The 72,089-nt window shown below is 40.6% G+C and overlaps 1 protein-coding gene across 3 annotated transcripts; it reads left to right on the top strand.

Moving 5' to 3' along the window:
* Positions 1–37,445: 37,445 nt before the first annotated feature.
* oprm1 (opioid receptor, mu 1) lies at positions 37,446–68,202 on the top strand. Of its 3 annotated transcripts, none has more exons than XM_047604049.1 (6): positions 37,446–38,444; positions 61,700–62,049; positions 63,570–63,745; positions 64,325–64,503; positions 64,704–64,874; positions 65,923–68,202. In XM_047604049.1, the coding sequence occupies exons 1-6, from the start codon at positions 38,185–38,187 to the stop codon at positions 65,930–65,932; spliced, it is 1,146 nt and encodes a 381-aa protein (XP_047460005.1). In that variant the 5' UTR covers positions 37,446–38,184; the 3' UTR covers positions 65,933–68,202. The 3 variants fall into 3 exon arrangements, with proteins under 3 accessions (XP_047460005.1, XP_047460003.1, XP_047460004.1); XM_047604047.1 differs by having other exon boundaries at positions 64,704–64,890; XM_047604048.1 differs by having other exon boundaries at positions 37,451–38,444; positions 64,704–64,887.
* The last annotated feature ends 3,887 nt before the right edge of the window (positions 68,203–72,089 follow it).

The following is a 72,089-nucleotide window of genomic DNA, read 5'->3' as shown; positions in this document are numbered from 1 at the left end:
AAATGTGATGCAGGGCAATGATGTGATGCAATTCACCTATGCGCTTCCATTAGCGATCGTGTAACAACATATTTGATTTGATTTGTTTGAAATAATGGACAAAATCCCTTGAGCTTCTACAGTCTGACAGGCTGTCCAGAGACAAAATCAGAATGTAACATGTAGGTACATTAGCATCATCGTGTAACTCAGCAGGTCAACGCGGCATTCCTGTTCACATTGAAGCCGAGCCGTTAAAATAAAATGAAAGTTGCTTTTGGGGACGAATCCAGAATTACTCTCTCTAAAAATGCACCTGTAATACATAGTGTCAGTGGTATACATTTATATTCGACGTTTGACCAGGTGTCTCCAAATCCCAGTTTGCATCTGGTGTAATTTCCATCTTACTCTTTTTCTTGTCTTTTTTGCCTTTTCCATGCACTCTTTCATTTCCTCCACTTGTTTCTGTGCTTATCTTTTCTACCTTGCTAAATCCCTGTTGCCCTTTTCTTCAGGTCCTCCCTCCCCCACCATCCCATCCATCAGAGTAGCTTTAAAAGCCTCTTTTCTTGGGAAATAACAATCATTTCTCAGCAGCTAGATGTTCATGCTCCTCGTTCACTCCTCTATATGAGCTCCATCTTATCAACACCAATCTGACACTGCACTACACTCTCCTTATCCTCCTGTCCTACATCCCTTTGTGCTTTATTTCATCTGACAAAAGCATTACCAAAGCTAATAAAAATGATATTAAATGTATTTTATATAAATCTCAACCTGGCCGTCCCTTTTGTTCTCATCAACTCTACATGAAATCATTTTTTTTCAGGATTACATTTGACATTTAAAGCCAAAAACACGTCATTTCTGAACTCGTCCACATTTGATTAGATGTATTGCAATCACTGCATTGATTGCCATGGAAAAACCCAAAGGACTGTTCACCAAACTGCATAAATGTGCACATTGCTGAGCTAATACTGGGGAATTTTCTTGTGTTTTTGTGTGAAATCAGCTTCTGTTGGATTAATCCTGGTTCACAACCTGCTGCAGTTACTCAGGTACTCTTTCCAGATGCAGCAGTCCTCAATGGACCAAACCATACATAGAGAATTGATTCATGAGGGCCCTTGATGTTAGTCTGAAATAAGAGAGTCAATAACTTCAGGATCAGAGAGGACATACAGACCCCGAGGCAGGATTTTCATTCTACAACTAGAAGTGTAGAAACAAACAAAAATATCGTTGAGGAAGCCAACGTGAATTATGTCTTTATATTTTCAAAAGTTCCTTTAGGAAACCAAAAGTTAATTTGACTTGCTCCATATAGTATTTTAATCAAAACAAAACAAGCCATGTATACATTAATGGGAATGCGGCTCGTCTCGTCTCTGTGACACGATTGCCCTCCCTTTGCTATCATTTCTGTTCAAGTGTTAAGTCAGTGCAGGGCTCTCTGAACAGCATCTCCACTCTATAATTAAAAAGTCTAATTAAGACCAGAGGGATGATCTTCCTCTAAGTCCCATCCGCCCACTCAGATCAGAGAGGAGAGGGAGGGGACGCGGCCATGAGAATCCTCTTGTGGCGAGGTTGTCAGCGGCGTGACAGACTGACGTTCCACCGGGAGTCTGAGCCGAGGTAGGACTGAGTTGGTTAAGTGTCACTGCGCCTGCTTTTCCATTCGTTTTAACAGCCTCTTTTAATCCAAACAAACTAATCAGCTAGTTCATGTGAGGAGTCATCTTCTGCGAAACGAGTAAATCAGGCTCAGCAGCCAGCTGTGGCCCTTCGGCACTCACAGTGGCAGTCACTTAAAACCAGGTCTGACCTTTCACAACTTGCTGCTCTGAAGTGCTCCTAGTTTCAAAAAAAGAGGAAAAAAACCAACAACATACAAAATAAAAACCCCACAAAATAATACACTTGGTGCATTTATGTCAACACAAGAATCAATCGATCTGAAGAAAAGCCCAGTCAGAATAAAACTTTCTCATGTAACCACCTCAATCAGAACAAACTGGCCCAACTGGAAGGGGATTTTCTAATATCTCCTGATAAATTTGTGAAAACTTTATTTAATAATTTCTCTCAAAATAATTCATCTTATTTTTTAGTCTCTGTGAATGGTTAAGTTAAAATCTCTCTCTCTCTCTCTCTCTCTCTCCCTCCCTCTCAGCTGGGTTGAAGAAATTTATACATGGATACATAGTGACAGAATGTGGCAGCTGGGTTTATTTTTTATTTTGTGTGTAACAGAGACCTTCAGCAGGTATAAAAAGAAACACTCAAATACAACACTAGCTAGATAAAGAGATGCTAATCACATCTTTATTTTATGAACAACAACATGGATAAAGATGACAATAAACAACCTTTCTGTTGTATTGTTATAAGTAATGGGTGCTAAAGACCTTTTTGTAAGGATTTCTTGAGCTGTGCTGCCTTTTAAGTCAAACAGACAGATTGACAACTTCTGGAAAAGGGCCGCTGAGAATCTAAACTGCCGTCCATGACGAGCTACTAAGCAAGTCATTATTTTAGTATGCATGAGACATAATTTGCGTTACTTTAGACATCAGTGAGAAGCACTGTGCCTACTGTGTGTGTTTTTTGTTGGTTACTAAAGCATTTACCTAGGTAATCATGAAGACTGGAAGCAAGTTAAATAAATAAATCTGTACATGATGAACAGTTTCTGTCTCGTACCTCTCTGCTTGTTACCAAGAAACCTTGGGGTTGATGACTTCTTCTAATTGACTTCTGATCAATGCTGACATACCAACAGTGTTGGGCTATCAGGACCTGAAAAGCGTACTCTGCTTCTCGGCCATCATGTGTCAACATAGTCAAAGAGTCAGCTGAAGCTTGAAATACGTTATAATGAAACTGTTCCTTTAACCAGTGACATTTTGGTCACAGTTAGGCCTTCTCTGTGGCTTGCAGTAGCGTCAGCATTTTTGTGTCCTGGTCATCGATTCAGAGCTGCACAAGCAAATCGTCCTTGTAAACCTTTTGATTTGTTTAACGGAAGGGGGAGAGGCTATTGACTTGGTTGTAGGTCTTCTTCGAAAGCCATTTTCACAGCAAACTTTGAAGGAAAGGCTGGATATTGTGAGGAAAGTCCACTAATCTCAGAGCTAGCTAGCCTGACCCAGCTGGGGGAAGGGTGTGTCCACCAGTTTCAGGTCAGCAACTATGAGCGCTATTACTCTTGGCTGTCAGGCTCCGAGGAGAGCTCTAAATTGTGAAGTTGCGTAAAATGAATTCTATTTACATCCTCCATGTATATTTTTCTCAGGTTGACATTGATGCTCCGGCTGGATTTTACATATGTGGTGCTTTGGGCTGCAGTGAGTGAGAGAGGCTTTTTAAATTGTTCTAAGCGAGTTTCTTGCTTTAGCAATGGCATTCATCTTGTTATAGGATACCCAGGTGGTGAAATTTGGTGGATGGGCTAAGAAATGCATAATACCGATTAAATAGTAAACACAGCAGCAAAAAATACACACGGTTACACCAATTACAGGTACACTATTCTTTTTTAGTGCTCTACATTAGTGGTTCTCAACTGGTCTGGTTTCAGGACCCCTTAATCACCCCTTGATGACCAGATGTGATCCAAATCCCAATCCCAATCTTCACATACTGAAACTATGACCAACACTGCACTATAGAGAAAAAAAAAAAAAAAAAAAAAAAAAAAGCATTTTGAGTGTGTTTTGACCAGGATTTGAACCCTGCGTCATGAACCACTGTGCAGTGCTGAATCAGCCATTTTGTAACATGGACAGCTTAACACTGTTTCTGATATGACTTGCCCTGCATTCATGTTTTCTAATTTTGTCCAACAAATGTATTAAATCCACAAATCCTTGTTGGGTCCATTCCGTATGTCCTCCAAAAAACAAGTGCAGAAAACAGAAAAGGGAATTCTTGGATACATTTGGGTTAAATTTAGTACAGAACAGGTGAGTGACCGGTATGTGTGGAGGATCTGGGGGGAGTTGACTTTGGGGAGGGAGGAAGAGATGCTTTCAGCAAAGCAACGCTTTTCCGATTCATTATGAGTAGCAGGGTAAATTAGATGCTGGCGAGCCGCCATAGTATGTTTTGTATGGGAAACCCTGGTATATATTAATGCCCTGTTAAAGGATTTCAGGTACATCACACAGGTACATACAATAACCAGTTTGCACAGTTACGGGGACGTTGGTCTAATTTGGTGTATTGTTTTTACATGTGCAGATGCACACAGAATGATTGACCTTTGATGATGTCATAGAATGTTGTCCTATGATGATGTCATGAAATGTTTTCCTTTGATCATAATGCCATGGAATGTTTCCTTTGATCTCAGAGTTTATATAGCTGGTCCATCTCTGGATAATATTACTAGTGCATATCAGAGTTTCAAACTGACTGCAAGCAAGACAGCGATCACAATTGAAGAAAATTTCGTTCATCGGATTTTGTTCACATTTGGATCACAGTTAATTATTTATTACTGAGTTAGTTATTTCCCACAAAAGCTGCAATGGCAACCAACGAAATTGCAAGAGAGTTGACTATCTTCGAAGGGAGCACACTAGGCAATTGCCTCAAAGTGGAGTCATTCCTCGGAGAAGGCGCCTTTGGTTTTGTAACCAAATGCTTCGATACAAAAACCAACCAGACGGTTGCCGTCAAAGTCAACAAGAGTCATCCTGAAATTGTCAGACAGGCAAAACTGGAAATCGCCATCCTGAAGCAGCTGCGACGTCTGGATCCAGACACCTGCCACATTGTAAGGTGGAATGGCTTTTTCTTTGACAAGGAGCGTATCTGTTTAAACTTTGAACTCCTTGATCAAAGCCTGCTCACCTACCTAGAAGAACAAGGCAACGTAGGTCTTCCCGTTAGCGAACTAAGACCAATTTTATACCAGCTGGCCACAGCCCTGTCCCATCTGAGCTCCATGGGGATAATACACGCAGATCTCAAACCTGAAAACGTGATGCTTGTGAACCGCCATCAGAAGCCACTCAAAGTCAAACTTATTGACTTTGGTCTGGCGCGTCCTGTGTCTGCATCCACTCAGGGTGTCTGTGTGCAGAGCCTCTGGTACAGGGCGCCAGAAGTGATGCTAGCCATCCCATTTAATGAGGCCATTGACATGTGGTCTCTGGGACTGGTAGCTGTGGAACTGGCTACAGGGTATCCGCTCTACCCTGGAAATATGGACTACGATGTTCTCCAGTTCATCATACAAACTCAGGGCCAGCCAGCAGACTCCATCTTACACCGTGGGATGGGTACTGAGTATTTTTTCCAGTTTGATGAAGGCGACAACAAACAACGCTGGAGATTTAAGACACCAGAAGAGTTTGAGTATGAGACGGGGTTTCAAGCTGAAGATACCAGAAACATTAGGATCGAGTGTCTGGATGACCTTCACCAACTGATAAAGATGAAGACAGGACACCGTGATGATCGGCATCTATTGGTGGAACTGATTAAAAGCATGCTGAACCTGGATGCTAATCGACGCATCAAGCCCCTGCAGGTTCTGCAGCATCCTTTCTTTGAATCCAACCTCCCTGAGAGCTCCTGTGAAGAGGTTAGTCAACAATTGTTCTGCTGGCCAATTACAGAACCAGGAAACACTAAGCCTAGGGTCCAAAGTTTAACTTCCTCAGTGAGTGTTGCATCAGAGGACAGCACAAACCCTGAGAATAATGGCTACATAATGGAGGAATTGCTTGGGGAGGGCGGCTTTGGAATTGTAATGAAATGCCGTAATACAAAAACCAACCAACCAGTAGCCGTCAAAGTCAACAAAAACAATCCCGAAATAGTGAAACAGGCCAAACTGGAAATTGCCATTCTAAAACAACTGCGACGTCTGGATCCAGATACTTGCAACATTGTAAAATGGAATGGCTTTTTCTTTAACAAGGGGGACATCTGTCTAGACTTTGAACTCCTTGACCAAAGCCTGCATGACTACATGGGAGAACAAGGCAATCACATTCTTCCCATGACAGAAGTAAAGTCAATTATACAACAGCTGGCCACAGCCCTGTCCCATCTGAGCTCCATGGGAATAATACACGCAGATCTCAAACCTGACAACGTGATGGTTGTGAACCGCCATCAGAAGCCACTCAAAGTCAAACTTATTGACTTTGGTCTGGCGCATCCTGTGTTTGCAGCCACTCCTGGTGTCTGTCTGCAGACCACCTGGTACAGGGCGCCAGAAGTGATGCTAGCCATCCCATTTAATGAGGCCATTGACATGTGGTCTCTGGGACTGGTAGCTGTAGAGCTGGCTACAGGGTACCCGCTCTACCCTGGAAATATGGACTACGATGTTCTCCGGTTCATCATACAAACTCAGGGCCAGCCAGCAGACTCCATCTTACACTGTGGGATGGGTACTGAGTATTTTTTCCAGTTTGATGACAATGGCCATCAAAACTGGAGATTTAAGACCCCAGAAGAGTTTGAATATGAGACAGGGTTCCACGCTGAAGATACCAGATACATGAGGATCAAGTGTCTGGATGACCTCGAACAAGTGATAAAGATGAAGACAGGACACCGCGATAATCAGCATCTATTGGTGGAACTGATTAAAAGCATGCTGCACCTAGATGCTAATCAACGCATCAAGCCCCTGCAGGTTTTGCAGCATCCTTTCTTTGCATTCAACCTTCATGATAGCTCCTGTGAAGAAACCCACACTGATATAATGAACACTATAGACGAGAACCCTCAGGATAGTCAACAGCCTTTCCACTGCCATATAACAGAACCAGGAAACACTGAACTAAGGATCCAAAGTTCAACTTTCTCACGAAGTGCTACATTGGAGAAATACAAAGAAGACGTCAGCATTCAGTCTGACACAAACGCTGAGAATAATGGCTATATAGAAAAGGATTTCCTCTGGCAAGGCAACTGTGGATCTGTAACCCATTGCCGCAATCCACAAACCAACCAAGACATCAAACTCTTAGAGATACTGCAGCAGTCTGCAGTGGATGTCTTTGCATCCAGCTTCCTTCAGAGCTCCTGTATAGAGACCCACAATCACATACTGAACACTGAAGATGACAACCCTCAGGTTAGTCGGCAGCCTTTCTGCTGGCAGATTACAGAACCAGAAAACACTGAGCTGAGGTTCCAGAGTTCAACTTCCTCAGTGTGTGCTACATTGGAGAAGAACACAGAAGACGTCACCAACCAGTCTGACACAAACCCTGAGAATGTTAGCTACATGGAGGAGGATTTCATCAGGGAGGCCAACTCTGAATTCGTATGCCAAAATACACAAGGCAACCAACACATCCAGCCCCTGGAGGTTCTGAAGCACGACGTCTTTGCCTCCAGCCTCCTACAGAGATCTCAGGCAGACATCAGCACTGATACAATCAACACTGAAGATGACAATCTCCAGGGCAGGGAGCAACCTCCCTGTTCACAGATCACCGAACCAAGGAATATTCAGTGCAAGGTCCCGAGTTCACCTACCTCATTGGAGGAGAACAAGGACAAGGTCAACATCCAGTCCGGCACTAGCACTAAGAAAGGAGGATGCTGGAGACGTTTCATCAGAAGAGTTAGAAAAATCTTTGGTCTCACCTCACCCTCCACTTAAACGTTCATCAAGAGGTATACCAGCCCACAAAAGGACAACGATTTGATTTGCCCTCAAAATGCTTCTCATTTTACACTGTCTGTTATAGGTGTATGTGGCTCAGTTGGTGGGTTGTTCACTAATCGTAAGGTTGGTGGATCAATCCACAGCCCCTCTGCACCCTAAAGTGTGTGAATGAGTGTGTGTGTGTGTGTGTGTAAAGCAGAATTTGGTCAAAACATAAAAATAAAAATAATAAATTAAAAAAAAAGGTGTGAACAGTGTTTTTTGATGAGTCTCACAAGCTAAACCAAAATATTTATTTTCAATTAGATACAAAACAATTATCATTTCATTGTCAAATTTCATTTTGGATTTCAATTGACTGCTGCGCAGCACTAAATGTACATCTAAATTATGTGTGTGTTGAATGAGCGTCTGACTCTGCTCCTGTCACTTGTAGAGTTGGCAGGCAGATGGCTAAATAACTTGTTTATTCTCTGTTAATGGGGTGGTCTTGACTAACGAGGAATCTTGGACAAGCTCTAGTGTTGAGTGCAGTAAGAAAAGAGTTAAGTGCGTCTGCATCAGAAGAGATTGGACAATGGAAGGGTAACCGTTAAAGAATAGTCCTGCGTGTCCTGTACTTTAGTTACTCCTGTTATGGGCCCAGTAGAATACTGTAAGGGGTGCTGTTTCTAAAGCCCTGTTTGTACAGGATTTGTTTAATACGAGGATGTTAGGAGACTTGTGTCAATTCAGCGTAGAAGCATAAACTGCAGGCGGGACAGCAGACAGCGGTGAAGAGATTACGGGCACACGTAGTTATGAGTGACTTCCGGAGGCAGTTTTAAGGGGCTGAAATGCAAAGACATCGGGGATAGCAGAGCAGAGTGTCTTCACTTCACAACAATAGTTGAGACACCCATAAATGAAGCAGCATTTGGCTGAACTTTAAAGACATTGGGGATGACAGAGCACTCTACATGAATATTAAACACACAATTAAAGTTTTATTAAAATATTAAGAATGTTTTTGTAACAGAATAATTGCACAAAATCAGAAAATTATAACGCTTCTCATAAAAACATCGAATGCAAACAGGCTTATCAACACAAACCATATGTATTCACTGTGTTGGGCTAAAATATTAGCATAATTTATACTTTTTAATTTAGCCTAAGACCTTGATATAATACATTTATTCCACTGAAGCATGTTATTTAAATGTATACATTTACTGGAACTGAAACAAATATTTAGTATTATAATTGTATTTTATTTTTGTATTGTATTTTATAATTGTTATTTTATGTTCTCAAGTGATTATTTTGGGCCATTCCTGAACAAAAACTTCATTTGACAATAAAGTTTTTTTTATTTACTTATAAACTTTGCCCAAATTCTGTACTGAATTTTAACTGATTAAAAATCTAAAAGGAAAATCACAGATACACTTAAAAGGTCATGAAAATTCATTCAGATTCATTCAGACTGATGATGCAGGCACCTAATTATTAAAAGTATTGATATTGGTATCGATATCGGCGATACTGGTACTGATACTGTATTTACTTACTATCAGATCAACACCAAATCTAGCAGTTTCATGATTTGTTTGAAATATTGATTTAAATCCTGTTTCAAGCTGTACTTATCGATATGTCAGTAACAGGGTTCATGTAACACGCGTGTACACATGTATTACAGCTGTAAAAAAAAAAAAAGGAAAGGAAAAAAAAATAAGATAATAAATAAGAAATAATAATACAAAAATAACAAAATGGCATGGTGAAAGCAAAGAATCCCATGAACGTTTACCAAGTGCATCACTGAATGATAACAACACTGCACACTAAATTCTCATCTAGTCACTTTAAAAACCCAAACTCTATCCATTTGTTATTTTTCACTTGATATTCTATGAGATTCTGTTGAATTTTAGGTTCTACGGTGTGTTGTTCTGTCTACCAATAGATTTATTGTTCTTTCAAGCTGTGACCTGAGGCCTTTCGGTAAAACTACAAATCTGTTTTTCCTTTTGTAAAATCCACAGCAATAAACCTGACAGACCATGATGAACTGTAGCACAAATCTCTCTTCAGTGAACAACATCAATCAGTTTGAGATTTGCTGATTTGCTCTCGGCTTCAGACCATCAAGATCTGTCAAGTTTAGATAGCTCTGTTCTGTGCATACGGACTTAAAGTCCTCTGTAGAATAAGAAATAACCTACATGCTACGTGTTTTTCCACCAGCAGAAAATGATGACCTTTACCTGCATAAAGGATAATTATGTAGAAATGGGTGGCAGGTGCAGACAGATTAGTATGATTACGTACCAATCCACGAACATGCTGACTTCTCTGACGTTTCACTGCACAAGCGAAAATGGTAACCAGTCAGTGGCTGCAGATTTGTTGACTTACTTCAAGATCTGGCTTCTAGGGAGGAGGAACTACTCCACAATATCTTATATTGCAATCCTCATATGTTTTCTTAGAATTTAGACAGCCGTCTGACCAACCGAACCATCTGGTATTGATACAAGAGATTATGTAATACAGCTGAACTAGAAAACAGACATGTAACATGAAGTCCCACTGAAATTAAATTATTGGAGCAGCACATAATGGAAGAGCACAGAGAACAAGGAGGAAGGAAAGAAAATCGTGTGTTTACCATCTGGAGGAGAAGAAATCCTCCATTTACAAAGATAACACTTAACACAGGTGTGAACTGTGATATCCTCACACAATCTCCTTTATTTTTACCAACCCATTAAATCAAAACCCTTTGTTCTAGTAAACTCAATTCAGTAGTTTATCTCTTGCTACGGTCCATTACCCCAGAAATGCCCAAAACTTAAATATCACAGTAAAAATCTGGTAATGGAAAAGCCTGCATTTAGAACAACCTCTAAAATATCGCTAAAACACTTTTACACTCTCATGAGGCGTTTTTTTTTACGGAGCCCCTAAAGCAGACCTGGGCATTTTACAGACGACTGTGTTGCTTTTATTTTGAAATAACTGTTATGATCTGCGTTGGTTAATTCTTCAAAAAGGATGATTGAAACAGCTTCTTGCTATCTGTTAAACTTTAATTGAGATTTATTGAGATACAGAAAATGATTCATGTAGCTACATGGTCCTTCCTTGGTGCACTGAAGCTTTCCAAAGAGGACAACGTTTCTAACATTCCAATGCATTATATTCAAAACTACAGATCCGTTGTGTTTTATTTTCCTTTTCGACCTACACCAAAATTCATAAATTTAAATAAATATTTACAGAATATTGTTATACTTCTGATTACCAGTAGCAGCTTATCAACAGATATGATTTACTGCTTTTTTACAATGGGAGAAAATTAATATTAAGCAGAATTAAGTTCAAGTTACCGTTTGGTTTGGCCCTCCAACGCAGTTCAGATTTTTCATGTGGCCCCCTGTAGAAAATAATTGCCCAGCCCTGCCCTAAAGGGACATGAAAAAAAACAAACAAACAAAAAAAAAAAACGTTTCAGGTGTGCACAGTAGCTGAATTGGCGTGCGACAGCCTCCGGGCTAATCTCTAAGTATGGCAGAAGACGATGACTTGTCCTCTTTCCTTAAAGAGGTATATTTCCTTAAAGAAATATACCTGATAGTGTCATTAACCAACTGAAAGAGGATAAGGTGAATATAAATGTTAATTTTAGACATATGAATATAGAAATGCATGTATTGTACAGCATTGCTAGCTTTCTCTACCTTGTTTTCTGTTTGCAAACGTTTTTGACGCCTGTCTTTTTACAGATCGACATCAGCGTCACCAGAGTTATGACAGATGATGAATTGGGACAATATTTCACAAGGTATGGGGACCGACTTGCAATGAAAGCCTTTTGCAATCTTCTTTCATGACGCGTAATCCACTCTCCTTACATTTTGTGTACATCCACCTAAATCCACAGAGCTGGCCAGATGTTTGCAGCTGTTCTTCACCAAAACTCATAACACAATCCAAAGCGGCAAGCAAAGTAGCTATGTCTTTATAATGCAACCTCAGGTCAAAAGGACCTGAAACTTTCAGGTGCACACCAAGAAAGTTTTGTGTGCACACCCGAAAGGTTTTTCCTTTTTTTTTCTTTTTCCCATGCCCCTTTAGGGGCATGTATTGATATAAAAGAGAAAAAAAAAAGGAACCACTTTTTTCGCATTTCACCATCGCCAGCATGTGATCAGTTCATTTGAAGTGCAGGTGAAGCTTTTATTTTGCGAAAAACTGTAATGGAAATGCAGCTACAGAGGTCCATGGAGGATACCTGTAATGCAGAAGCATGCCTGTTCTGCATCTCCAGTGTTGTTGAAGCTAAGGAGCGCACCCGCCTCCTTTTACCCCGCTCTCTGAAATGGCCAATTTTAATGCAAGACTTCAGATAAAGGGAATGAGATCCGAAGAGGGCTTTGAATTTCATGAATTAATCAAGATCTTCGCTTCCATTGCACGAAATCATGGCACGTTTTCTCCAATAAGCCTTTGTCTTTATTTGAGTGTTTGTGTCTGATGCTGTGTAAGATACTTAGCACTTTCACTGTGGTCGTTAAAAGGAGATGAACTGTCTGTACTAAATCTAGAGTGTTAACTGCCAGCAGCTAATGTAGCTCAGCACAAAGATTGAAAACTTCCTGGAGTATTACCATTTCTGTGGGTTTTAATGGATACAGTTTAGTTTACAGACAAAGAAATCTGGCACATAAGCCCTGGAAAAGCCCACATAAACAAGGAGCTAGATTATGTTTATTATGAGCTTACGATGTGGAGCTAAGCGGATTTTGTCACTTTTGGATGGAGTCAGGCCTGTGACATCCTCTTTTTATTTCTGACTTTGTGTTAAGATAAGATAACCGACTGCTGGCTGTAGCTTCATATTATGTAATAAACTCAAGAAAGCAGAAACGGCTAAGACTGTTGCCTTGAATTGCCACCAGTTTTAATTACAGGCTCACAATCTAATTGCTGAACTGGTTAGAAACATGATTTAAATGTGAAGACTTAAGGGATCCAAGGGACCAGGTCTGTGCCAACTGATTAGCAAGCATAGACGGTCTAAAAGAAAATTGAAGCTGATACAAAAGCGGCTCAAACCGAGAGTGAATACTCCAGAGATTGGGGAAAAAATAAATGAATAAAAACTTCTTACTTCATGTATTACCTCAGTAAACGTTTAACTTGTGAGTTTATGATCTCAGTTGTGAGTTTCGCCCGTTTTGCAGCTGATGAATGCTAGCAATATAAAAATAAACCCTGATTAGGGGGGTTTGTATTTACCGCTGGTGGTTTGTTTTCACCCAGATGGGGGCGTGGCTTATTTGTTACTCGCTTGCATCTTCCCGCCCAGGACTAACACTGCCACCTACTGGTGAGGAGGACAGACCATTTGTGAACCACAGGCTATTAGTTTGTGGATCTGTGTGGAAGAACGTCTCAAAAATGTGCAGATGTGCAAATCAAAAATATTGGTAGATCACCCTCTGTCCGTTTACAGGTATTAATGAGACAAATTTAAGCCCATATTTACATCATGCCATCAGGGAGGCATCTTGTCACCCAACATTCATCATGCAGGGAAACAAGGAGTCCTACAGCAGATGGTACGACCCACCCAATTCTCATAGCAAAACACATTTTATTCCATATAATCTTCTCCTAGTTTACCACCATTTCCTCTAGTATAAATGATGTTACAGTCCAGGGGTCTTCGATGTTGTTCAGGCCAAGGACCCCAAACTGATGAGGAGATTAAGTAGGGCGACAAATTAATTTCCCTCGAGGATCATTAAAGTCTGTTTAATTCTGAGTCTATCTACTACATGTGTTCTATATTACACTGGCCTAGTGCTACTTATAAATACACATTATAAATACACATTATTATTATCATTCTACAGTCAATATTCAAATAATACACGGGTTCAAATGTTCTTTTTTTTTCTATTTTTTGTTCCAGTGACAAAGCCATCCATTTTGGCCTCAGTAGTTGGCTGATGGAAGCGAGCTGCACTCTGCTTCTCTTCTGCTAATAATGTAGAGCGTGTCTGGGATTTTACATGAGAACTGAATAGGCTGTCGGCCAATTGCGGGGAACCTGACAGAGACAGCGTGTAATATATGCGGCATCGTGATTGGCTCGGCAGCGATAGGGGCGGGTCCTACTGTGTGCAGGAGGGTTTGATTGGCAGGTCTAGTGTGGCGCTCTGTGAAGGTGCGCTGCTGAGACAGCTCCTGTATCGCTGAATGAGTGAAGTGCTGATGGAAAGATGACGTTTTCTGCCTCCATTTATCCCTTTACTAGGAGAAATTTACAAATTTCACAGTACCTCAGTCAATCATTGTGTATATCTTGCTCATCACCTGTATATATGTCCTCACCTGTACATAGGTTTCATCTGTAAATATTATCCATATACACCCTGTACCATACCACACCATTTATGCTCCATGCTGCGTATTGCACTTCTGGTTAGATGCCAACTGCGTGTTGATGCTCTGTATCTGTACATGTGTAATGATAATACAGCTGAATCTAGTCTATTTTTTGTGCACTCATGTGTGATTTTTTTTATTTTTTCTGCATCTACTGAAAATATTCCAACTGGTTTTGCAGACACAGCATGCGACTGATCATCAACAGTTTTCATCGCCCCTTCGTGAAAGCTTCGTGCTGAAATTCTTACCTAAATATCCTTAAACCCCACAGGTCACGAAACAGGTTATTGCCACAGCGTTATTGCAGCCATTTATCTCAAGCATGATGGTGTTTCATTTATACTGATGAGCAGACAAAAACACGTTGATTAAATATGAGCAATAGCACAAGCAAAGAGTCGGGGTTATTGTTTGCACATGTCTGTTGCGTGCGTGTGTACACTCATCAATAAAATGAGTCAGCATCCTTTGGGGTTTATAACCCTCATCACATCTGCTCTGCTGTGTTGGTGATTAGGAGAGACTCCCTGAAGCTGTTTTCCTGGAGCACAGCATGTCTGTGTGTCTGTGGACATGCGTCTACCATGGTTGTTGTTCAGGGATGATTAGGGAAACCACATTTGAGCTCTGCTCTTTTCTTGTACTCCAAGTGCCCTTGCTCTGCTCTTTTTTGTTTTTTTGGCCCTCTCTTGCCCCTGTGACACAATGTAATGGTTGCTTGGTACTAAACGACTGCTCACATGTCAACTGTAGCTGATAGCTGTAGCCTGTAATCCGAGCCAAAGTGCCGAAGGCTCTCAAAATCAGAACAATCTCTGCATCATGTCGAGTACACAGCCAACACACTGTAACAGAGCCAGAGGCGACGATAGCGGGACTTAAAAGAAAATGATTTTTCTGTATCTTAATATTCTACAACATGTTTGTCTTGCTGTATTTATTACCATGTGTTTAAAATAAAGAGGTGTGAACGAATCGATGCTTGAACATCTGCAGTGCTGAGCTTAAAACACGGGAATCTAAAAGCGTTCTTGTTCATACGTAGGTCACTAATGTAGGAGCACTTTGCTGAAAATGGGCCTAAAATGAACAAATATTTTTAAAGCCAAATCTTAACAGTTTTCAAAGGCACACATCAAGTATGCTGGGGTATTTCTAATTTGAATTATGACATTTTCAAAAGTCATTTCATGACTTACGTTTCTGCATTAAGCGGCTCCATTGGAAAAATTTTAAACTCGGAAAGTGCCATTTAGAAACGCGATGGCTTATTTGCAAGCAACGATATGAATTTTCAGCTGTCTTTTACTACACCCCGAGGGGAACGGTATGGTACAATATGTAGAATAACAGATGTGAAATGAGCTATTGCAAGCTGTCATTTGGAACCACAGTTAAGAAATACTAGCAATATATAGAGTATATTTTTACTCTAGGTCAAATAAATGACATTAACATAATGGGGGTTCCTTAATCAGGCGATCAAACGACATCTCTTTCTCTGCCATATTCTGCACAGTCCACTCAGTGTCCATGAAGTACTGGTGGTGTGTGCCTTTGGGTAATTTCAATATAGCTTCAAATGGCCCAGATCATTCTAATAGACACTTACATTAAACTGGCTTTTTATGAAACAGACACTGCAATCTAATTTAAATTACTAGTTTAGTTTAGTTAGATCTGGACATGATTTAGGAAACCTGTCAAGAACATGCCTGATTTCAGTCAGAAGGTAGTTGATCCTTTTGCTGACATGCAAGGTTTCATAATAATTGAGTAATGTCATTTAAAAATTACAAGGTGACAATATATAGCCTTTTGGTATATTGCCCATAGGAAGGTTCACCTTAGACCTGAGTATAAGAACTAATCAAGTGGTGCAGTTGTGTTTAGCCCCTGGGATCTGGTCTAATACAGCAGAAGTCTGCAGAAATATGAAACCCAACACATTTATGACTACTGAATTGAAACCAGGACCTTTCCTTTGATGTTTACCATCTGTGGTTTGTCAGTCCCATTACCTCCTTTCACTCCCCCTCGCATTTCACAAAAAATAATAAAATGTTGCCCCTCGTCGCAATTATCGGCATAATAGACTTTATCACGCCGACAAAGAAAGAAGGGGAAAAAAAGCCTGTTTAAATTTCCTGTTAAAAAATCTAACCAGGCACAGCGCCGGTTCCAATCAGCCACAAAACGCACTGACATGTTGACAAATCTGTCAGACTGAGATGAGGTGTTGGAAGTGAGTCCTTTCAGATCTGGGGAAAAATGCAATCTGGAAAACCGTGCGTGTGGAGTTTGTTTAGAACAGAAAATCTGTCACATCTGACACTGAAATCACACCGCCTGTGAAATACACACATACATACGCATACGCATAAATGTGGCTAAACAAACAACAAAAAGATGTATCACAGAGCTTGGAGAACTTGGGACAATGCGGTATATTGTTTCCATGGATACACAAACATAAAACTCAGAGGGATGCTGTTGAGGCAGATGACCCAGGTTTGTATATCTCATTATCCGGAATGTTTTCAGTTCACAGTGCAGCAAACAGTGTTATCGTTTGACATCACACAGTCAGGAAGGACTGGGAACACAGAATTAAATAAGAAAAACAGGAGAGGAGAGTGGGTCACTGCGTAAAACCGTGTATGGTGAATTAACTGGGGAATGTATGGAGACTATTCAGCTCTTCTTCAGGTGCACAAGGACACAGCTCCAAATAAATTGTCTGTAAGTGCTGAATAAGGAACAAATCTTTCTAAGGTGGTCGTGTGTTAAAGTAAAAGTATCAAAACCCACTGTTTACTCCTTTTCCTGGTGAAGTCCTGTGTTTACATTAGTTTTTCAACATTAATTTCATTTAATCTGCATTTTTATAAGATGTATCCTGCACATGTCACCGGTGTGTCGAGCCCATCATCTGTAGAGAAAACAGTTTATGTATTTTTAATGGTATTTTAGAGTTGATGACTCATCCTGCAATCAGAGGCATACACTAATTTAGTGTCTAATGAACTGCTTTTGAGTTTCCCTTCCACTGCCCTCCCTGCATCTCTCATTCAGCAGCAGCACTGCGGGCTTCAGGCTCGAACATTAATGAATGGAGCCTGCTCAGACAACAGCTTTAAATATGCCTAAAATAAGGAACACTCTGTCAGCCGTATTGGGGTTTTAAAATCACACGCTACAGGGGGGGAGGGAATATTTCACACTGCAAAAAAACTCCTCAAATTTTCACTTAAGTACAGCACTCAAGTGAATGTGCGACACTGCATAAACACAACGAAGTGGACAAAATGTCTTGTGCTATATATTGAGCGTTCCCCTATTGTTGGCCTGTGTTCCTGCACCCTGCTGCAATATTGATCAGTCTATACCTGTGGACACGATTATTCAGAAATGATGCCAGGGATAAAAGCAATAAGATTTCAATTACTTCCAAGACGTACTCGCTTTGGTGACTCTGTGTGAGTTTGCCTGTTAAAGCCACTTTGAACAAAAGACATTATTCTTTTCACGGGAGAAAACACTGTCCAGTCCACTTCCTTACTCGTCTTTCTTAAATTAATGAGGAAATACGGGTTAGATTTACAGTTTAACGGCATCATAAATTCAGAAGTAGGGTGAACTGTACTGCTGGTCTAAGAAAGCTGAGATTAATGAACCGTTCAACCTCTCTCAGGCCTTGTTCAGTGTTTCCAGTAGAATTGCATTTGTATTGTCAAATACCAATGTCACATAACAATACAACTTGTCCAATCTCTTATGTCAGTGTGTCTCTGTAGAGTTTAGAAATTAACTGTATATGTTAGCCAATGTGCTGGGCTGAGTATGTATTTTTCTTTATTTACAGGAAAACACAAGTAATTCTTTAATGATCTTTTCTTTGTTTAAACGCTCACTAAAACTGTGACATGTGACTGAAAATTCACACTGAGAAATCTATCCACATAAATTTTGCAATGACTGTAATCAATAGCATTTCAGTAGCTCCTGTAATTATCTCCAGGCATACTAATATTTTCATTTTACATTTTATTTATATACAACAGCTGGAATCAGCTCTCAAGTGGAATACAGGAGGCCTCATGACAGCAACACACTTGCTGTATTCCACATGGCACCGCAAATGATTTAGGACTGTGTGAATTTAAGTGCAAAGAAAAAATATCGTCTGTGAATTTGCTGACACACACCCACACATACTAGTTTACACTTAACCACACTGTTAACACGTTTTTCTTGCTCACACAACAGGTTATTCACTTCCACTTGTTCTCTGGAGATGTCACACTGAAGGTCCTCTACAGTCGTTCCACCTTTCCACCGACGCAGGTGCTTTCACTTGGTTGAGGACTGCGTGGGCATGCGCTTGATGACACGTCTTCTTCTGTCAGATACGTTGCAGCTGCAGCGGACGATGTTCAGTTTCTGATCTCATTACTGGACGCATGAGAATAAGCGTTACTACAGTCAAATGTATCAATCTAATCATGTAACAGATTTAAAAAGATAGTGGATATTTGAGAAAGAAGCACCTGTTTTACTAGAAACGGCTTTAAAGAGCAGTGCAAAGGATTGCTAGGCTCACTTATCAAGGGTTTGTTGATGGAGAGGGCCTCTGCGCTCTTGAAATGGGCTGCCCTTTGATTGTCTTGAGCACACAGTAAATGTCATCTCCATCTACTAATATTTGCACAGACTGTAGTATTCCACTAATATCTCAATAGCAGCCCAGGCAGAAAAAAAAAAACAAAAAAAAACACATGATGAGATTTAGTGTGCTGCAGAGAACACATGTGAAGTACTATTAATAAAGACTGCATATGTAAACAATGCTAAGAAGTAAAACAGAAGCAGCTAAATGGAATTAAATTACCTAGGTACACTTGTGATTTTCTGGTTTTCACAGATTTAGGAACTAGACCACGCCCCATATAATTCTATTTCCCACACTTACCTGTAACGGTAACCCTCTCTTTTTTTCGTTTCTTGCTCTTCTACCTTTCATTTGAGGAATTAGGGGACAAGGATCTGAAGCTGTCTGAGATGTGCCCCATCCCACGTCTCACTCCTTGGGTTCCTCTACCGTCATCCGTCTACAGATTCCACCTCCTTCACGTCTTTCTTTCAACCCTTTTCATCCCATCCCCTTTGACCCTTCTCACCCCTCCATCCATTTCTCTCAAAGCCTGTTTACTCGATACGACTTCTTTTTTGCATCAGTTAGGGCGTCTTCTTTGTTGGTGAAATGGTGGAATGTTGGGACACAGTTAAACTAGTTCAGTGGCATCATGTAATTTTTAGCCTCTACTGCCAAAGTCCAAAGTGGAAAGAGTATAAACAAAATCTACTCAGTTTGGGTTAGGACTATAGCACTTGTAGCATTCTTATGTTGTAGACACCTGTCTGCATTTTGTTCAGAAACATGCTGAATGCTGACAGTAAGTACTTTTTTGCCCTGACATTGGTCTTTGTCCACATAATCAGGATGTGTACAGAGCCCACAGCAGCAGCAGAGCACAAAGTCACAAGGGAGTCGTTTCTGTCTAATCCCGGGCATAATTGGTGACAATTCATGGTTATGAAGTGAAGGCAGAAACAGAAGCCTTATTAAAACCTCTCTAGACGACTGCAAATTAAGTTTGAAGCGCACAGGAAACCAGTTAGTCTCTAAAGAGCAAACTGTCCTGCTGGTGGAACTAAGCTTACGCATTTCCAAGGGTAAGAGAATTCATTTGGCTGTAACATAAAGCAAAGGCTTAAGGCTGTGGAAGAGAATGCAGCTCTCTTTTTCATTTGAATGGAGTTGGCGTGTCAAAGCAGCAGAGTGGTCAATAAATTCAAGAAAACACTCCTGGAAGATACATTTGAATGGTACCGCTACTGTTTTCTTTGTGACTGTGATGATAGGTGAAGGATTAAATAGTTGCTGTTGTGAGAAGTTGTAATCCTGCCAGTGAGTATTCAGACATCTGTCAAGTCTCAGTTTTTGGTCAACACAAGGTTTAAACACCCGTCGTTTCCAAATGTAGCCATGAATACACTGTTGTTTTCTAACGCTGTAATCATTGTTGGTTTGGAGTCTTGGAGTTTTTCTTCTTATATAATGTGGTGTACGGAGATATAACAACTCATGAACATAAAGTCAATTTGACCCTCCAACAGATTCATCGCAATGCTTTTCCATTTGCTCCAGTGCTGTGAGAGTCTGCTGGCCACCAATGCAATCTCAATTAATGTGAAACGATATACATTAGGGTCTGTAATTTGCTGATTGGGTTATGTGATTGAAGCAGCTGATTGCTCCACGGGGTATTGAGAAGTCCCATGGCAAAATGTTTGCAGTTTAAAAGTTAAGGCCTGTTCATTTTATTAAAAATGTGGGATCACATCGTGGTTTAAATTAACATATTTTCCCATTCTGTTTGGCGAGAGGAAAATTAAAGGGTGAGGCCTTCATAGACAGCATCTGAGGTGATTGTTTATAACACCAGATAACAGATTATTTTCTCATCTGCCCCACTCACTGCAATACACTGATAACACATGCAGCTCAACCGAGCTGTTGTTTAATCTCTGTCAGCAAAGAGGACATGATTTTAAGTCAACACAAATGAATCAGCATGGGCGCAGCCGAGTGGCTCCAGGGGAGACATTATAAACATCACCTTAAAGGACAGGAGAACTTATTATCATTCATTAACCTCGGTGAAAGAAAGAGCGACGCTGGTGTGACTCAGAGGGAAATTGAATCCACAGATGCAGAAGGGGCTTACAAGAGGATGATAGGTAAAAATTAACGTTGAAACAGTGGCAATGAAAATACATAAAACCAATGAGAAAATGTTTAATCGGGAAAACAAGTTTTTCATTTTCACATGTTCGAAATGAATCAACAGAATATTCAGTTTGCAGACAAACAATTCAAAGATAATAGCAGCCCAGTGTTGTGTAGCCATAATACTAATGTAATACAGATGCATACAGAATATAAATGCATGCATCAGTGTAATCTCTAGTAAACTCTGCAGTGGCTCAAGGAAAGAATGTAAGGACATAAAGAATAATCTTCACACCAACAGGTGATGTTATTCATTATTACCGTATAGCCTTTGAAAGCCTATGAAACAAAGGGAATTAGAAATAAAGGCCTGCTTCAGTAATGGCCCTAGAAATAAGTAATGCCCTTGGCCGCTATTGGAGGAAAAATGGTTTTCCCTGTTATTCAAAAAGGGAAATCTTCTGTTTTGACTTTTGTTGTCTGCTTACTTTTGTCACTTTCATCTTGATTCTTGGTTCTTGGTTTGCCAGTGGTCTTAGCAGTGTCCCACTAGAGCCATATAGGGTTCTTGTGTGTCTGGGTCCTAAATGGCCTTAAAGACTATACCACACCAAAGGTTTGCATCCCATCACAGGCCTCAAAACTGAAACTTTTTATAACTCTAACCAAGTGCCTTATTCCTTTTACTCTGTATTTAATTCACAGTTGTTGCCTAACCCTAACAGTCCTGCAGCTACAGTTAAATTGGGGCATTGTCAGTTTTCATTTTATTTCCACCTCAATTCTGTTGGGTGTATACTTTCATGGAATACTAAGCATGAAAGTAGCTGGAATAGAGCTGTTTTATGTCCGTATATGAATAACCTGCTGAGGGAAAATTTCTCACTGGAGATGCCATCTTTCTGAAACTCAACGATTTACCAGCGTGGTGAGGGCTGAGTCAGACAGGCTTATGGATGAGAAATGCTCTTAAGTCTCTCTCCGGGGCCTGCGTGATGTCCGCCTATGCCCGATGATAACCGCGACATTAAACGGAATTAATGAAAAGATGATAAGCTGATATTAATTAAATGCGTCCTTCCTGTTCTCGAGACGGCGAGCGTCACGTCTCGGAGGAAGACACAGACTCTCTTAAAGGTTATTAATTAAAACCCATTAGGTGGCATTAAACCGCAAAAACTGATGAGTTACGGGAAGCTCGGGTGTGGCTAGAGTCGAGAAAAACTGCAACGAAATTAACACGGATGTGTCAGGGACACTGATGCTAGCCAGAGATTTTCCACTACAAGGAATAGCAACATTTATTATAATAATAACAATGAAATTGCAATGATAGTATGTGTGTATGCAGAACAACACAATACCAAGGTGGGGTGGGTGTCTGGATGTGCGTGTGGGCAGGTTAGTGTGTGTATGTGCTGGACTGTCTGTTTGATGTCAGTCCGTGAATTGCTCAACAATGAACACAGTCATGGAACTTCAAAGACCTGGCAAAGCACTGGTGGGTAATGGGAGAAACTGAAAGAACGAGGGGGAGTATGAAGGGATGAAGGTCAGTCTGAACACTAGGTTGTCAACACAAATTTGTGTTTTGCAAAGAAGACCCATGTTTCTTTGGATTTCTGCAGATGCATTTCCATGTTCAGGTACTTTACCTGCCACTTGAAGTTGGAATTCACAGTGTCTTTTTCGTCACTTGTAATGAGCGGAATCCATACTGCAATTAGAAGCACAAAAGGATAGAACAAACAGAACAAAGCCTGCATGAAAAGTGGCTTAAATAAAGTGCCTGATGGCTCACTGGAGGAGGAAAAGCTCAAAGAGACATACCGCAAAAGATAAATTCAAAGCCGAGTGACCACGGGCATCACCACAGAAAAACATAGGGAGATGGTATTTGACATTGGAACAGTCTGCATTAAAGATCACATACACTGTTAGCGTGTTGTCTATTGAAGCATACTGGTTGAAATAAGGAAAAGTTCATTGTTTCAAAATAAATGCAAATAAACTCAAGTCACAGTGGCCCTTGTCATTTTCAATCTCTCCTAAACAAAACACTGGTTGAAGAGGGAATATAAGACTCCTTTCAGAGAAGCGATTGTGTTTCACCTGTTATACGCTGCAACAATACGTTTTATTTTGTTATTCTTATTTTTTTTCTATTTTTATCATCAAACTAGCAAATAAAATAGCTTGGATTGTTTTTTTGGGTTCCTTATATCAAGGAAAAATTGTCAATATGTTCAGTAAAGGTGGTTTGGTGGATGACACCTACCTAGATAGTGAAAGTGTTTCATTTTGGGGAGATAAAATCCTTATTATGGTTTGCGCGGAATTACAAGAACTCTTCTTCTATGGCTGCATGAGTCCCGAAATCACAATTACACAATTTTCACTGAAAAAGACAGTGAGCCATCGAGAAACACTGCGTGGTTTAATCTAGGGGTCTACTTAGGGAAGTGGACAAAGCTGTTTGTTGTTGTTGTTTAGAGTTTAAAAACAGATCAGTTTCTGCGGCCTCGATTTTACATTTTAGTAGAAATGAAATGGGGATTTTCTTGTTTACTTAGTTCAAGGAAGGTTTCAAGTTCGCTTGATTGAAAGAAAACAGAAGATATGTCATGGTGTCCCAAATGTACAGACTCAAACCGCGTGTCCTCTAATAGGGAACAGTCAGTGATGTCCGTTCACATTCATCTGAGTTTTCTTTACCTGCAAATTGAGATATTACTCATGCTCCTGTTTTGCCTGCCCGGCTTCACTTGATGGTCTGGGAGTCAAAAGAAGAGAAACTGATGTCTTAAGTCACAGAGAGAATACAGATGAGTGGTGATGACATGAATGAAAGATACGGTATAGAAGGAGAATGTTTGATGACATGAAGAGGAATGGATGGCGGGATAGATCGATGGTGTAACACTCTGTAAGACTTTTGAGACATCGGTTTTTCGTTTTCTCTCTAAAGCCTTCTTTCGATTTCTGTCTTCCTGTATCTATCAGTCTGTCACACTTGTTTTCAGACCTATTGTTTGATCAAGGCTGTCCACAGAAAAACAGACGTGACAGACGGTCCCTGGTGTAACTGATGCTGCCTCTTACAGAGACTGTAAAATAAATCGTATGGAAAATAACGTGGATATGAAATCATAGCACTTTTTTGATGTGGAACAATGGAACAGCGCATTAGGACTGAGAGAGGAGGCACAGCCAACACCAGTGGGGAGAGACTGTGCTGCCTCTAATTGTTCCCGCGCTAAACACTGATTACTCAGCATGTCACTTTTTGTGTTTTGTTGCATGTTTGAGTTAGAATTACCATTGCCTGTGCATTTTACTGTTTCAGTGTAAATAAACTGCAATAACACGTTTTTTCATTCAAGATTCTTTATTGTCAAATACTGTGGCAATGTAGCATCGTTACCAGTACTGAAATGCATGGGGTCCACTTGACTTCGCAGAAGCAAATAAAATAAAGCAGAATACACCAGAATAAAAAAAAAGATGAAAAAGATTAAAGAGATATGAGGCAAAATGAGATAAATATATAGAAACAGAAAGTGAAAATGTCCGTGTGTGTGCATGTGTTGCAGTTCAGCAGTAGCCTGATGGCTTATGGGTAAAAACTGTCCCTGAAACTGTTGGTTTGTGTGCTGGTGTTCTGGAAACCTGCCCAACATATGGACTGTAACTAGTCTGTAGCGGGGGTGGATGGGATGGGTTCAGAGAGGATCGGCTACGCTGTTCCCGCTGCAGAGCTGGCTGTAAATGTCTTGGATGTCTGGTAGCTCTGACCGTGTAATGCACTAGGCTGTTTATAAAAGATGTTAGGAGCGTGCCCTCTTCCCTGAAGCTCCCTAGTCCACGATCATCTCCTCTGTCTTGCTGACGCTGAACAGGAGGTTATGGGCTGTGGACCATGATGACAGATCTCCAACCTCCTGTCAGCATGATGACTCATCATCACACGTGATGCACCAATGATGGCCGCGTCTTCAGCAAGTTTGACTCAGAGCTTGGCTTGGGCGTACAGTCATGTGTGTAGAGGGAGAAGAGCAGAGGGCTGAGGACGGCATCCTTGGGGGTACCAGTGCACAGGTTCAGTGTGGTTTAGTTGCCGATCTGTATCATCCGTGGTGTGTTCTTCAGGAAGTCCAGGATCCATCTGCACAGGGAGGAACTGACGTTTACGTCCCTGAGGTTCAATCTGGATGGGACTTTGCTACTGAAGGCAGAGCTGAAGCTGATGAATAACACCGGCACGCATGTGTTCCTCTGATTGAGTTGGGAGAGGGCCGTGTGCAGTGCAAATGATGTTACATCATCCGTGGACCTGTTTGACCTGTAGGCAAACTGTAGAGGATCATGTGTAGTGGGCAGGGAAGGAAGTGATGTGAGCTTTGACTGTCCTCTCAAAGCACTTCGTTAAGGTAATACCATATAAACAAGATGGTGATAAACAAGCTCTGCAATGGACTCAGCTGTAAAATGCGAGAACACTGATAGACACAAAGACTGTGTCTTTTATGATGTTATGAAAGAACAAGACTGTCGTCAACATTTTCCACAGACGCATAAAATGTAAATATGCTTACCATCCACCTCCACCGTTTCTGAATATACAGCATCAGCCAGACCTCGGTGACACTTTCCAGTCACGCTGTTGTGTATGCCACAAAAAAGGGATTATTCACATGCTTTTAACGGAATAAAAGCACTGCAATGAGCCCTTGGATAGTTAACACTCCCTATGCATATTGAGCCAAGACTGCAGAGTTTACTGTGGGATGACTTTTCTTTTTCTTCTGGAGTACAGTTAGAAATGATTCGGGACCAAGAATTGATTGCTGGCTGGTGTATTGTTCTGTAGAGGGGAGTTAATTGGAAAGGCTGACAGATGTGGGCTTCCAGCCAACAGCAGTGCTCGAGATGCTCGCCCACTGCTTAAAACCTCGGTCAGTGACAGCGTTAAAGGCTAAACTGATATGTGAAATAATTAAAACCGAACAATCCCCTGTAGCCACTTCCAAAATGTCACTTCCTGCATCAAGAAACACTTATTCTGTCATATTTATAGCTCTAAAATCAGACTGGTGATATTCAAAGAATGAAAAGTTGCCGTGATAATGACAAGAGGTATTGCATTCACAAGGCCTTCTAATCCCATCATCACGTCCCTGCCTACTCTGCTCTTACAGCCATTTCTTACTTTAGACAGCTTTCACACTTGTGGCAAAAAAAAAAGGTGGGAAAAAAAGTTTCCTGATTTATAGATTCACACCACAGTCTCCACTGTGTGCCTTGACCAATATATCACGTAAAAAAAAAAAAAAAAAGATGTGAACAGCTACCAGCGTTTCTTTTTCCACTTGTTCGCCTTCTTGAGAGATTAAAAACAATGATGGTGAATGACGTTCTCCTCGTCTCTTCTCTGCTTCTAGTTTTTGCCACCATTAGTTCTAATTTGTCATCACTGTGACTGTCTCCCTTTTCCTGTGGAAATTACTGGTTACAGGAATGACAAAACGAATATACACGGTCTGCACAAAAAGCGATTACATGTGATTCAAGTTTAGTTAGATTTCATTCAGCTGTCTGTGTTTGATTACTTTTAGATTTCCGTGTAGAGTTTTGACTTTGAATCATCGCTCTTTCCATCCGTCCTCTCAAGAAACTGCTCATTCCTCTGGGGAAGCATGAACAGCAGCACCTGACTGCTTAACTGCATGAGGACGTGTTTTATTCACTCAAAGCATCTTCAGTGAGGTGTCATGAAGTAAAAGGGTAAAGACAGCTTTACAGAATGAAAAACATCTATCAGGGTACAAAGTTCTATGAGGACGGCAGTGACTCTTACAGTATGCACAAGTAACCGACAGAGTAAACCATAACTCAGAACAGGTAACTGTGAAGTGACTGTTTATCCCTGTATTGGTTTCTTTACAATGTAGTTCAGTGAATTTCAGGAGGAACTCTGAATCACGGCTGTGTGCCTGAACACATGTTTAGCATTTCACAACCTCTGTGTTGAAGTCGTGTGTCTTCATTTAATCATTCAAAGCAGAGTTGTAAAAACTAAGTTTGTACATTTATGCTTTCAAAGAGCCATCAAAAAACTCCTTTTCCTTTTTCTGAGTGCGTCCACACATCACACAACATACCGACAAAAATAAAAAATAATTGCCAGCTTTCATTGTCGTGACTGTAGAGATTCACTGCCTCTGTGTCATTAATGCTGCGTTCAGACTACAGGAGAGCTGCCCCATTTTCAGTACTAGGTGTCTTTTATGGGTTTTTATACTCAGTGCTGCATACGGTGGGTGCAACAAGTGCACACACACCTGTTAGAAGAACATGTTTGTAGACACATAAATCAACACATAATCAAAACATGGCATGTACATCTTTTGCAGTGACCCTGAAAATTGCCGTGACACCTTTCAGAGAAAACCGCATAAGAGTGCACATCTTTTTATAACTCCAAGAGCCGTGGAGTCACTACATGCCAACTTTGAGGCTTTAGACTGAAAACTTCAATACTTGTTCAATAGTAACTCAACAGAAACAGTGATCCGATGCCTCTCATTGGGGAAACAGGTTTTTTTTCTTTTTTTTCCTTATAAAAGCTTCCTTGCTTCAGTTGAGACGTGGTCTTTGTTAGTGAAATGATCTTGGACACCTCACGACACCCTGAAGAGACGAGTAATGTGAATTTTTATCAATCTTCTTATGCAGTTGTGTAGCAACTTCCATGAAGCGCTGACATTGTCGACCAACCACATAGTGATGGGAATAAATAAAGGAAAGACAACCCTGTCCAGGAGCTGGAGAGAAGTGAAATGTGGATATGATTGAGAACTTTTAGTCTACATTGAAAAATAATAATAATAAAACACTGCTCTTTGGAATAAGACTTAAGACCATAACCTCTGGGTGAAAATCCAGTGAATTCAAGAAACAACAGGGTCTTTCTCTGTCAAAAAAAACTTTTTTTTTTTTTTTTGTAACCAGTGAACAAGTAAAAGTACATTTTCCCCTTTTGGACCTGGCAGGTCAGTCCACTTCTTTTATATAGTCTGTGAACACAGCACACTATTGTGATCTAAGTCAGGCCAAGTCAGCTTTGTTCCCCAAGAGGCTTTACAGTCTGTTCAGGATACAGCTCCTCTCCTCAGAACCGACCTCTGATTTAAATTAAAAATAAAACTCTCAAATTAAACTTTTTAATGGCAATTAAATGGAGGTGGAACAGAAGAATGAAATGCAACAAGGGGAACCGCAGTTAACTGAAAAGAAAAGCAAATGAATGGAGCTGTAACCGAATGAATAGAATCTAACTGAATAGGGTTTGCAGTGTGGTGAACAAAGCTCGATAGAAGTGAAGACTAAAAAACAGAAGAAGACTGTCTGTGTTTAATTTTCCTGGAAGCACGACGCAGATGGGAAGAAGAGGAACACTTACATGTAACCCCACAGTTGCCCCTCCGGCAATCCTGGCTTTGTTTGACAATATTTACACCACAGGGAGACAAAGACTATATACGGGCCAATGTAAGTGGCTTCCTCCCAGGAACAAATAAGTACCTGCATGTCACTTGCTTACACTCGATTAAAGGTTTTCAGAGATGTTCCTACGTATGAAGTAAACACATTCAAAGCAAATTCCAGGACATAGCTAAAGGAGGGTTATGACTACTCATTTTGACCTGCTGAAAACCTTCTATGGAAGCTGCTATGGAATCAGAGGAATCCGTCTTCCTTTGCTGGTCTTCAGCGTTGTTTTGTGCTACCAGCACGTCATGGAATATATCTATGCATCATTTATCATTTATTTGTTGCCATCATAAAGTTAATATTTGAATCGTTTCACCACTAGTTGTGAGGACACGAGCTGATCAGGCATAACATTATGACCACTATCCCTAAACTACTATGACTCAACAGAGAATGGACATTTTCTGAGGGTGTCCTGTGGTGTCTGGTAACAGGATGTTGTTAGTGGGGGCCTTTGGGTCCTATGGGTTGAGGGGAGGGTCCTGTGTGGATCAGGCCTGTTCCAGTGAATCCCACATATACTTGACCAGCTTGGAATCTAGTGAATTTGGAGGCCAGGTCAACACCTTGTGCTGTTCTTCATGGTTTCCTTTGTGTGTGTCTGTGTCAGACTGCATCCTGCTGGGGATGTCTGCTGCCATCAAGGAGTGTCATTGTTATGGGGATGGGGTGCCTGGTCTGGTCTAGGTGGTGTAACATCCACATATATACCAGATCCAAAAGTTTCCCAGTTGAACACTGAATTGTCAGAAGATGGTCAATGTTATTTACTTCTCCTGTCAGTGGTTTTGATGTCGTGGCAGATCGGTGTAAATGCAGCCAACTATAGCCTTTCCAGTCAGCCTCGTGTAATTTAGCAATTGCAATTTAGCATAATGTCAGCATCCCATTCAAACTCACATTATAAATATAATAAATGTGACACATTAAACATAGTAGCAAATATTTGCAAAGACCATCAATAGGATGGTATAGTAAATAATTAGGTTTATTTGAGTACAATTACCTGTAGCTTCAAATCTTTGTGTCTTTCATTGAGCCTTTATTATCTGTATTCAAATCATGTCCTCATCAATATGTTCCCTCATGTTTCTACAGCTCAGAAGAGACAAACCACTGACTCTACACCGTTGGTATTCAGTTTATTTCCCCAAGGGTAGATGGCATTAAATCACACACTTACCTATGTCCTTTAAGGGTTTTATCTGCCATTTGGATCAGTTGTAACATCTGTTAATTTATCTTAATATAGCACTGAGCATTCCTTCCTTTTACTTGCACAGTCTTTTATGAAAGGTTTACGCGTAATACTTGCCAGACATGCTATCGTTTTCAAATCATTTAGCCTCCCCTCTTATGAAAAGTGTAATACAGTATGTTCCATCACTGTGATAATACATAAATCTATAAAATGAGAACAACTGGCAAAGAAAGAAACACAAAGACCTTCAACATGGACTCGTGCAGAATTACAGAAGGAGTAAGGGAAGTTAACCTGGAATGTAAAGAATGATAGAAACTGAATGGAAGACAAATGGCATCATTTATTTTCCACCTCAGTAGCAACTAAAACTATCATGCAACCGAGAAAAACAAAAAAGGCTTAGAAATAATGCATAAGAAATACAACACCCTCTGTCAGCATAAAGAAAAACTGTCTTTCTGCCTTTATGCACACTTTCCTTGGGGTGCGTGAAGTGCATTCAGCCGGCTGCAGTATGTGGAAGGACAGCAGGAGACAAAATGCAGACAAAGAACCCACAGCAATGCTCGGCACATGATATTCTCCTTTTACAATTAAATGGATAGAAAATAACTTAATTTTAAAAGAATTACCAGTTTGGGACCCTTATAAAAAGTCTTTACTTTCAGAAATATTCAGTGTGTTGATACAGGTTGTTAATGATAGTTAGAGATGTGATTGTTCATGCTTCACATCTCTCCACCTCCTGTTTATTAGTTAACTTGTCGTCAATGCTTTTCTTTGTCATTTCTCTTTTTCTGTGTTTCTCAGATGCAATCAGGATTCTCAACTGTGTCCATCTTGACCCGCTCAATAAATGTTCTTGACCTGCAGTTTGGGCACGGATGAGAGCTCCTCTCATCTTCTCTCCCTCTACTCTAACCCTGCTAAAAGAGAATAGAGCAATTAATTTTGGTCAAGTGTTTATTTCTTTATCTTTTGAATCTGAAACCCATCTCTCTGCTCGTCTGCGCCATCCACCTCGTTCCTGACATCAAAGGAACATTATCCACTTTCTTTGCTCCATTGTGATGCTGGTAACAAACAACCCGCTTTAATGTGAGCCTTCATTCTGAGCGTGGCTCGGCCGAGATGAAATCCCAACAACCATGCAGTGTGCAGACTCACATGCCTGCCTCCTTATGATAGTTACATAAACGTCCCCAGGACGAACCTGTTTCATCAAATTCAACATGACAAAGAGGTATCCAACCAGGCTGGATAAATATTTCTCTTGTATAAACAGATGTGAGACTTCTGAGAGCACGCGTGACAAACTACTGGAAGCTGCTAAGAGAATCCTTCTGGCAAACTGGTGATGGATATGTCTGCTTTTGTGCCCTGCTGAAGGTTTCAATGAGGCCAGTGAGGTAGTTGAGGCTCGTTTACCCTGAACGTTGAAAACGCATATAATAGTTGCTGTTGTTATATAAATGAAAAGTACAATTTCTCCAGAGCAATATGTAACTTTAAAAAGAAGAGTTTTTTGAGGCAGTTGTTTCACACTGACAGAGGGTAACATTAAAGTGGATAGAATCTGCTGTACTGTATTGACTCCATGCTTGACTATCTCCTGAAGATAGAGAAATCCAGCCAGTGATGATGGGAGATGTGCTGGGGTTCATTGAGTGGATTTATAGTCGCAATTGGTTTAAACCTCAAACTAGAGTGCAGAAAAGGATCATTACTTTTCAGTTTATAGCAACAACAATAGCCCAGTCAGAATAAAACCACATCTTTATTCTACCCTAATTGGAACTGGCTGAAGAAATATTGTCCATGTAAACGTAGTCAATCAGAAAGCAAGCATTATGTTGTTAGTCATGTGTTTCTGTGCATTCATGTGATGTGCACACTATGCATGTTATGTTTGTATGCGTCTACATGACGGTAAACTCCAGTCGTTTCTTTTTATATTCCATGTGCTGTACATTCGTCTTTCTGGTTACATCATTAATGACAGGAACCAGAGAGCTTTAAGCCACCAGTCGCCCCTCTCTGTGCCTCGCTGAAGTGTTGAGATATGCGAGCATGAATGTGAGAATTATTTCGACCTCCATTCGCCTGACAAGGTGCTCCTGTATGCGTCTTTCTAGCGACTTGCAGCACATTTCTGCTTTGCACTGAGTCTAAAAAACTCCTCAGGTCAAGAGGCACAAATGATAAATCAATAAAATAAAGTGTGATCTGAGACATTCGGAGCACTTGGTTGTGTTTTGGAAAAATAAAAAATCTGAGACCGTTGTTCAGTTCAGACAGTGACTCGTGCTGGGAATTTGATGTGTACGCTCGCTAAAGGGAGCGCAGGATTAACTACCACCTGTTGAGCCTGTGAGGGTGTTTTCTCTGTAAGAATGTAATGTTCATCCTCACCATGGCAACACAAAGCCCCTGCCTCCAACTGCTTCACCTTAGATACTCAAATAGGGTCCTGTCGCTTCGGAAGAATTACGGTTCGATACAGAGTGAGAATTCCACGTCTCTACAGCAAGATGTGACTGTTTTCAGCTCAACAGGGACTGAGCGAGAACCGTTTATTCATGATACTGAAGCAAAAGAGGAAATATTGTTGTTCTTGTAACACTGACATCAAAAAAGCCTGGAAAGTGTTGTTGTAATGTTATGATAATCTTAAAACTATTAAGTATTTCATTTCGTTTTAGTTTCACACCCATACTTCTGCCAATTCCACAACAAAGGGGTAACGACTGTAACGATTTCTCCACAATGTATCAGCTCATTCTTTATTGTTTTTCTTCACTTCTTTTCTCCAAGTTCATTTAAATGAAGCAGGCCTTCTTGAAACCTCTGTAACTAGCAACTGCTTGAAAAATCAATACAATTCTGAATGAAATACACTGAAAATGTTTACTTCTCTGCACATGACACACTCCAGGACAAGCCGTGAATGAATAAATAATATATGCATGAATATGTGTAGGAGGAACCAAAAAAAAACCTATAGAACAAACATTCAACATAAACAATCAATGAAATAACACAAACAAATTTGCAGAACAGCAAGGGAAGAAAATGAAGACACAGGACTAAGTACAATACAAGGGGCTGAGCATAAAGTGAGCGTGTGTAAGCTTATGCAGACAATACAAAACAGTGCGCATGGTGCAAACAGTGGAGACAACAAAGCCAACAGTAGAAGAATGAGAGCCAGTGCACCTATGAAAACACATTACACAGAGAGCATTATGCAGACTAACAATAGAGTATGAGTGGGGATTGTTATCAACATTTCATAAGCAGCATAATATGTGCAAAAAATGCAAAGATGTGTGCAAAGGGCTGACAGGTTATGGGCAAAGGTTGTGATATTATTGTGGTTGTGGGTGAGTGTGTCTGTTTGTGTATATTCAGACCACTTTCAGCGAGTTCTGGTGGCCTGAGAGAAGAAACTGTTACACAGTCGGGCTGTGCGGGCCCGAATGCTCCGATACCTTTTCCCAGATGGACGGAGTGAGAAGAGTGTGAGTGAGAGATGTGTGTGGTCATCCACATCCACGATGCTGTTGGCTTTGCGGATGCAGCGTGTGGTGTAAATGTTTATGGAGCGTAGGGAGACTCTGATGACCTTCTCAGCTGTCCTCACCATCTGCTTCAGGGTCTTGAAATGTGATGTGGTGCAGCTTCCAAACCAGATAGTGATGCAGCTGCTCAGGACCCTCTCTATGGTCCCTCTATAAAATGTGGTCAGGATAGGGAATGGAAAATTTGCTCTGTGCTCTCCAGAAACCAACAACCATCGCCTTGGTTTTGTCAGCGTTCAGAGACAGGTTGTTCGCTCTACACCTGTCCGTAAATTGTTGCACCTCCTCCTTGTATGCTGACTCATTGTTCCTGCTAATGAGATCAGTCACAGTCATGTAATTGACAAACTTGATGATGTGATTCAAACTGTGCATTGCTGCACTGTCTTGAGTTAGCAGTGTGAATAGCAAATGACCGAGCACACAGCCTTGGGGGACTCCAGGTTGTGATGTTGGAGGTGCTGTTCCCGATCTGGACTAAAGAAGGTCGCCCAGTCAAGAAATCTAGGATCTAGTGCAAGGGAAGAAGTTCACATCCATTAAGCTCAGCTTTTCAGTGAGGTCTAGAGATCTATCCATGTTAATCCGCTTATCAGAGGGTTGCACAAGAACAAATTTGACATCCCTCTCACAGCAATGACTTCTGGTTCCTTGTGGCAAATAGCTAGTAAACCTCCAAGGAGGCTAAGGGTGAGCCCTGCCTCATTTCAGCCATTTGTATTGCCAGTGCCATTCTTCCAGGTTATTACATTAAATCTGAGCACGACAAAGGTGTAAACTGAATACACAGGTGATAATAAAGATAGATGGAGTTAAAACAGAAAGAGTTGATGAAATTAAAGTTTTGGGGGGTAAACATAGATGATAAAATTCATCGGAAATCACATATTAAACATGTACACACTTAAGTCTCAGGAAGCATTGCAATAAGAAATAAAGCAAAGAAGGTTTTGGATCAGAAATCACTCCACACTCTTTACTGTTCCCTAGTCTCACCCAATCATTGCTGCTAGTCAGAGAGCAGTGCAGGAGGGCGTCACTTAAATGTGGGGACACTTCCTGTTCCTGCCTGTTTGTGCGTTTAACTTTTCCTCTGCTGGAATCTGCTAGACGGACCAGTGGAGCACGAGGACGTGTACAAACAGGTGAGGATTTGAGCTTTGATGGACACCAGTACCACCTGACAAATAGAGGGCGAGGGATTGATTCCCTGCATCACCTGTGCTGCTGCTGCTGCTGCTGTGGACGTCTCTTCATCTGCTACGCATTAACAAAATAATAAAAAAATGAAAAATTGCTTTGCATTTCCCTTTATGTCAACAACTTACACACACACACACACACACACACACACACACACACACACACACACACACACATATATATATATTTAAATATTTAAATGCATGGGTCAAACCACAGGGACATAATTTCCCCTTGGGGATCAATACAATATCAATTATATTTTTAATTATATCTACTGAAGCTCCATGCTGTTAGCTGTATATGCATTGATGCAGTATTTGCAGTCTAATAATGCTGTGATGGCTGTCAAGCTGGGGGTTGGACCCAGAATGAAAGAGACGTATTAACCCACATAACCCACATATCGCCACCTAGTGTGGAGGAGGAGGGCATGCTCCTGTCAGTTATTCAATTTTCACTTCTGCATGTAAACTGGGATTCAGAAAGTTGAAACCTGAGCATAACTGCATTATTAGGCACCATGAAGAAGTGGTCTAACCTTGTGTAATGTGAAAATGTGTATGTTTACAAGCACCCCCTACCTACTACTATGTGTTCTATATTAAACTCAGACTAGTGCTATTGATAAATATACATTATTATCATCATTCTGCATTCAATATTAAGTTTATTTAAATAATTCACAGGTTCAAAATGTTCATTTTTTTATTTCTATTTTTTGTTTTAGTGACAAAGCGATCAATTTTGGCCTCAGTAGTTGGCTGATGGAAGCGAGCTGCACTATTTGCTTCTCTTCTGCTAATACCATAGGGTGTGTCTGGGATTTTACCAGGGACCTGAATAGGATCTGACAGAGTCGGCGTGTAATATATGCGGCCTTGTGATTGGATCAGCAGTGATAGGGGCAAGTCCTACTGTGTACAGAAGGCTTTGATTCACGGATCTAGTGTGGCTTTGTGTGAAGGTGCGCTGTTGAGACAGCTCCTGGATCACTGAATGAGTGAAGTGATGACTTAAAGTTCTGCCTCCATTTGTCCCTTTACTAAAATATGTTAGATGCATTTTAATGTGTACTTAAAGAAATTTAAATATATGGGGGGAAATTAAAAGAAATATATATAAATATACCTCCACGGACCTACTAGGGGTCACACACCCCCTGATGAAGACCTGTCTAAATAAATGTTTACGTTTTTTTTTTTTTTTTTTTTTTTAAAGTTTGCACGGACTGCAGCTCAAGAACAGAAATAAGTCTGTGTCCAGCCACTGTAGGTGAAAAAGTGGGCAAGTACCAGATTGAAGAAATGTCAGCTTTGAGGAAACACAATTGGGGGGGATGACCAATGGGAGCAATATATGCTGACAGGACTTGGAGTGTCAGTTGAACCCAGATGGAACAATGTTATTGCCAGCAGTTTTTTTGGACAAAATAAAAAGTACTGAAACTGACAAGAGTGAGCTCTGATCATGCAATAGTTTTGTGTTCCACTTGTTTCAGTCTGAAATATTTTGGGTGGGAAATATAGAAGATGGTTACCAAAACAACCAGAGCCTGGACGTAGTATGTTCAGACGGATGTAATCACACTGAAAGCGGGCACGGAGCATCGGGCAAACACAGATGGAGAGCGGCAATGCCAAGAGGAGCTAGTTTTATCTAGTAATATTTAATGTTCTGCTAGTTTCACTCAGGAATAAAAGTGTTACCAAGGGAACCAGAGCCTGGATTGTGCACTAGCAATCAACTCTTAGATACAAAGTGGCGACGAGCAATTCACTTTGCTTGTGGAGATTGTGCAACATTGCAAGGCAGCTGGATTTTCTCAAGATTCAAGTAATGACAGGATTGTCAGTTTTCGATATTTATGCTGAAAGAGTTCCTCTTTTGCAGAAATATTCCTCTCAAAGACGTCATCTTCGTACAGTGGAACTAACAGGACAACTTCTTGGGCGGTTCTGTACAACAAACCATCTGGTGCTAAGGTCAATAAAATATCTCTTGTTGTGACTATGCATTATTGGGCCTATTGGAGGTTATGTTTGGACTCTCAAGGGAAATGTCATGACCTGGTTTAAATCAGAAAAAACAGTCAGAATGACTTGAGGCCAAACATGATCTTTTCTCAACCTTAACCACAGTGCTTTTCTTGTCTAAACTTCTGTGTTGTGTACTTTCATCACTCGGTCTGACAGCAACATATACTTCATCGAGAGGTCAAAACTGCAGCAAAATATATGTTATTATGAACGTATTTCCACGCGCCCTTGAGGTCAGTGACGTTTCTTTACCCAGGACTTTTTTCCCCTGGTTATGTTGTGATGAAAAAGTCCAACACATAAAATGTTTGTAGATTTGCAGATTGAGTTTGGTTTGGATTAAGTAATAAAATCCTTCCTAGAGTTAGTTTATTGGTTTTGTTATTATTATGTGGATTTTGTTGACTGTCACAAACAAAATTACGGCAGTGACTTTATTCAGTGCTAGTGGTGCTCATGTTGAAAAGTTTCACTCCAAACAAGCCTCCGGCATGTTTAGTAAATGATCTTTGTCCATTTCATGCCTCTCTGAAACTCTAATGAGGCTAGCAGGGACATTATATTGATTAAAATCAATCCCAATTGGATTACGCTGCACTGTATTCTCTCGCTTGGCTCTAATCATTAGAATACAGCATAAAAATTATAAATCAGAAGTGAGAAGACTCATTACACTGCGCTACATGCGCATGCATGACGACTTGACGGATGATCCCCAAACTCCTCCATGACTGTCCTCAGTTAATATAAAAGAGCGCTAAAGCAACACACAACTTGAGTGGGGACTAAGGTTTTAACTTTTCAGCCTATTAATTCGGAGAGAAGCTGATGATGCAACAGATCTGATGTTAAGTTTTAAAATCATTTCTGGGAGTGTGTGTACAGGTGTACGCACATCCACAAAACTGCAATTCAGTACGATTCAATTCAATTTTATTTATATAGTGCCAGTAACAATACAAATTGTCTGAAGACACTGTTGAAAAGAAAACTATAAAATGATGGAGGGACGAAGAACATAAGAGAGGGAACAAAGGAAGGGAACAGAAAGCAGTGATAGATGAAATGTTATGCAAAAAGAGGAAAACAGAACAAAAATTAGTGTGAAGGGAAGAAGAAATAACAATAGTTTGAGCCAAAACAGAAAATAAAGAACAGGAACAATGGTAAGCAAAGGAGAGGAATGTGAGATATGAAAAACAGTAAAGAAGAATGGCAAAAAGATAAGAAAAGAGTGAATACCTTGCGACAGATAGGAGAGAGGGGATGTGAAATTATAGAAAAGTAAGTAGACAAAGAAAGGGAAAAAAACGACAAAGGATGGGAAGAGATAAGCAAAGAAGAAAAAAAGGGACTGAGCATAGAGGGGACGGATAGGAGGGCACAGAAAGGACCCTAGGAAGGAAGGAGGCAAGGGAGGAAGGAAGGGAGCGAGCGAATTCATTTTCACGCCGTCGCTTCTGTCCCGTCCAGGTTCGCTTTGCGGTGCGAGGGTCGTCAGTAAACTCGCGCAGGCTGCCGTCAAACCTCACTACAGCACAACATTCTTCAACGCGGAGAGGTTTAACCTTACCCGCGGTCCGCCCTGCGCCCGAGACGAGGCACTCCTCCAAGCACACGACAGACAAACACCCAGCGGGGCAACGCTGGCACAGAGTCCAACGGCAGGCACCCGAAGGGAGGCGAAAAACGCGAGCGGCACCCACAGCACATAACAAGCGAGGACCATGGAGAGCGCCGGCAATGGCTCAGACGCGAACCACCGGGGCCAGGTCCCCTTGTTTTACAACAACGGCAGCTTCTGCCGAAACTTCACCGACAACACGAGCTCCGCGGAGGCGCGATGCGGCGCTGACCACGGGCTGACCGACAGCCTGGAGGACGATGCCAACCCGGTCATCATAGCGATTGTCATCACCGCTCTCTACTCCATGGTGTGCGTGGTGGGGCTGGTTGGAAACGTGTTAGTCATGTACATCATCGTCAGGTAAGACAGAAAAAAGACTAAAAAAAAAAAAAAGAAAAGAAAGAAAGAAAAGAAAAGAAAACACAGGCACAAGAAAATGTGAACACTCAGCTCACTCTCTTGCACGTTATCATGTCTGTCACACTTATTTTTTAACACTTTTAAACACTCGGTATCCCTCTCCACCCTGACTCTGAGGGAGTACGGACTTGTTGCTGTATCGAGCAAATTGGTATAATAAAGGTGTGTCCGTCACCGCGTGTGTGTTTTGAGGCTGAGTGAAACCATGTGAACGCGCTGTTTACAGGGCTGCCAGCACAGCTGCCGTTCATGCGTAAAATGCCTCCAACCTCGCAGCAAATTGCTCCAGTGCGCAGGAGGCGAGAGACAAAGAGAAAACAATGGCAGCAACGCGAAATACACTTCATTTTTACACATACGATACATTTCCATCGGTCGCATCATGCCTCCACCATGCCTTACCTAACCTGGACAGTCAGGCTGATCTGACAGCATGTGCTAACATGGCCAACCATGAAGCCCGTCAGATTCTGCCGTCTTCATATCACATTAGGAGTTATGCAAAACAAAACAGTTAGTGGTTAGTCCTATTCATATCCAGTTTGTCTGATTGTTTGTTGATCAGTAGATTCTGTCTTTGGTTTCTAAGAGACAGCCCTGGTATATTCCATCTAGTTTTTTCATGTCAAATCTGTTAACATGAGCAGAACGGTTTATTTCACGCTCCGAACTTTATTATTTCTCTTTATCACCTGTCACAAGGGGGAACAAGAAGGAGCAACAAGAATTTATATATATATTTAATTCCACTGTTCCCTTGCATATTATTTTAGAACCATAAAGCCAGAGATAACTGAAACATCTATTAGTTCCACACACGCTGTTCACTGTTAGAAACAGATTCCAATGGTCTTACATAAAGAAAAGCCTGACACTGATGTTAAATAAACACACCCTGGATGATGTTGGTGTCAGTCCAGGTGAGACTCTTTCAGGTAATAAAAGGCACTAGAAGATGGAGAAGGTAGATTAAGTGAGAGAACAGCACTTGGAAAAGAGACTGGTGAAGATTGATGATGACCAGTAAAAAAGAGATAAATTTTGCCACATTTTATTGTCTGGTAGAGTCAGTGAAGCATGGTCGAGCAGATGATTTGCTGAACATCTTCTTTACCTTCTGTTTTCCAGGGAGGGTCAATTGAGAGCAAGTTCTCTTTTCCAATGACACCCTGATTACGAACAATCCATCACTACACTATACAATACGATATAAACACAGACATGAACAAGGCATTTATAAAAAGTACATGTACACTGCATGCATGGATGCATGGAATGCATGGAATCCATGATAATATACATAAAGCGATTCAAAGGAATCAAGGCATCCAGCTGGAGTCGTGACAAAAGATTATTCCCTTTGAATGGTGCAGAATGCTCAAAGGCAACTCTTCCTATCTCAGTCCTAACATGTGGGTCATTAAGAGCCAATAGACTGGAGTGGAGTAAGCTTGTCAGACAGGTGCTTTAATAGCTTGTTTCAAATTGGGATGCCACCCCTTTATTGGAGAAAGTAGATTGTAAAATGTGGAAGAGGCCTCTCTGTGTTGATTTAGGACCACAAGATAGTATGTGATTACTTCGTCACACCAACCATTCCCAGCACTTGTGTGCAGTCGGGTGAATGAGCATTCGTCCGTCCTGGAAACATCGGCTCACGCTGTGTGATGTCTGAAATACAACTGTTTTGCTAAAGAATCCTCATATCCGTGCCAGATGTTTTCAGATCTATGTCTGCCGCTGCCTGTGTTGATGATGGATGAGTTTGTACACAGACTCTCATAATGTATTATAAAGTGTTTTGTCTACAAAGCAGATGATAGATGAGGAAGGGCATTACCCGATTATTAGCTCTCTCATCCTTATTTGTTATGTGGGAACCACCCTCCCTCCCTCCAGCGGATCATGACAAATAACCAGGAGTGTTTTTGTGTTCTTGGAAAGTTATTTTGTTGGCTTCCTAAAACTTTTTGACTTAATGAGACTTGAAATGAATTGAGAGGATGGTAAAGGATGCGTCTCTCTCTCTCTCCTCTAAAACACACAATTCTTCAGTGCCATTCAGTCTCTGTCTTTCTTTCATCTGCGCCTGTCTCCCGTTCTTTTCTCTCCACCGGCAGATTGAGAATGAACCACCATTAAGCTAATGACACACCATGGATATTTACCCGTAAATGGAAGTGTAGTCTTGAACTCACCGTCCCCATTTTACAGTCATGGCCTTGAACGCAGTTTGGCTAGATTAAATAGAAACCGCAGCGGATGAAAGATGTTTTTTTCCTTTACAGTCCGAGCAGTGACAACCTTAAGGCCATAAAACAATTTCGCTCTTACTCTTTATCTCTCTGTCCATTTGCTGTCTCTCTCTGCCCCTCCGCAAAACTCTGCAAACATCCGCAAACTTTCTCGCAGGCAAACAAACATGAGCAGAGATCTGCACGCTCAGTTGGAAAAATCAATTGCGGTTGAGTAGAAACCGTTTGGGTTTCACAAGGGATACACCACCAGTGCAGAGTGCTTCCTGTTACCATGGAAACACTGGGAGATGTTTAGAGCCTGATGAGTGCAGAACGACTCCACCACATCCCCGGACCCCTGCCTCCGCGCCCCATCCAGCTACAAGCAGCTGTGTGCGTTTGTTGGCCTTTCGTCAGCTGGGGTGTCTCTAAAAGTTTGGATGCTTTTGTTTGAGAGGCTTCTGAACACCTGCACCTGCTGGACACATGAAGCTGTTGCGGCTACTGTGCTGTACAACATGTAACCGTGTGAGGTCACATGAATAATGTGACCTTGTGCGATTCTGTTGCTTCTGTATATAAAGAACATTTTGTATGACCCTGCCCTCTGATACCAAATAACTTCCAATAATCCTAATGAGAGATAAACCCATTCACAACTCTAATTGCCCTTATCCCTGACATGATAAATAATGGGGTCTCACGCTGAGATAACTAACCTGCAATCATCTGGCAGCCACTTTAACGATTAACAATCCCAAAAGCTTGAAGGAATAGAACAGAATAATTTCTAGTGCTTGTGTTGATTGTCAACCACCCCTCACGCAAACCAATCTTCATGATTTCTAAGGATAAATTTGTGTTTTTGACTAATCTTTCCCAAAACAGTAGTAACAATGTTGTTTGTGACAAGGCTAAAGTTTTTATATCTTTGCGTTAATGTTGTTGTTTCAGCAGTGTGACAACCAAGCGAGTTTCCTTTTGGTTCCAAATTTCATTTGTGTTATCACCCATGAGCGAGGAAACACTTGCAGGAGGTGCCAAGGGACAGGCTGTAATTTGGGAGATAAACTTCTGATTTGTCCAACTCAGACAGGCTGCCTCGGTAGAACTTTACTATAAATGTTCGCACCAAACAAGTGCAGAAGAATTGGAGATTTGCATTAAATATGGAAGGGTTGAGTAGTTACGGCAAACAGTAAGCTTTTAAATGTGAATATGTTGCACTGTGTTTGAAAAGTGAAAGAAGCTGCTGCACGTTTTAGTCTGTAAAACGAATGTGGTTCTATAGACTACAGTTTGATTGTAGCCTGACGCTGGCACACTCAGTTCTTATCAAGATATTAGTATGGTAACACAACATTGGAACATTACTGTAGTTTTCCAACTGATACAGAGAAAATATTGCTCTGCGCACAACTGGATAATCCTCCAGTGAATCTAATTTCTTGTACAAATTGGGTAAAGGCTGCTCAGAACTGGTTGATTTGCCCTGCAGATCTTTGCCAACGGAGCAACCCAGACAAACTTCAAAATATTCAGTTGGGAGTCGCCTGGCTTCCAGGCTAGTTGCAAAATAAAGACTAGTAGTGCTTTTGATAATGTACGATGTCTTGATCACTAGTTAATTGGCTAGGTATCAAACAACAGCCCAGTGGTGCTCCATGGAAGCTGGCTGGACTATGTTCAAACCCCATTGAAGAAACTGCCACTGGTAACCTGCTGCAATTAGCAGGAGGAGGGTAGTGTAGGATGAAAGGGAATGATTTCTCCATCATTAACACAAATTACTCACTGTGTGCATAGTAAAATACAAAAGTTCAGGATCAATTTAAATATTTGATGAGTGTGATGAGGTTGTTCACCAGGCATGTCTCTTTCACATGAATTCATGAATATCCTCATGCATGATGGATGTGGTTGATAGAAGGAGCAGCCAGCTTCACTATAGGTAAACCCATCACGTATGTACCTCCAGCAGCCTTGAACCTGTTACTGGTGCAGAATAACATCTGTGATTCACAGTTAAGCGCTCCTCTTCCTCTTCCCAGCGGTCCCCTGCATCCTAGCGCTCTGACCTCAGCTCTGTAACAGCTGTACAGCGGCGAACGCGAGGGCACTGTGTACCGCGGCCTCGGTCGCTGTTAACCAATGACAAGCGCACAACTCAATAATTGCCGCTCGCATGATGTTTTTATGCTGCAATTACAGTGTTTGCTTTAGAGCGCAAGCAAACTTCTCTGGAACAAAATTAGTCAAGACAAATGTGTTCAGGGAGTAACCTTCACCCCTGGCAACAATAAAACTATCAGCAGCTAATGAAGAGTAATTGTTTGAGCCTAGCATTTACCAAAAGCTGCCCGAAAATGTACCGATCATTAATGTTAACGGTGTGGTAAGAGTGTGACGGCGCAGCGTGAGACTGAGAGATGGGAATGCTGCATGCTGCTCTCACTAAATTTATGTATCTGCTCACAACTGGGTGGTACCGAGCCTAATTTCTTGCTAAGGAGACAATTATGTGTGGAGTGCAGAGCGCTAATTAGGCTGCCCTTCCTGTGAGCCTATGAGTAATGACCTCCTTAACGCCAACGGACAGAGAATCAGAGTGCTGTTAGTCTGATTTCAAAATGAGGTGTTTGTTTGAAGCCAAAGAAAGCAGGACAGGAAGTGAACAGCCTGAAAAGTAGAGTGGAAGTTAAACAAAGCATTTCAGAGTGACGAGAGCTCGGGGAAATGGAAAAACAGATAATTTTTTGGATAAATCTATCTATGTCTATATCGACAGTCAGAGGGAGAACGGAGGAACGATGAAAGATTCAACAGAAAGGGAACAAAGGCAGATTTTGTCTTTTCTGAGTGCGATGATTGATCGGAGCTCTTGGCTCTTTTGTCCATCTGTCACTTATGAAGTGACTCACTTACTTACCCCAAATCTGCTCTTTATACTCCATGGCAGGTGCTGTTAAACACGTCTTTCTTTGTCAGGGCTGGCATTTCGAATTGCCAAGAGGGGTGGAGATTTGCTCCTCTGAACATCTTGTTATCTTTTTCTCGGAGGCGAGGCTTTCCACATGAGTGGTTTATTGTTGCAAAGTGACAAACACGAGCAAACAAAATAAAGAGGTCAAATGATGACCTCATCAAAAATGGAATTCAGTTTGACAGCCACTAAACCATTTCCCTCTTCCTCTACCCCTAATGGGGTTTAACGGCACAAAGAGGTTCTTTTCAAGATGGTCTTATCTCCATTAACAACAGCGTTCCTAAGCAACAAACTGAATATCTGGATTTGACCTCCATTGGTTCCCTGTTTCTTTTTGTTGTATTTCCAGAGATGGAAACCAATTACAGAAGTGAATCAGAAAGGAGTGGACAGAGATTGTCAAATCCATAAGAAGAACACAATGCGCTGGTTGTGGAATACATGCAGTGTTAGTGCTTTGTGTCACTGTGATCTGAAGTGTTCTGAAAACTGAATTCGACGAGGCCATGCTTGGACCGTTTGCCGACAACTGTGTTCTATAACATGTAATACAACTATTTATTTTTTGGTTTAAAAGAAAAAAACAAACAAAAACAAGTCAATGGAAACACAGCAAACTGTCTTGTTGCGTTGTTCCTGCATCTGAAATCATCCTTGGTTTAAGTCAATGTTAGTAACGAGATAATCAATTCTCAGGGACATGAAACGTCACTGCCTCTGCCCTCAAGGCTGAGAGAAAATTCTAAACAAGTTATGAAACACACAACAATACACGAATGACAAAAGGGACACAAGTGCTACGTCACGCAAATACAAATTTCCTAGTGAGACTTTCCAGTGTATGTCACACCACCTTTTTCATTAGTCCCTGTTTTAGAAGAGAGCTGGCCTCAAACACAAACTGTGCGTCAGTTGTACATCTGTTGAGTTTCTACTGCCCCTAGTGTTGGACTTTGTGTGTTGATATTGATTTCCTCCCATCACTTTCAGGCAGGCTAGTCAGGAGCGTTCCGACATGTGACCTTACACCGCTGACGGATGCTCAAATTAAATGTTTCCATCACCAACCACAGGACACAGTGAGAGGTGACACTTCGATTCGTCACCTCAATGGGTTTCCAATGTAAGACACAATTTGTGTGTTGGCATGTGGAAAAAAAGAAGGATTGTACATTTTGGAGGATAAAAGCCAGCTTATGGCACATTTGTACATCCATCCTTCACTTCTTACTGCCCAACATATACTGGCAAGAGGGTGCTCCCGAACCACAAACACCACACTGTCTAGGACTGAAGTGTGGTACCTTAACTGAGTCGTAACGACATGAGACAAGAGGAAACAACACAATCTCAAAAGAATTAATTTGACGGACAGCAATATCTGACAAGAAAAATCCACTCAAATACCATGGATCAGATACCACAAGAAAAAAGACACAGCTGCAAACATTTTTCAAGATATGTCTGTGAAGGTTCTCAGTCATCCATGTCGTGGTAATCCAAAAGCTGTTGAATAAGGCAGCTGGACTTGTAGTAAGGACAGCAACACAAACACAAATTTATTCCACCACCTGAAGTACAACTGCAAGCTGGAGTATGAAGAGAGCCAGCAAATGCATCACAAGAAAGCAGCCACATCCTTCGGTAAATAATAATAATAAAAAAAAACTCAGCTGACAACTGCAGTCGCATTCATTCAGGTTCTCAAATTGAAAGTGACAAAATGGGAGGGAGGTGATGTTTAGCAAGGCAAATGATAAAACACAGGAGAAAACATTTGGACAATGGAAGTGCTGGTAGCTATGGAAATAGTGCATTAACTTATAATTATTTTTGTTATTTGAAAGATCCAGAAAGTTTTGTGCGTCTTTCTGAACCCCCTGAGCATCTTCACTCAGCTTTACCAGCGGCACATCTGTCACAACAGTCCATCCATCTCTGTCCGACAACCAGAATCTTTGCTCACCGAGCTGTTTGACCCGCTGACTTATGGATGGATAATTATTCATCTTTTGCCATTTATCCTCCAGTTTTTTTTTAAGTGTGTGTGTGTGTTCACACATCTGCTTCTGTGTGTGCGTGTATGACTCACAGCAGATGCTCTGTGACAGCTCATGAATTGTACCTTGTCAAGCTGAATCAAGGCCCCTTCAGTCACTTTTAGTGCAGATGCTACACAGAGGCAATTCTACTTGTATGCTGATCCACAATTGCAGACAAATGTCACGCACATAACTGAATAAAGGTCCAACACAAACACACAGTCCTCTGGCCCTTTATCTGCTGTAAATTGAAGCAGTGCAAACATGAAAGTTGTCAACTGGTGATAAGAACAATTAGGAAAGAGAAATACAGGCTTTAATAGAGACAAGGAGCTTGTTTGCCGTCCGATAAATACAACCAGCTCAACATTTAGCCACTTTCTGGATGCTAAAATACACTTTATTGCTCGCTTTAGTATTTTTAGCTGAAGGGACTAACAATTAATCCACACTCCCTGCTATTTTTGTTCCACTTCACCCAAACCTTTTGCACATATCGCCGGTGCTTAGCTACGCACTCGGCGAACTCGCACACACGACTTGCTTTCGCTTGCCTTTGTGATTGCTAAAATAGAGCCCAGTGTGATAAAGTTATCAATCATTAAATGCTCTCTTCATGACACACACACACACAAAACCCCAGCAAAATCATTTCCAACATGGGATTCAGTTTAAACATTTTAAACTGTTGTTTATCATGTCTAGGGTTTCTATGACAACACATTTTGTTTTGGCATGATGAAAAGTTGATGTGTTTAATGAAGGGCTCAGTCCAGACATGGGAGAGCTGTTTGATGACTGAAAACCCCATAAATCTCTCGCTGCATGTTTGTGTTGTGTTAATAAGAGCCCATTATCTACTCGGCGCAGTGCTTACTATTTCCACGTACTGCTTTTATTACACGTTTTGTTTATTTCCCTTGTCATTCAGGACTATTACTAATGATGTTTATTAGCAAAGGATTGAATAAAACAATAACCTTGACCTGCAGGTAACATTTGAAGTTAAACCTCAGTTAAACCTTTTTTTTTCTGTGACAGAGACTAACATTGCCTGGACCAAAATTTTTTTAATGACCGTTTTGGGTGCCGCTGCCTATTGATCACCAACCGACTGATCAATCTTCTGATTGATCACCTGTCCCTGAACGCTCCTTGAGTCACATTAAGTATTTCTTTAACCGAGTCTTGCTTTTGTGTCCTTTTTCAGAATTGCGACAGCCTGCTGTTAGTATCAGTATTGGGATGCGGGGAGGGCTGTCTTGATGTTTATGAAAAATGCCAATTCATCAGTATTGAAAAATAGATTTGGCGCAGCCAGGTCCGCTGCAAAAAGCAACTGAAATAACTACCAGCTAAGTACATCTATAAAGAGGCTAGTAAAAACATGAGCAGCATTGTTACGTTGAGGTCTGCCATGTTTGTCACTGTGCTTCAACTGAGCATTATGTTTTATGCTAACGTAATGGCATGGCTCTGGCTGGACTTTGCTTGGCTCTTGGCCTATGGAAAAGCAAACCGTATTTTTTTTGGAGGCACCAGGTTGGAACCTGCCGACTATTGGCAGGTTCAAAAGTGGTTGAGACCACCCTATTGCTTTCTGCCAGAGAGAATATTGAACAACAGATTGAGTGAAAGCACGAAATGAAATTCGAAGCCATGGACTTGGAGGTGTTAGTGCAAGAGGCAAATAAACATATTTTGGCATGAAAGAAATACTAACATAACCAGGAGAAACACAATATGGGAGGCTATCCGTGACAAGGTCAATGCTGTGGCGAATACAAGAAGAAGATAATAAAACCTCAGCCGCCGCTGAATAGGCGATATGTTTTAATTGTATTTGCTTCTGTAATGCCAAAAAAAAAGAAGAAAAGATTTGTTCTCTCCGCTGCCTTTTGTTGTGCCTACGCCTCCTCCTCAGAACAATAACCACGGCCATTTATGCGCACTGCTGTGCCAATTAAGATTTGGCTAAATATAGACACAGAAAAACTGTCACAGCAGTCAGGTTCAGCTTTGGTAAATCAACATTTCTATTTTGCCTGTTTCACAGATGTGACCCTCATTGTGCTCCCTTAGCAGATCAGCTTCGTCATCAGTTTGCGTGTGTAATGAGGCTTGCGTACATTTTTGCACACGAAAACCTTTAGTAAATCAAGCAGTGTTCAAACTGTACTACATGGAAGAGTAGTAGGAGAGCTTTCTAAAATGAAACAAGTTATTAGTCTTTTCATATACATTCATCAGGGTCTGAAGAAGGGCTGTGTCTCTGTCACAGCCATTTACAACCTGTGAACATACAGTATGTCCAGCAGTGCGTATCTAACAACTTCCATTTACAGAAATGATTTCAAAGAAACTAAAAAAAAAAAAAATTACTTTAGTTCAGCTCATACGACAGGGGAAATAGCTTGGAAAGAAAAAGTAATTTGTACATCATCTCTAGTGGTTCGATTTAGGCCAACAGGCATGATTTGTGAAATACGCAAAACAACAATAATTACTCTGGGCTACACAGGCTAAAGCCTCCATTGTTGGACAGACTGGAGCACAAGGCACATATGTGCTATTACTGGATCGGTACATGTTCATGCTGTTACTTCAGGCTTACCATAGCTACATACATCACTCTCAGAGGCTTCCACCCACATGCTTAATAAGTAAAAAATAATCTTTTCTTAACACCTTTTTTTTTTTTTTTTTGGTTTGAAAGATGAATCATCCCATGTCAGAGGTTTGCAATCAAGAGTTATAATGGGTCCTGTTGACCCTTTTATTACATCAAGTGTCTAAGAGACCATAAAATACTTTGTCTTTAATGATGTAGCTTGCAAATCATTTTTACATACACTTCAAATAAAACTCCAATGATATCAATTCTTGACAAGAGACACGAGCTATAGTCAGCTTTGATTCACATCAGTGACCCTGTTCAATTCATTAAAAAAAATCAAACCCTTAAAAAAAGATTTTAAAACACCCCTGCACCTCTATCAATTTCACCAGTGTCCATGTAGAATTTACATTTTAATATGGTATGTAAATGTACATCATAATAGATGTACATTGAGCCATCCATCATCAGTCTATTTCTATCCTCTTACCCGAGGTTGGGTCACGGTGGCAACAGGCGAGAGGTGGTATCCAGATGAACTTCTCCCTAGCAATGCATACACAAGATTTTTATATATATATATATATATAATATATTTGCTACCTTTAAATATCAACCTGCTAGTGGAGATTGCTGCTAAACAAAATTTCATTGTAACTTATGTGCGATGACATTAAAGTTCTTCTTCTTTGTAAATTCTGGGTTTCCCGTGGGACTCCTCTTTGCTGGACGTGCTCGGGAAACATCCAAGGGGCCCAGAGGGCATCCTCACCAGAATGCTCAGAAGCACTAGTTCTTGTTCAAGGTCCCTCTAGATTTCCAAGAGCTCCACCCTATTTCTGAGTCCTGCCACTCCTCATCTCTGTTGCATGTATCAGTTAGCCTTTCTGTCACTACCTAAGTTCATGAATATATGTGAAGGCTGTAGGGTAGATCAAATGTTTCAACTAAAAACTTAGCTCCCTCTTCACTGCAATGATTTGATTCGATTCAACTCCATTAGTACTGCTAACTGAGCCAATAGGCGCTAGTTAAATATTTTTAACAACAATATACTTTTCACCACACAAAATTGTGCCAAAGACTGCAAAAAAGGGGCTTTTAGTGCTTGCTGACTGCATAAATCATTTGGCATGATGATTTACTTTACTATAACCATGCAATAGTTAAGTGATTACAAGTGATCTCAGATATTTTTACACGCTGCATCTAAGCCATACATTCGCACACAGAGATTAGAAAGCACTTGGAGTAATGCGCTGCCCTTTAGCCGTAGATCTCAAGGGGAAAGTACTTTGAGCCTTATCTGTTTAATCTAATCTCCCATTAAACTGTCCATTGTCACTTTATGTGTGACGTTAAATATGAGGGAATATGAGGTAGACAAAGCAGCGCACATCGAGGTTAGTAGCGCAAGATCCCTGCTGCTCTCCAAAATACTTTTGCACATGAATCATCTCGTTTCTGCACCACACTAAAAGTAAAGAACTTTCAGGAGAAAAAAAGTCTGGTGGGAATATCTGGTCAGCTATAGCTCCAATTAAAGTTAAAATGCTGAGTCTGTTACACACAAATGATAAAACATTCCATTTATTCCATCCACTCATCAAAAACAAGGCAGGCCTTTAAATAACACAGCAAAGTGAAATAAACTTCATAAACTTCAATATAAATTTCGATATAGAATGACTGTTGTTCTCCTAACTTATTATATATTCGATAAACATTCAGTAAAACACAGACAAATCTCAGCATCTCATCACTGCTCACCACAGGAACACATGCCCAGCAGTCAGACACGTACACAGTCACACCCTGTGCACCCTCATCCATCATGTTCCTCACCGCGCACATGAACAGTGTTACCAGTCGAGCCAGAGGCAGACAGATGTCTGTTCACACGCGCAGCCTCTGTTTCTGCAACCAGGACTTAATGGTTTATCTTCACCCCGCAGCTGCCCATGAATCATACGCAAGCCTGCAAACACACTAGTCAGCTAATGATGAACTGTGTTTAGGTTGCTAGGTTGTAACAAAAGCCATAAAAGTATCCAGTGTGTGTTTCAAACATTTGACCAAGAGTGTGTGTTCCTTTTGACATTTGCTGAAATATGGTCACTAGACTGTTGATTCATTCTAAGCTTGTTCCCAATCCAGGCTCACTGATAATTATGGCGCAGCTTTAAATTTCTGGCATATTATTAGTCTGTATATTAAGTCAGTTTGACATATCAAACACCAGTGTGAAATGTTAAGACAATGAGCAGTGCATTATCACTGAACTACAAGAAATCCATTTATTTCAACATAGATATTGGAAAAAATATGAATCAGTTATATTCCTTCATGTTTTTCTAGAGCTGAAAAATAATTGCCGCCTCTATTTTCCCAGTCACTGCATTTATATGCAATGGTTTTGTTGCAATCAAGGTCGTTTGAATCAAAGAGGAGGAGAATCATTATTAGGTAAGAGATTACAAGCTCTAAAATGACTTGAACATCAAGGTAATGAAGAGTAGAATCTTTATTGAACCAGTTTTTACATCTCAGATATTTTTACATTCAGCATCTAACCCATATATTTGTACACAGAGATTAGAAAGCACACTTGGAGTAGGTAGTGCGCTGCCCTTTAGTTGTAGATGTCGAAGCCAATGCTTTGAGCCTCATGTTCCCAGGATTATGAAGACATCTTTAATCTGTTTATCGCTTTAATCTGATCTGTATTTTTCATGAATAGTCCCTTGAGATGAACCACCTCATTGTCGAGGGGGTTCAACATAGAAACATAATACAATGCAACAAAACAATCACAGTACAACAGAGACAATCACATACAGCATGCATAAGGCTCTTGACCAATCCACCTATAATAATGACATACAATGAGTAATACAATGAATAATATTAATACTAATAATATTAATAATATAGATAATAATGATAGATAATAATAGATAGACACATATATTATAGAATAGTGATAGTAGACATTACCATTACCATTATAAAAGAAGCTGTTGCAAGATTTTCTAATAAAGTTATATTGTTACAGTTCATTGGAGCCTTAAACTTGAATCCAGCCTGCCAATATTTGTATCGTTTTGGGAACAGAAAGAAATTGTCGCTGGGTGTGTTTTATTAAGAATCAGTTTATGTGATGAGAAACATTTCTGGACTGAGGCAAATTCACACTCTAAAGAAGTTTCTATGGCAGATTAACACTATATTACTGTGTCATCAGCATATAGACGTACTTAACAGTCAAAAAAAAAGTATAGGAAGACCATTAACGAAAATAGAGAAGTGGTCCTAAAGGTGACCCTTGAGGTACTCCATTCAAAGCAATTAAATAAGCTGAATGATTTCCATTAAAGCTGACACACTGATGTCTGTTATGATATACATAGATATATATATTATATGAGATGAACGAAAGTAAACTGATTAGAGACAAGACACTGTTTTAAAGTTTATCTAGAAGAAGGTAATGCTCAACAATGTCCAAAGCCACCAGTGAGACTGTCATTTTCAGAAGCAGTAAACACATGATCTCCCATTAAACTGTCCATTGTCCAGCAAAATTATGGCATATTATTAGTCTGTATATTAAGTCAGTTTGACATCAAACACCAATGTGAAATGTTAAGACAATGCATCAGCATTGAACTACAAGAAAATAAATGATTTCAACATAGATATTGGAAAATATATGAATGAATTCAGTTTTTTTATGTTCTTCTACCGCTAAATAAATTGCCACCTCTATCTTCCCAGCCACTGCTTTTATATGTGACTATTGTTTACTAAATTAAACTGAACTTAAGTCATGTTTACTAGTGAAGATTTAACAGTATGTGAAGAGACAAAGGTAACATTCACTTGCTGATAATGAACCCATCAGAGAGCATCAGCTAATGGGGATGAATAGAAACACAGTAATACTCAGTGAAACCTTCAAAACAAGCACACTGACTATGCTTTCTACCAATTTTCAGCCTGAAAGAAATAAAAGCTTTCTCTCATCGCTGCCTCATTACGTTTTTCTTTATCCAAAGAAATGCATTAAGTCGAGGAATGTGTTCTCATTGTGTCATATTAATTTGTTGACGTCTCCTATAAAAATCTCCTCTGCCTAGTCACAGCTGTTGCCATGGTGCAAAGTGGCCCTCACATGTCAAAACACACAGTAATCACCTGATTAACATTCATGAACATTTGCACTGTTTTCGTGAACTGGGGACATGCTTGGACTGGAGAATTTATTTTCTCATATGCCTTTTTCTTCCTACATGTGTTCACATCTGTGATTTTTGTTTCTGTGTGTTTCTTTAATTGAGGCACACAGATTTAAAAAAGTGCTGCTAGTGATGTTTCCTCAAAATCACAAGACTGCCAAGCAGGAAAAATAAATCTAATTCACACAAATACCATATGTTTCCCACAGTTACAGCTCAGCAACAAACGATGCTCATTAAGAAGTGAGATCAGAGGTTTTTTCAGTTTACATTAGCACCAATTAATTAAATGACTTGGGGTCTTCAGTCAGAGGAGGAGAAAAAATCTAGAAACTTTATTGCGATGAGCTTTTTCCCATATTAAGGACCACATTAAGCTCCGTAGAATTTGTGTTTATTAAAACAACCAATTCTCGACTGTCACCCATCTAAGAACCCTTTCATGGAAGATTATTCAAATAAGGAAAATTAACATCAATTTTACTGACATGGTTAAGTAACTAATTATCTGCCAAATGATCTGAAATATTAACCCTGTAGGATCACATATTTCTCTCTTTTTGACAGTGAGCAGGTCTGATGAGTCAGAATTGATTTGGATACTTTGCCATCATTTTAAACCCGCCTCCATTTATGGGGAAGTAAAGACTGATAAGAAACAGGAGGAGTGAGAAAACGTTTCACTGCTCCAGGAGCGAATAAAAGCTATTGGGTTGATGAAAAGCTATGAATTATACATTATTCTCTGAACAGGGTGCTTTGGATGGCTTTAAGCTCCATTACCGCTGGTCTGTCCCCTGCCTCTGTAGTTCAGTGGTTGAAAAAAATACCAAGGTAGTTCAGAGTTAGATGGAACAATTTATTGTTGTCGAGTGATGTTTATTCACAGATGCGGTGTGATGATTGTTTACTATTTGTAGATGATTACTTTTGTTTAGGTTCACTGTGGCTTCACAGTTACTTTCTCTTCCTGTCAACAAAACATTTGTGTTTTAGGCCTGGCTGACATACTGAGATAATGTTCTTATCTTGAGAAACCACGAGATTTGTATCCTCTTTATGAATGATATTTATCAAATAATTGCTGCTGGCAAGAAAATTAAACTTTAAAAAGTAATTCGATTTCCTACGTTACCAAAGACTGTAACACTGAAGTCATTCAAACAATATCCATATCCTAGTAAAGATAATCTCTGCCTTTCCGTGATGCAATGAGAAAACTGTTTATTAAAGGCATAAATAAAACATACTGCAAAACATTCTTCCAAACAAGTGGGTTTTGCTTTTCTAATAACATTTGTATTATGTTTGAATTCATAGGAAAAGAGTGGGAGTTAGCCCAGCGAAACCCCACCCCCAAACAATAAACTGTGTAGACTACAAAGCCGAAGCCTTAAGTGGGGCTTGTCACTATTGTCGTCTTGGTTTGATTGTTAGATTTTCTTCTTTGGAATCAGACAGGACCATAATATGAGAGAGAGCATCTGGGGGAGGAGCGAGGGGCTGATCTAACGTGGAACCATGGGATAATCAAACCTTTGAGGCTTAATATCTACGTCATTATGGAATTATTTTCGAAACATGTGACGTGTGTTGTGGTGCGAAGTGGGTGAGGCACAGATTTACAATTAAGAACCCAATGGAATAGTTTATCATCATTCCACACTAACTGGTCAAGTTTGCATATCTCAAATGAGTGTTTTTTAGGCATAATTTTGTTCAAATTGACTGACAGCCTGTCAGGGTATTGTAATTCAAGTGTTATGAGAGAACACTTGGATTTCTGTGCCTCCTCCTGGCTGTGTTTAAAAGCTTTATAAAAATCATCCCATGACAGAAGTTTTTCACCGATTGCCAACATGGAGTGGCTGGGAATCATCCGTCGGTCCAGCAGTCCTTGGTTTTCTCGCCTCCATATGATCCCCAAGCACGGGCGTGGGTGGTGCCCATGTGGCAATTACCACTGACTGATCAACGTTACAATGCTGGACTAATATCCAGTACCCCTCAACCAGGACTTTTCATCACACCTGGCTGGTAAGGATCTGTTCTAAAGTGTACCTTGTTTGTGGATATCACCAAGTGCCCGTATACCCCTTGATGTCCCTAAGACAGATCTGATCTCATGCGTCCATTTCATGAAAATTTGAATGGCAGGGTGCCAAATCACATGATGGATTGGTCTCCAGACAGAGACGCAGCTTTCATGGTGGTCAAGACCATGTTGGCCAGTGCTACAATACTTGCACACCTAGCACCTGAGGCTCCCATTGCAATTACAACTGATGCTTCGGATTATGTGGTGGGTGCTGTGCATGACCAATGTGTGGGTGGTACCTGGCAACGATACAGAACTGCTTGCCTTGTACCTTGCTGTTTGACACTTTCGATCGCTGCTGAAAGGCCGACATCATTTGCCATGACTGGGGTCTCTCTGAGCCTTGGTCCGTCCATCTGCAGTGGCAACTGTCCTACATCTCAGAGTTTATTACAGACTTACAGCACTTTGCAGGCAAAACCAATATGGTTGTGGACTGCCTATCTCGCGCTTTCTGGGACTTGACTATACTCACATGGCAGCCAATCAGACCACTGACCCTGGGGTGCTGTCACTCATGACAGCTTCTGGACTACAGACACAGGATGTCGCAATTGGGTGGATCCACGCTGCTGTATGATGTTTCCACTGGGCTACTGAGGCCAGTCGTTCTGACTGCACGGAGTGCGCGGCATGCCCCATCCTGGTGGAAAACCAACTCAAACCTACAAGCTTCATTGGTGGAGTTGGTCTGTGGTCAGCCACTGCGGGTGCCCGGGGATTTCCTAGCTCCTGGTCTGCGACTCACCAAAGAACTGAGTTTTGTGAATGCGTTATTCAGCAATGGCACAACGCATCCAGCATGTATTATTAAGCACTATTCAACATTTTTTGTACTTATTTTAATACTACTCAAGTACTGAAAGTAAAAGTACAAGTATTATGTTATGTAGTTAATAAAGAAAGCAGTCAAGAGTTTGAATATCACTGTTTATATTATTTCAAATATTGTTACCTATTAAGCCTAAAGGACACTTACAATTTATTTGGGTATAACAGAGCACTTTAAAACACAGGGCTTAACTCTCTGTAAACAGGCAGCAAAGCAAAAGGCAGACCCAGACCGGGAGCATGCACTGCGGACTTCTTATAAGACAACTCGACCACTTGATTCCCTCAGTGATCAGCCAGCTGCATCAAACCTGGTGACAGATCATCTACCACTCTGGCAGTGATAATAACGTGGCTGTGGAATGATTTGCAACATTTTTTTAACTGACCTTTTACAAAAGCCGCCGCCCCCCTTAGTTACTGTTGCTAGCCCGTCAAGCTTCTTGACACCATCTCAGCACAGTGTCATGGCGGTACATGTCAGTGATTCTACTGGAGCAATATCTGCTCACATCCTCCAGATCAACGCAAAAGGGGTTATAGTATGCAGTGGAGGGATATATCCAAAATATTAAAATATCCAATGAAGGGGAAAATACAATTATCGAGGCGAAAGCTCGATAATTTCAGCTTTCAGCCGTTTTCAGCTTCAGGAAGAACATGACTCCCCCAGCCAAACTCTTGGCATACCTATTGTCCAACTTACATATGCCATAGGCACACTGCTTCACCATTTCGCTTGTCAGAGGTTGGCAGCTTGATGGACCTTGTTTCCACAGTTCCACGGTTGCTAGGGTATATGATTGGACAATGATCCTTTGGGAGCAGGGTTTTGCGTCAACTGTAACAAGTAATGATGCAGCACAATATATATATATATATATGTATATATATATATATATACACATATATATACTTTGGAGTAAAAGTATTAATGTCATTGAGAATATGTTGTGAAGTAAAATTGGACGTTGGAGACAAAAATTATACTCCAGTAGAGCAGATACAGCATTTTAGTACTTAAGTACAGTAGTGAAGTAGTTCTACTTCGTTACTAAACATCTCTGACAAGCATTATATGAAACAGTATGAAGTGACGTGTGCAAAGCTAACATGATAATGCAGTAATAGATCATTTATGATCAGCTCACTTCAAAATACAAAGTGACTTCCAAAAAACAGTTGATCAAAATAAAATACAAAATAAATTCAAAATTCCTAAACCATGGTTTAGCAGTGTGTTGGTGACATCGTCATTATACTCTTACAGAATATCGACCAATGTTCTACTTTTTTGGTGAACAGACTAAAAATACCTTTGTTTTTTGTCCGAATTTATTTTACTAATGTATCTAAGTAACATTTATTTATTCTTGAAGTTTTATGCAATAAACACTTATTGACAGTAAATGGGCGATCAGTGTGACAAACCTCATGGGCAACAAATCGGACCTGAAACCTAATTAATAAAACTTCTTTTTCAGGTTAAAGTGGTTGAGATGAGCCTGTTCAAGCCCCATCCACCGTATAACCTCAGAGATACAAAACACAGGAGAAACATGACCTAGCCTGAGCAGCTGTATTCACAAGTTTCTCGGAGTCAATAAGACAATGCTGGAAATCACGCAAAGCTCCAGCACCCCACTCAGTGTAAGATCACAACATTCAGAGCATCAGGAGGTGTCTCGTCGGTCCCAGCGCAAATAAAGTCTGAAATAACAAACGCACGCTAAGCTGTCAGTGTTAAAGTTAATCAGAATTTAATGAACTAACTGTCATCTCTGGTTGTTAAGAGGATTTGGGATTATTCAGAAGAGTGCTAGAACAAAACAGATGTAAATTACCTCGGCAGTGGAGCGACAGTTGGGATTTAATAAAGTGAAGGCCTTTGGGTATTCAGATTAATTTAATAAGGTCTCAGCAGGGATGTATCTAAGTAGTCTTTACATGAAATTTTGCAGCAACAGTGCAATCACTGTTGCGCTTTAGATATTATGTTAAAGGAATAGTTGGACATTTTTTTCTGTTTTTGTGACATACCTGGCCACAATGAGATACTAATCAGATACTCATCTACAGAATCCACAGATACATCTTATTCCACTACTTTCTAATCCATTTGAAGTACACAGGTTTACTGCAGTTGTGGAATAGAGGACAATCCACATGGCGGCTGTTCACAGCCAAGAAACACAATCCGTTCATTGGTATCCCACTACTGTGTGAGTCTATAACCCGGTGTGCCTCTCTCCATCTCCCCTTGCCTTCCTCTTACGTATAAACTGCTGATGGTATCAGGCAGCTTAAAACAGACAGGCAATCTGCTCCCTAAATTTCTGTTGGACTAAATTACCCAGATGTTTGTTGAGCTAATGTGAATAACAGTAAATTTTTATTTATGTAGCATATTTCATATCAATGCCACAGAGAAGAACAATCAACAATTCTAGTGCCATTAAAAAAAGGATCCCTCATAAGTTTCATCTAAATGGAAACAATTAAAATGTTAAGAGCTAATCTGATCACTGAGAAGAGAATTAAAGTGCATTTCAGAGGCAGAGTCTTCTAATTCCCTGATGACTTCATTATACCCTCATTATTTGGCTTGATTAGCTCTTTAGAATAGAATAGAATGGAATGGAATAGAATAGAATAGAATAGAATAGAATAGAATAGAATAGAATAGAATAGAATAGAATAGAATAGAATAGGCTTTATTGTTATTGTACATCTCAGCATACAACGAAATTGGAAAGAGCATCTCCCTGCTTAATGCCACTCTGTGGAGCTCTGTATTACCTCGTAGGAACATTGACCTCACCAGGGAACCCAGCAGTAGAAATCCTGGGGCAGGACAAAGCTGAATGTTTTACACTGTTTCCATCCACGAATACATGTTTTGTGGATGAAAACACATTATTTTTCATATAAACAACAAATATCTATTGGAAAAGTTTTCACCATAAGTACGAGTTTTTTTGTTTTGTTTTGTTTTCAATATTTCAGTTGGGTGTTGTACATACAGGTTGTGAGGTACAAGAGAAATCTTTTTCCTTTGTTTTTGATGGTATCCAGCTTCACCCTCTCCTTATTACAAGGACAGCAAAAGCTAAACATAGAGTATTTCTTTGCTGACGAGAGCTCTAAACAGTCGAGCCATTTCGGTTATCTGTGTTTCATCCTCTTCTCTCTGCCCTAATGGATCCATGCGCTTTCCTCTCTTTTCTATAAACACTCCACTTTCCTCCATCCTCTTTGAACTGGCCCTCTTCTTTGCCGATTTTCCACCATATACACTGGGGACATATTTGCGAAATGCTGTAAAAGAGACTGTGCTTGAAATCCTTTCACTGCTCTTCATTCAGATGACAAAATACATTGGGAGGAATGAGGAACGTCCTCCGTTTAGGGTCACCTTCTTTGTCTTCTCTGTCAGCTTAAGTAGATTTGACCTTTATTTGCCCTTTTAATTTAGTCTTGTTAGTAACCCTTAAAAATATATTTTATCCATTACTTTTTGTGCCAGGGATATGATGATATGATCGAAATAATGTAACATATAGAAAACTTCAATTTATCCTGTGTATTCAGGGAATTTTTGAAGTGGTTTCAAACATTTGAAAATAAGTTCAAATAAATGTTACAGACAATCCTCTGTAAACAGTCTGAGGGAAGCAATTTCTTTGAGATATCTCTCTTCACACCCTTAAGGAATGTGGCTGAGCCATTAAAACTGATTAAACAAGAATTTGCTGTTGCTGAAGGAGGCTGAAGCTGGGGAACTGAATTATTTACAAAACATTACAGAACGCTCTGCCCAGAACACAGTCACAATGAAACATCTCAGTCAGAATAAAAATCCCTGATGGAACCACTTCAATCAAAACAGACAGTTGGAAGGAGTTCTCAAATGGGTTGAACAGGAACATATTAGTGCCTAATCACCATGAAAAAGATGAACTGTTTTTAATCAGAGTATAGCACCAAGTCAGTTAAACTTCTGAGGGGGTTGTTAATCAGTTCCAGCTGCTTTGGTGTTAATGACATTAACATCAGGTGCACTAGAGGGTTTTGCATGTCTACATTTTTTCACTTCTCATCTTCTCTGATGATTTTCCACTAGTTTTACATTTAACGAGGGCCAGTGTCACTAGTGGCAGCATACAATATACGATACCTAGACCCTCGAGAAGTTCAGTGAGTGCTATTATATGCAGAAGGTTTACTGTGTCTCCCAGGAGAGTCTCCACAGCATGGATGAGATTCCACGTATGAGAACTGGGCAGAGCCCCAAAAGTTTGTCAGCCCAACAGCAGGATGAGTATCTGTCCTTTGTGTAAGGAGGAGCAGGACTGGCACTGCCAGAGCCCAACAAAATGATCCACTGGTGTGAATGTCTCAGACCAAACAGTCAGAAACAGACGTCATGAGAGTGGTGATAGTCTAGGGAGGTATATATATGTATTAACAATTACGTACACGCATAACATTATGACCACCTCCCTAATATTGTGTAGGACAAGAGGACAAGGGCCATCTGAGCGTGTCCTACTGGGCAACAGAGTGAATATTAGTTATACCACTTTCACACTGAAAATAGTGCATTGCCGCTGGATTCTCTGACCCGATTTGACCCACCTTGGTGGGTACTAATGGGCTTTCAGCCTGCCAGCAGTCTTTTTTGTGCTTCAGTTAGTAAGAGCCTTTGGATCCTGTGGGTGAAGGGAAGGGGCCTCTGTGGATCAAATTCATTCTAGTAGCTTTTAATATTTTTAATTGTTCCTAAACCAGTTTTGTGTCTGTGCTTGTGTCAGGCTGCATTCTACTAGTGTCATTGCTGTGGGTCTAGGTGGGTGATACATGTCTAAGTAACAGGGATGCACAGACCTCTACAGGCCAGACAACAGCACCTTGACTGCTGTTAGGTTAGGTATCAGGATGAAATCCTTGGATCTGTTGTCAGACCCTATGCTGGTGCAGTGGGTTCTGGGTTCCTCCTGGTGCATGTCAATGCCCGGCCTCAAGTGACAAGAGTATGCAGGCAGTTCCTGGAGAATGAAGGAATGTTGAAATAAACAATTGTAGCCCATGTCGTTTGATTGATTGTGCATTAACTATGGTTTGTCTTGTAGGAAGAGCTTCCAATATAAAAGCAGAGGGAGAAGCTTTAGTTTTAATAAGTTTGAACCTTTTTGTTCTCATTTATTTTGATATTTTTGGGATTTTTCTACAAATGCACATCTTTTGCACATCTGCACCTGCACTACTTAAATGAGGTTTCCAATAAAAGGGGAAAATCAGGTGAAGCTTGACTCCACCTCCACTTGTCTTCCATCACTTGGCCAATTCTAAATGATACCATTGAATAGCCCCCATGTTCCCCTGCAGTGATGGCACATCAGTGATGCAGGACACCATTAGGAGTCTCATTAGGAATTTGCTGTTTTCAGTCAAATGGACTCACTTGCCACATGATTTTTGGGGTGTGTTTGAATCCAGCCACCTGTTGGTTAATCATTTTAATTTTCGTTAAATGATGTGCCATCCTTTCATTCCTAATACATTACCCTGTCCGTATCAGTATCCACTATGATTTATCAGTTTCTTCAGTTCTGAACTGAAGGAGCTACTCAGAGGAGTAGTGAAATGTCTTCTAAAAACTTTACAATTCCAGTTGCCTTTTTTAAACACCTTTTGTATTACCATGACCGGAGAACCTTCACAGACACTATGATTTATGTTCCAATTTAGAATGCATTTTAAAAGTGTTCCTTTCATTTTTTGAGCAGTGTTCTTTGACTGTTTGCCCCCAGCCTAGGCGCATTAAAGCAATAACAATTTACCCTATTTGCACACACAGTAAATTTGTCCATGTAGTTTATTGTGAGCTGTGGTTTCTAAATTGTAGTGTAAGTAGTCATATTTCTTTATCAGTGGAAATTATTATCAGTGTGAACCAGCCATACTGAATGAGTTGGAAATGTGCGGATTACATGACCGACCTACTGATTGCAAACGTTCAGAGGTGCTGTCTGGGGATTATGCTCCAATAAAAGAGAAATAAAACAAATGCAAAATTTCTGCAAAGAAACTCAGCTGATCCTACACGGTGCCTGTTACCCTATGAGTCTGTGCTTTCTGTGCAGGTACACCAAAATGAAAACAGCCACCAACATCTACATCTTCAACCTCGCTCTGGCCGACGCCTTGGTCACCAGCACGCTACCATTCCAGAGTGTCAACTACTTGATGGGGACCTGGCCGTTTGGGGACATGCTGTGTAAGATGGTGATGTCCATCGACTACTACAACATGTTCACCTCTATCTTCACGCTCACCACCATGAGCATTGACCGCTACGTTGCTGTGTGCCACCCCGTCAAAGCGCTGGACTTGAGGACGCCTCGTAACGCCAAGATCGTCAATGTCTGCAACTGGATTCTCTCCTCGGCCATTGGGCTGCCTGTCATGTTCATGGCCTCTACCACCATCACCTGTAAGCATGAGCACACAGACACATTATTCATCATTAATGTGGCACTCTAGTGATTTTTCTATGAATGGAGATGTGTTTATTTACAGTAGTGTAGTTGATCAAAGACCTCTAAACACATTGTGAGTGATGTAATTACACATACTGATGACCGCACAAAACACAGACAAATTGAGCACACCTGGATATATCCTTGATAGCGTCTTATTTCAAGTTGGGTTGACATTCAGCAGAAAAAAGACCCACTCAGCCCTGAATCCACAGCCATGCACAGAACAGGTTTCCTTAACAAGGTTTCCTTCTCAGCCCTCAAAGAGGTCAACAATGGCTCAGAAAAACCTATTCAGGTCATTCTTTTCATTCAAGTGTGTAAGTGCTCCAACAGCTTCCAAAGGAGGAAATAGTTTTTCTGTGTAACTGCATATATTACTGAAATACTAGATGCTTTACCGCATACTGATATAAAGTTCAAAGAGCTACCCGAACAGGTATACATACACTACCCGCCAAAAGTTTGGACACACCGTCTCACTGAATTGAATATGATGGTGCGTCCAATGTGATGCAATGTAACTGCTGACAGAGGTTTGCCGTTGGCATTCTGTACCGATGGATAAAATGAACGCTGGACCTGATTTAGGCTCTGGGTATCATAGCTGTCAAAATCTATTGCCATTTTCCTCTCGTCTAACCAGCCTCTCAACACATTAATGGCCCGTGCTGTGTTCTTCTTGGTTTTTTTTTTTGAGTCTGTCCTCTTCAGTTTGGTCAGTCTGTCTCTTGTCTATTTGCTTGTGTCTTACCCTTTCTGCGCTGTCTTTGTTTTGTTTGCTTCTTCTTTGCCGGGGATATGTAATTCTTCAGCCACAAATCCAGCGTTGTGTAAATATATATATTAAATGTTATATTAGAAAAATACTGCATGTTGCCTGTTATGAAGTGCGTTCACGTTGCTGTTGGTTCTTGGAATGTTATGAGATGTGTTCTGTGTAAATACGTTGGGCGCTGTTGGCTGCCAGGAGCAGCAGTGGTCCATCAATAAATAATCACTACCAAGAAATGATATACTGTGCAAGTTACAGGCAGGTATGAATAAATGCGGCAGACGAAGAATGCTTAGAAGTGTCCTGGTGTTTGGCTGCAGTTATTAAGTTGTGGTTGATTGGTGTATTAGGAATGACATCTGCTTGCCTTGTGCTGGAAATAAAGTAGTGAATTCATGAATTAATTATCAAGTTTTTCAATACTCAGCACATTTCCACGGGAAGGCCTCATGAATGGCAAATGACATTCAAAGATATTTAGTTTGAATGCACACCACTGTGAATTAAGTAAACAAAAAAAACAAGGGATGTAATGAAAAAAATTTAATTTTAATTTGTCACAATTTAGACTGAATAATTATTGTGCGAGCATATCACAGATGAACAGGCATCTCACAGATGTGGCTGAGTAAATATATAATAAATACCAACAGTGAACACACAGTATACGTATAACATGTGTCCTCTCACCCTGCTCAGCCTCCGGCATTGTCGACTGCAAGCTGATATTCCCCCACCCCTCCTGGTACTGGGACACCCTGCTGAAGATCTGCGTGTTCATCTTCGCCTTCATCATGCCCGTCCTCATCATCACTGTCTGCTACGGCCTCATGATCCTGCGGCTCAAGAGCGTGCGCATGCTGTCGGGCTCCCAGGTTGAGAACATTTCGTGGTCTTTTACACAAATGTGTTGTAATGAGTGCATACTGTGGCACATTGCAACATTTGTGCCAGAGGCTTTGTTTAGAAGCAAATGGAGCATTTTGTAAAAACAAGGAAAAAAAGCTTCCGCATTGCTTTCACTGTTTACCAAATAACTAATTGGTTTTATACTTCAGAGTAATGGAGCGTAATGGAAGTTTGCCCGGAGGATGTTTGAAAATACGTTGTAATTATTTATTTCAAGACAACGCAATTATGGAAAATCAACTTAAGCCTGAGGTGGAGCTAGTTTTAATTAACGTAGTTTTTTCTTTACCAACCTCTATGCCTGTGACCAGTGATGTTGACATGCAATTTATTAGATGAGAGTATGCAGAAATTGACCTGCCATCCATGGGATCAATAAAGTTATCTGAATCTGAAACAGTTACTGGCCTGAATATGGGCTGTGAAAATTCTGCTGCTGTACTTCAGATGAACTTAATTTCATTGTGAATCCAACTCTCCTCCTTGCATCTGTATTATCTTCCCTGTCCCACCCTCTCAAGCAACTGCCTCTTTCACACACACAGGAGAAGGACAGGAACCTGCGTCGCATCACCCGCATGGTCCTGGTGGTGGTCGCTGTCTTCATCATCTGTTGGACCCCAATCCATATCTTTGTCATTATCACAGCTCTGATTAACATCCCTAGCTCCACCCTGCAAACGATCACCTGGCATTTCTGCATCGCCCTGGGCTACACCAACAGGTACGCACCCAATGTAGAGACATTTTTTCCTTTGTTTTAATGAGGGCAGCATTATATCATAAGAGAAATTTGACATCTTTTTCAGATAAGAGTATGTAGCTTTTAAAGGATTTCTAGCTTTTACACTCTGCTTAACAGCGTAGTATAAAATTGTTAATGTTTCTCGTTTTAAACTGTGACATTGCTTTTGCCCCCTGCAGTAGCCTGAATCCGGTTCTTTACGGCTACCTGGATGAGAACTTCAAGCGCTGTTTCCGTGAATTTTGCACCCCGAGTCCCTCGGTGTTGGAGATCCAGAACTCGTCGCGGACCGGTGCCACCACCCGCAAGGTCCCGCAGCGTGAATCCAACAGTGCAAACACAGGAGAAAGGTCTAATCAACAGGTAGTCGGTATCAGTGTGTGCCAAAATGACAAAGTGTGTTCGTTTAAAGGAATAGCTGGATACGTGGGGAAATGCCTCACCCAAATGTCATTCGCTTTTGTCCAACAAAAGTCAATAAACCCCTGTACACGTATAAAGGAATTCACTTTGTGGTTGACAGTTGGTAACCTCTTGTATGTTTCCCACCCCAAATGTTTCTGAGTGAAAGAAGCATAACATAAAAATGATGCTAGAGCGTGGATGGAGTAAGCTTGTCTTACCCTCAATGATGCTCCAGTTTCAGGGTTCACCTGACACTCCAAGGGTTACGGTGGCATAGTGAGTAACCAGAGTTATGGATGGAGCTTCCTTGCAATACACTTCGTGGAACTCAGTCATTAGAAATTATATTTAAAAAAAAATAATAATAATCTTAAATAATCTTGAATCTCCTTAAAAGTGTGTGGTAATAATACTGAGACAGAATTTGGCCTCTTTAGTCTAGTATGGTGGGAAACTTCCAGGAGTTAGGACACCATTAAAAGATAGTCCACAGTGCATTTACAGCATCAGAAGTCCCTAAAAAAATCCACCAATAAACTTATGGTATAGTATAATATTTTCTTCAGTTGTCCCTTGGAAGCAGCTCAAGAAACTTCAAACTGTATCCCTGCCTGTCGCCAGAACCTTTTTTAAGGATTTGTTGAACAGCTTTAGACTGGAGGATTCATTACAAATGTTGTGGTGGAGTTAATGTTCACCACTAGTCCTTTTCTTAGCAAACCCCATCAACACTTATATCTGTGGAGTAAATGAGTAGCTCCTTTCAAAAAGGTTGTTTGCTTAGGGTTAGGGTTGTGGCACAACATCTCAACATAACTAGACCAATTGGCTTTCTCTGTTTCCATTTTATGCCTAGCTAAGCTAATATTTCAAGGTGGTATCAATCGCTACATCTAAAATCAACATAATTATCTAAATATGCATTCATGAAAGCACATCTATATGAATACTCTACTCAACATGACATTAACGTACCTTCCGCGCTTTCTGCAGGTATGACTAGCCTTGGAGGGATCGTCGGTGGACTCTCACTGTGGCGGCATTGCCAGCGACGATCTCAACTCGGAGGTCACGCAGGTCACCACAGGACTCTGACTAAACACACAAAGCACACGTAAACACATCAAATCTAACAGCACAGACCCGCCTGAGAAGGCTCTGTCGAGTTGTACCAGCGCAATTCACTCAAGGCTGTTTTTACTCTTACTTACATGGAAACCAAAATGAAACAAGTTAAACAAAAAATCAAGCATCCTCTATAACTACAGTGTCCTAAACTAAAAAATTAGACTTCAATTAGGCTGATTATTGTCACAAGTTTAGAAAAAACAGTCTGGATTTGTATAGTGAACACAGAAATATGTATAGACAGATCTATATATTCCATTTTCTGACAGCTTTGTGCAGAGCTGCCTCACTCATCTTAATCCTCATCTTACCACTTGTTTTTTGTGTTATAAAAACAGATAAGTTGATTGTGATTGTTTGAGTCTATATGACTTCACGTCAATCTGCTACTTTTCCTCCAGATGAATGTTGAATTATACACTTGTTATTGGAAGCAAGTGGGTTCCTGCGTGGCGTAGAATCTGAACCAGGTTTTATTACTGGATTCTCAAAGGTTTCTCGGCCGTCTTTCAACAGAAACGTGTAGACTTCATTCATTTACAGCACCGACTGTGTCTCTGCTTCTCATCCTGCTCCCCTGTGAATGCCGCAGGTGTTGCCCACCTGTCAATCCTCACAACTTATTATCACCGTTCCCTATTCTATACAGCACCATGCTGCCCTTGGGCACTACAGCATTACGGACTGTGTTGCAGTGCAGATGTACTCTTTTCAGCGCTGATTCTTTCCTTTTCCTTGTAAAGACATGTAGTATACCGTCTCTCTCTGCAAAATCAAACTAAACATCTGAATGTGTTCAGCACGGTGAATCTTGCAAAAGGGTGAATGCTCTATAACCAGCAAAGACAATGCGCACAGTGTTCTGCTGCTGCTGCTGCTGCTGCCTACATACAGCCTAACAACAGCTCAAAAGCCATTAAGATAAGATAAGATAGTGTTCGGACTAAAATGGAGTCATCTTTCTTCTGAAAAAGTTTTTAAGTGTGCTAAACAGGATTGTACATCAGCTCCAACATTGCCTGTGCTTGTGTAACGTGCTGTATGCTACACCTTTCCCTGTAGCTCTTCACGACATTCCACCCACCAGTGTTTTTTTTTCTAAGGATCTGTAAAGATGAATGATTGTATTGATCTGCCATGTAAAATATTGTAGAGATATTTGGTGTTTTCTTTTTTATAATTGTGAAATCATGAAAATAATGAATAAACATACAGTCAGTCATCGGGGATTTGCCTCGAGAACTGAAGATGTGTGTATCAGGAAAACAATAATGTAAAAATCCTTGAAATTAAAAATGTACACAGCATGCATAATTCATTATGTCTCATGACTGACAACTTAACGTTTTTAAATGTATAACACCACTACAAGAGCTTTGTAGAGCATTAGGGGTTAATAATTAGTCTTTGAACAGTGTGTTTCCTCCCATGTGTTCCATGGATGACGCCTGAGTGGGATTCTGTTCCAAGGAGATGTGATGCTTTAGTCTCATCTGTGTCTGTGTCTATGAACATGAGTAAGATTTACAGATTCTCATTTAAAAAAACAAATCAGCAGGAAATAAAAGGTCACCCCAGCTTCTGGGCTGACAACATTAGCATAATTTCCAAGCTGCATTTAAGATCTGCCAGACCCAGCTGTGGTTTCAGCCCACAAAACTAAGCTAAACTATGAGAAGCTTGCTGCACCTCTGTAACACTGAGAAAATATGAATTCAATAAAGCTTTAACATTTTGAGTTGTACAACTTCCACATTTAGCATTGCAGACTGCTTAATATGTGTAGTTAGAGAGAGCTTCACAGAAAACAGTACCTAAGGCGAGGAGGGACTCAGAGAGCATCATTTCGCTAATAATATGCCACTGAAGTTTATTTATGATGTAAACGATCTGTACATTAACTCTGATTAATGTCACTCTTTTGCATTAATTGCTTGTTTACATTGCGTGTGCTTAGACCACGTGCTGTAGTCTTGAAGTGGCTTTTATTGTAATCTATTGTACAGACTCATTTGTGTCTGACGCGCTGTAACACAATTGATGTAATTTTACAGTTAATCAGTGCACTGTCTTTGGAATATGATGTAATTCTGAATCTCACTGAATGTCTTTTCTCTTGCATCTCAATAAAGTGTCTGCATTGTGGTCTGTCTTTGATTTATTATTTATATTTATTTAATATGTTTTCCCATTCTTAAACTTCATGCAGCACTTTTTCTCTGCCCACTAAAAGATTATGAGTACAAATGAGGAACATAGGAGGAAAGGTGTACTCCAAACGTTATGGTGTGAGGAGGGCACCATTTACATTCAGCAACCCTCAGTATCAATGAGTCATATGTTACGTCCTGGAACTATTTCTTGTTAGATGTGATGTAAAGACTTATTGCTCTGAGATTTGGTGTGTACTTGCTACATCAGCTCAGTGTGTGCATCTGTGTTTGGCTGTGAATTAAGATGCCTCAGCAGATATTTTCACTTGTCACAGCAACCTCAGCACAGGCGTCACAAATAACTTTAATGATGACTCTGTGTCAGTGGGTACCTACACCACAGGCTGTCTGTCATGGGTGCTTAGACAAGGGCTTGTGGATTTATTTTCTTGGCACTTCCTTTCATGGGAAATCCCAGGAAATATGCTCCGAAAATTTGAGTGGACCGTCAGATTGACAGTTTTATACTAGCCCATTGCCTAAATCTACATCACCACTGCTGTTCTGCATAGGCCTGACCCCCCTCAGTCATCAGGCTGTGTGCCAAGAACAAGCGAGAAATCAACTTCACTGGTCCACACCACCAGGATCTGTAGCAATGATATAGGGATGTCATTCAGATTGGACAAGTGTGGCTGTATGGTCTTAAAGAGAGGCAAGATGATCAAAACTGGAGGGGCTGACCTACCAGAGGGCAACACAGGTGACATCCAAGGTAGCTACAAGTACCTTGGTATCCCACAGGCTAACAGAAACCATGAGGAGGCCTCAAGGAAGTCAACCACTGCTAAATACCTCCAGAGAGTACAGCAAGTGCTCAAAAGTCAGTTGAATGGTAAGAACAAGATCCAAGCCATCAACATGTACGCACTACCAGTCATCAGATACTCTGCTGGGATCATAAGCTGGAGGAGATGGAAGCCACGGATATCAAGACAGGAAAGCTCCTCTCCATGCATGGAGGGTTTAACAGTTTAGCACATAGTATATATCTATACAGTCCATACATTATTCTTCTCACTGAGAATAATGTGCCGTCTCACACTGTCACTCACTCGCAGTCTAATGAACCTTCTCACCCCGACTTCTCACTCAGCAAGGAGCCAATCAGTTGAAGCATCACCAAGTATAAAGGAGTGAAAGAGGGGATTTAAAACCAACTGGAACATGGTCCCTCATCATTTTATTTTTACACACTCTGGTATGTAAATGGTCTTAATTGCTGTAAAAGGAAATCTTGATCCTTCCACAAAAGTGCTTTGCAGAAAATGTAAATGTAGGAAGATATCAACCTGGATTTCATTCAGTGTGTCTGTACACTGGATCTGTCTGTAAATGTCATCAGCGTGGTTTAGGTCTGAGCACATGAATACAGCTCTGTCTTGTCATGTACGAGGCTGCTGAAGAGCCACGCGTCGTCTTATTGGAGCTGGCAGCGTGATTAGTCCTGTCAGAGTAATTATGATCAAGAGCCATTGACTGTCTCCTCCGCCTGCACAGAGGGACCTCTCACTAAGATCTGGTTTTGGCTGCTCTCCAAACCAAAACTAATCCAACAAATCTAGGTTTATTGAGTTCATATTTAAGACAAAGGTCAAGTCTCAACGGTAAAAATTATGACTTGCGTGAAAAAAAATACACGGAGCAGTGCCACTGCCTATTTCTTTCACCTATGTGGAAATTGTAATATAAAATAATACTGTATGGGCTATTAACAAATCTACACTTTATGGTAATGTTTCCTATAAAGTGATCATATTAAGGCTAAATGATTGCACCAAATGTAAATACTAATGCTGTCAAACGATGACAGTGTTGCTGTGGGTTAATTGCAATTAATTGCAATTAATCACAATTTATCACGATCACTTAAAAATGTAATCTAGCCGTATTTATGATCTCACTTTATATTTATGGGAAACAATGTGCCCAGGAAGGATTTTAAAGTGTTTGAGCAATGAATCGTTTGAAGAAAACTGTCATGCCCTAAATAATAAGATTCAGCTCTTTATCTGTACAAGCTTTATCTGTTGGTAATATGGCTCCTATTTATTTGAGGGAGACCTCCAGTTGCTTCTTATCTGCCTTATACTGTGCATTGCTGCAGTGCTCTGAGGACACAAAGGACAAAAATCAAAAGCCAGAGCACAAGCTCTTCTGAGCCACTGCTACAAGTGGCCTCGGGTCATAACCAAAGCCTCACGTAAAAAGGCTCCGAGCTGATCGAAGCATGTTAGAAATGGAAAAAATAATGATTTCTTTTTTTTTTTCTGCAGCAAATCAATCCTGTTATGAGACCCCAAATGGCAAGGTTCAAGAAGGAGCGAGATTGTGTGTTCAGAGCTGAGCCAAATCCGATTTAAGTCCACTGAGGCTCAATGCCCTAGCCGCTCAGTGCTGTCACCAAGCTGTAGTTTCCGAGGGCCATTTCACACTTAGATGAATGGCCAGCACCCGGCTCTCATCATCTACGAACATTGAATTTTGCTGGCGTGGTTTACAGCTGATCGCAGCTCAGGAGTGGACACAGAATCCTCGAATGTGGAGGGAAAATGAAAGTTTGGAGAAAAGGAAAAAGTTAGCCAGCAGAAGAAACCACCCAGCTGCTCTAGCTTATGTATCGGTAAGCAAATGCTTGAGATGATCCACTGGGCCATGCAAAACTGCCATCCCCCTGATTAGTTTGACAGCCAGTTAACCAGCCATCTTGCAAAAGCAGGCCGTTTGTCAGCTGACCAATCAGCTGCCTCGTTCTGTCAGTCGGCCAACCAGCCATTGGTGTAACAACCCAACAGGGTGTAATTTGTTTTTTACTTCTTCTCTCCATCTACCTAGAGTGCCTGCTGGTTTCAGAAAGGGCTTCTTGTTCGGCACTTGGTTTAAATCATGGGAAATATTGCTGAGTCCATTTTTTACTAGGCTATCACTCAGTAAGACTGTGGGGCAGAGAAGCCATCCAGTCAGGTAATATTCTCATCCATCCACCTGATTTCATTACTCTGACCTCCCGCTAGTGCTGTGCTTCGCAGTTCCCCAGGTCTGCTCACTAAAAGATAAGCTATCAAAGTTTGATTATCATGCCTCTTTGACTCTTATATTACCATAGGTGTAGCTCTGCAAAAGTGAGATCAAACTGCAACTGTTTTGTTTCTGGAAGTAACAAAACACTAGAGAAAAGTAAAAAATAGTGAATCTACTCTCATTCTCGCTTTTTTTTTTAACATACCCATACTCATATAAGACACAGATGTTCTGTTAGGAATTGAGTGATCCACAACATAAACCCATCACATCCACGGATTCTGAGGCTGTTATTTAATATAAGTGAGGACCTTTCTTAAAGTATCCTCACAAGGTATTGGTGTATGAACCCTCAATACTCTCTTTGCCTTTACATACGTTTTGACGTCCAGGGTTTTCTGTGGTGTATTGAAACTTTGAGTGGAACTGCACCAATACACATTGTTGTTGTACACATGTAGAGAAATCATTTCTGCAAAGAAATTTTATAGAAAGAGAGAGCATTAAATGATAAATAAATGTTGACGAGCTGTACATATAGATATACACTCACTTGCCACTTTATTAGGTACACTTGTTCAATTGCTTGTTAACACAAATACTTTATCAGCCAATCACATGGCTGCAATTCAGTGCATTTAGACATGCAAAGGAGATCAAGCGATTTGCTGAAGTTCAAACCGAGCATCAGAATGAGGAAGAAAGGGGATTTAAGTGACTTTGAACATAGTATGGTTGTTGGTACCAGACAGGCTGGTCTGAGTATTTCAGAAACTGCTGACCTACTGGGATTTTCAC

Source organism: Mugil cephalus, chromosome 13, assembly GCF_022458985.1.
Source record: "Mugil cephalus isolate CIBA_MC_2020 chromosome 13, CIBA_Mcephalus_1.1, whole genome shotgun sequence".
In the NCBI taxonomy this organism is placed as follows: Eukaryota; Metazoa; Chordata; class Actinopteri; order Mugiliformes; family Mugilidae; genus Mugil; species Mugil cephalus.
Note: the sequence above shows the minus strand (reverse complement) of the source record. Positions and strands in the feature narration are given on the sequence as shown.

What these genes read in the sequence shown, in the direction of transcription:
- oprm1 (XM_047604047.1), top strand. Translation starts at nt 38,185, where the DNA reads ATGGAGAGCGCCGGCAATGGCTCAGACGCGAACCACCGGGGCCAGGTC. An exon ending in GTCATGTACATCATCGTCAG is followed by an intron (nt 38,445 to 61,699) that starts GTAAGACAGAAA and finishes CTTTCTGTGCAG; the next exon opens with GTACACCAAAATGAAAACAG. An exon ending in GCATGCTGTCGGGCTCCCAG is followed by an intron (nt 63,746 to 64,324) that starts GTTGAGAACATT and finishes TCACACACACAG; the next exon opens with GAGAAGGACAGGAACCTGCG.